This window comes from Grammomys surdaster, unplaced genomic scaffold (genome assembly GCF_004785775.1).
Source record: "Grammomys surdaster isolate TR1022 unplaced genomic scaffold, NIH_TR_1.0 199, whole genome shotgun sequence".
NCBI lineage: Eukaryota > Metazoa > Chordata > Mammalia > Rodentia > Muridae > Grammomys > Grammomys surdaster.
This window is the reverse complement of record NW_021604644.1, coordinates 3,832,182-3,886,610: the sequence shown is the minus strand read 5'-3', so window position 1 is coordinate 3,886,610 and position 54,429 is coordinate 3,832,182. Positions and strand designations below refer to the sequence as shown.

Here is a 54,429-nt window from a genome sequence, read left to right as displayed (position 1 = left end):
CTTTCTTTCTTTCTTTCTTTCTTTCTTTCTTTCTTTCTTTCTTTCTTTCTTTTGAAAACAAACAGGCAAATAAAACCTAAACAAAACAGAATAAACAAACAAGGACAAAAAAATCAGGAGAAACACACATGCAGACATACACACACTCATAAAAACACAAAATTATCAGAAACCATAATATAGAAGCAAAAGACAAGTGAGATTACAAAACAAAACCCAGCACTACCTTATGAGACAAAAAGATCTTAAGTACCGTTGACCTCATTTAGTGCTGGCTATATACTGCTCAGTGTGGGACCTACTCTTAGGTGTGGTTTATATATCCAGTGAAATTCCATTGGATTAAATTAATTTTTCTTTTCCTCTCTCTCTCTCTCTCTCTCTCTCTCTCTCTCTCTCTCTCTCTCTCTCTCTCTCTCTCTCTCTCTCTCTTTTTGGTTTTTGAGACAGGGTTTCTCTGTATAGCCCTGGCTGTCCTGGAACTCACTCTGTAGACCAGGCTGGCCTCGAACTCAGAAATCCACCTGCCTCTGAAACTAATTTTTCCTTTGTGAGTGATTGACAATTGGAAATAGCTTCTGGGTTAGGTATAGGGCTCATGTTTCCTTTCCTCTTCAACACTGGCACCTCATCTGGCTTAGACCTGTGCAGGTCCTGTGCATTTGCCCTGTTCTCTGTGTGTTCATATACGTATCAGTCATGTTGTGTCTAGAAAAGGCAGTTTCCTCTGGGTCTTCTATCCCTGCTTGGTCTTAAAACCTTTCTGCCTCATCTTCCACATAGCTCCCTAAGCCCCAAGGGAAGGGGTTTGGTGAATATGTCCCATTTAGGACTGAGTGTTCCAAAGTTTCTCACTTGGCACATGGTCCAGTTGTGGGTCTCTGTTTTAGTTCTCATCGCCTGCAGAAGGAAGTGTCTGTACTGATGGCTGAATGAGACACTGATTTATGGGTATAGCACAATTCATTTAATTGTTATATTCCTTTGGCAGAACAATAGTATGTGTTTCCCCCCTTGGTTCATGCCCTATCTAGTCTCATGTTCTTGGCTACCTGAGCAGTGCCAGGCATGAGTTCATCTCATGGAGTGGGGCTTAAATCCAATTAGATGGTGGTTGGCTGTTCTCACAACTTTTGTGCCACTGTTGTACCTGCGTATCATGCAAACAGGTCACCACTGTAGACCAAAGAGTTTGTAGTTGGGTTGGTTTTTCCTTTCTCTTTTGGTAGTATGCAAAGTACCTGCTAGTACTGTGAACACTGGTCAGTTGGAGTAAAGGTTTAGCTAGGTACCAGGTCAATGAGAAATGTGGGTGTTGCCTTCAGCAATGGGGACTTATCGACAGTTTCACATGGACTCTTTAGAAGAAAAAGAGACAATAAAAGAACAAATTGACTTTAGAAAGAATCAGATATGAAGACAAGGAACTAGAATGAACATGTGGGTGAGGTTAGGCAAGTAGGTAGATGGATAGATCTATACAGATGGACACACCCTGACTGGATAGGCTCTGTCTAAGCTGCTCTTTGGGGTGACTGGATGGGTCTCCTTTCCTTTGTCTCTCCAGGCCAGCTCAGGAAAACTGACAAGGAACTCATCATCACAGTGACCAGCCTGGGTGGAAGGCACCTACACAGCATGGTTGTCCACAGTGCCTGTACAGATCTACTTGAGGAACCCAGGACTCTCTGGCCAGGTTGGTGCCCACCTCCCCTGTGTCAGTTATAGGGCCTCTCGGTACCTAGGGAAGGCAAAACTTAGGTCATTATATGGCGCAGGGCATACACCTCTATGGTGCAGGGCATACACTTCAAGTTCTTCCTACCATTTGGATTCCCTTCTGGATCCCCTCATTCTTCCTACCCGTTTCTGTAGACATGAGACTTGGAGGTGAGGAGTGACCGAACCTCCCAGCTTTATGCCAGGTGCATGGGTTGGTTGACTTGTTCTCTCTCTCTCTCTCTCTCTCTCTCTCTCTCTCTCTCTCTCTCTCTCTCTCTCTCCAGGGTTTCTTTGTGTAGCCCTGGCTGTCCTGGAACTCACTCTGTGGACCAGGCTGGCCTTGAACTCAGAAATCCACCTGCCTCTGCCTCCCAAGTGCTGAGATTAAAGGCGTGTGCCACCACCCTCTTCTCTCTAAAGTGAGTCTTGCTTTAATCAGTGCAGAGGTACACTTGGCATGGAGTGTCCAACTATAAGACAGCAAGCAAGGTCTTGTCAAAGCTGTCCTTCTCTGGTAGCTCTACTGCTTGCATTTTCTGGTGTGAAGTGATACATCCACTGATTATTCTTATAGAGCCCAAGTCAGATTTCTTAGCTTTTATTTCTTAGTGTTGGCCAGGCTTGGGTCCAATCTGCCTATCTTTCTAGAATGGTCACTGTCCTCTCTTGTCACTAAGATTGGTTGTGAAACTGGTCCCGTTTCCCAGTAAACAACTCACTGTTCCTTGATTCATCTCAGAGGTCATCCTAATTAGTTGCAGAAAATGGGCTGAAGATGAGGATGGCACATGAAGGCTTGCCAGGAAGCTTCCCCAGTTTTGCTTTTTACAACAAAACCCCTTGGTTTTGGAGCTGGGGAGCTGAAAAAACAAACCTCTGAACTTAATCTAAAGTTGAACTTTATCAGACTCTCTACCCCTACAGTCTTCTTTTCTGACCTGACATGAGTGGAGTTGTGTTGCTAGCACGCAGGTAACTTCAAGATCAGCCCCTGTGTCCTGCACAGGGCCCCCTCCAGTCCTTGCTCATCCTGGCTTTTGTCAGGCATGGCCTTCTCATTGCCATTAAGTATGTTGCCATACTTTGTTTGCTAATTGGTCTACTATCTGTAGTTTTTAGTGCTTTTCAGTATTTTACCAGCAGAGAACTAGGTTGCGAAGCTTCACACCTCCTGGATCATGCCTCACACGAACTTGGTGTGCTTGGTGAGGCAACCAGGGCACCAACTGTGTCTCAGTTTGCTGACATTCTTTGTCACTTTGTGGCCCTTGTTGAAGCCCACAGCCATGGGCTTGCCCAGGGCCATGGCTGCTACTCTTGATGGCGGCTGGTACAGGAAGGAAGTTTGTTCTTGACTGTGATATATTCTCTCTCTCTCTCTCTCTCTCTCTCTCTCTCTCTCTCTCTCTCTCTTTCTCTCTCTCTCCCCCCTTACTTATTTGGGTTTTTGAGACAGATTTCTCTGTGTAGCCCTGGCTTCCTTGAACTCATTCTATAGACCAGGCTGGCCCGGAACTCAGAAATCCACCTTCCTCTGCCTCCCAATAGCTGGAATTAAAGGTGTGCACCACCATACCTAGCCCAACTCTGAGATACTTTTAAGTCAGAATTTGTTTTTAAGAGACAGAGTCTTGCTCTTTTGCCCAGACTCTTACTAAACAGAATTAAGTAATCCTCATGTTTCAGCTTTGAGTAGAAGAGATAGCTACTGTGTCCAGGTAGAAAGAAGGAATTGTTTTCTTTTTTAAAAATTATGAGTATGTGTGTGCACCTGCATAAGTATATATGCACCACATGCATGCAGGAGTCCTCACAGGCTAGAAGAGGGAATTGGATCCCCTGGAACTGGGGTTACTGCAGGTGTGGGCCACCATGTGGATGCTGGACACTGAACCCGGGTCCTCTGTAAAGAACAGTAAATGCTCTTAACTATTGGGCTACCATTCCAGCCTGAAAATAAAGAGGATTTTGAAGCTAGAGTAAGCAAGAAGACTTTTAAAAAATTGTGTGTGTGTGTGTGTGTGCGGACACGCACTTTCCCTGCATGCATATGTATCTGTGTGTATAGTTGGTACCCTTGGAGGTTAGAAGAGAATGTCAGACTCCCTGAAATTGGACTTATAGATGGTTGTGAATTGAATCTAGACCCTCTGCAAGAGCAAGTGCTCTTAACCGAGACATCTCTCTAGTCCTTCAAAAAGACTTTTTGGTAAACATGGTTTTGAACTAGATTTCCAAGTTTATATCCCACTAGGCCTGACCAAGCTATTCGTCTTTCTGGCCTGACTTTGCTCCCTTTGTTCTATAATAACCTTAAGGGCCTTTTCCCATTGATTTCATCAGACCTTGGATTTTATTACCTGTGTTGTAATGGACCAAGATAATGATTGTGTGTTTCATTGCAGGTCTGTATCAATTGGAGAAAGTCTGATCTCCCTGCTTGAGAAAAAGCAGTGGTGGAGTTTGCACTTGCTGTTTCCCAAGCTGATGACACAACAGATGATCATTTCAAAAAGCTTGAAATGATGTTTTCAATAGAGAAGATGCATGGGGCATAGCTACCATTACGGTTTTCTATGCTGTGGTCAACCACCTTGTCCATTTTACGGACATCATTCCCAACAGGGGATTCTATTCAATGAGCAGAAACAATGATACTAGACAGATTGAGAATGAACTTATTGCTTCAAAAGTATAAAAGACTGACAGGAGAGGCCAGTATTTATCATTCCAGGTATGTTGCATTAGAAGAAATCAATTGCATAACAATTTAAAAACATGGCCAGGTGGTGGTGGCGGCGGCGCACACCTTTAATCTCAGCACTTAGGAGGCAGAGACAGGTGGATTTCTGAGTTCGAGGCCAGCCTGGTCTACAGAGTGAGTTCCAGGACATCCAGGGCTATACAGAGAAACCGTGTCTCGAAAAACCAAAAAGCAAACAAAAAAAAATTAAAAACACAAAGCATCTAGTTATTGGATAGAGAAAAAAATTGTTCCCCACCTGCTTGATGAAATAGGCCTTGAGTGTATAGGGACATGTGATAATAATTGAGACTAGGGGACACAGTTCAGAAAACCTTTGCGATTCAAAAAGACCACAAGGCAAAAGCATGCCAATGATGCTTTAAATGTGAATAGATATTTAACTGAATTTTGGCTACTAAGGTTGAAAATTCTTAAGCTTTCCAAATGGTATTATTATGTAGAAAATTGTCAATATAGATTGATTTGAAGTTAATTTCTTATTAACATGGTTGTGTTTAAACTCACAAAGGTAGTTTGTCAACAGAAAGAGGCACAGCTGAATTTGAGTTCTATTTTAGTGCCTTCTAAGTTTTTTTTTATAGATGTTATAGAATCATAGTCTTAATGTAATATGTTCTTATTTTAGATTTCAGTGAAAATATTTGGAATGAATGAATATTCACATATTAAATTCAAGCATTTTTAAAACCATGTATTACCAAATGACTTATTCTGCGCTATAACCACTATTGCCTTGAATGTATTTATGTTTTAACTTTTTGAGAGTCGTTATGACATGAACAGAGAACATGTAAACTTATAAACTCTTGTTTGCTCTCATTTTGTTTCCTTAGATTCTCTAAATTATCAGTGACCATAGTTGAGGTTTTTTTTTTTTTTCTATAGTACTAGGGGTTAAAGTCAGAGCTTCACACGTTAGACAAATGTCCCATCCCTGAACCATATCCTCAACCCAGTGAACAGCTACCTCTTCAATGACGTTGGGACCTTGGTATGATTTTTCATGTTGAATGCTCTGCACCGTGAAATATGATTACGTGGAGCCAATACAAACCAAATGACGACTTCTTGATTTTCTGTTTTTGTTTGTTTGTTTGTTTGTTTGTTTTTGGTTTGGTTTGTTTTTTCGAGACAGGGTTTCCCTATATAGCCCTGGCTGTCCTGGAACTCACTCTGTAGACCAGGCTGGCCTCGAACTCTCAAACTCAGAAATCCGCCTGCCTCTGCCTCCCAAGTGCTGCGATTAAAGGCGTGGGCCACGGCCGCCTGGCTTGATTTTCTGTTTAAAGTTCAACCACTAGGTATCTAATTCCCTGTCTGCAGACATCTTCCAGGTCTATCTTCACAGGCTGGGTCATCCTCCAGGTTTATATTCCAGTCACCAAATGTGAACTCCCTACAATGCTACAGACCTAGAGAATTGGCTCTTTTATCTGCCTTTCCTTTTACCTCAAGCTGTCCTTTTCGAGGACTAAACTTCCCTGCCCTGAAAATCCCCATGCCCTGTTAACACTCTCCCTGAAAACAGGTACTCAGCAGCAGGAACACAGAGAAAGGAATATCCTCAGGGACCCAGCCGTGCTTGGCAGATGCATTATGAGTACGACGAACAGTGGGCTCTTGCTTTGTGGATTTGAATTGATTCAGCTCTCCAGCTCCCCTCAATTACTCCTAGGTGCATGCATGTATGTTCTTTTTGCAGGGTAGAGAAGACACTGACCTTGATAAAGATTTACCTTACTGCGCAGCAACCAAGACTTGGGCAGATATTTATAACACTAATCGGTTTCTTTAGTCCTTTAGGCCCTGTACAGTTCAATGCTTTTTAAATTCAACTGTTTTTGAATCTTTAGGCGTCTAGGCTGAGTAGGCAGTGTGCCAAGAGATTTACTGTGTGACCTACATATAATACAGTAATCATCCTCCCCCCCATCCCAACCTCACTAGCCCAATCTCAGTGTAAGGACAACAGCAGGTAATCCGACCCAGTCCTGGACTGGTCCTGCACTCAGCCAGCCAGTGCTCACTGACAGCTGAGGGTCGACTCTCCGCTGCTTGTAGTCAGGACCTGTGCGTCCTACATTGCACACAGAGGGCTAGCGACTCCTGACTTCACAGTCCTCTGAGGTTGTGGCGCACACGGCGGTGGTGTCCTTGCTTTTACGTCCCCGACGGAGGGCAGCCTAGAAGCGGCGCGGGTTTCCCAGCCGGCGGGTTTAGGGCGCGACACCCGGAAGTGGCGGCTGGAGCGGGAGCGCTGAGTTGTCGGGCGGCGGGACAGTGGCCCGGAATAGGGGGCGGGGGCGTTGGTCATGTTTCCCTTCGGGCCCCACAGCCCGGGCGGGGACGGGGCGGCTGGAGCTGGGGAGCCGCCGCCTCTCGGAGGGCCGGCGGCAGCTTCCAGACCGCCCTCTCCAACTCCACGGCCGGCGTCTCCACATCGAGGAGCTAACGAGGCCTCTTCCCCGCCGGCCGCCGGGAGCCCTCGCCTCCCGGGCGGCCCCGCAGTGTCCCCGGCCGAGCGCGCCGGAGAGCTCGCGGCCCCCGGAGCTCTGGAGTTGTCCGCTGTCGCGTCGCAGGCAGAGCTGTCACCCTCCTCTTCGCCGCGCAGACGCTCGAGGCCAGACTGTAGGGCGGGCAGTCGGAGTCGGCAGGGCCTCAGCGCCGGCCTGGGTGGCCCTGGTGCCAGACTGTTCGGGTGGCTGAGAGAGCGAAGCCTCGGTCGCGGGCTGTTCGTGGACCCGGCTCGGGACAATTTCCGCACGATGACTAACCTGTATGGTTCCATCCATCCCGCAGACTCAGTGTACCTCAGCACCCGCACCCACGGTGCTGTCTTCAACCTCGAGTACTCACCGGACGGGTAAGCTCCTACACCCCAGCTGACTCCCTCCGGTCAGGTTGGCTGCAGCTGCTGGCCTTCGTGTCCCTGGTACTTTCAGAAGCACCTTGTCTCGCCTATGAGCCCTGTCCAGGACTTTTGAGGTAGGCAGGCCCCCTTCGGGGTCCTGGAGGCTCGGTGAAAGAGAAATTCTTTAAGTCGTCGCTGCAGGTCTGTCAGAGCCAGTACACAACTAGGGCGTTCTGGTACACCGTAGGTGCTCAGCAGATATGCTTTAATCAAATGCCCGTCGTTTTACTGTTATCCTCAGTTGGCTTTGTTCTGATCTGAGTTTATGTTAAAGGTAGAAAGCTTGCAGAATCTTTGGACCTTGTGCCAGATCCTGCCATGAGGAGACAAATGAAAGCTTTAGAAAGATACTAAGACTGCAGAAATACGTTTCTCAGTGTTTGGGCCATTTGTGGGATAGACTGCATGCTTAGACTGATAAGATGTTTGCTCTTGGTTTACTTCAAGCTATAGAGAATTTTCAAACTATCCCAGGTCTATTTAGTACTCTTATCCTGTGAGTGCACAAGTTTAACAGCAATCAGAGGAAAATACTGCTTGTGGCTCCACCATAAGATGACATAATTAATAGCATTCTTATCACATCTGGCCTCTGGTTACTAGTTTTGCTTAGTTAATGCATCCATTCATTCAATTCCTCATTTACCAGGTGCTCTTGGAACTCTTGTTAGGTTGCAAATGTATGGCTAACCGTGGTAAAACTAGCTAATGCCACACTCCTTTTACTGAGCCTGCTCTCTGCTAGTTCAACTGGATATGAAATTCTAAGTAATGCACAGTGTACAGCAACAAATTGAGATAAAGGCTTGAAGCCTGTTGATCTAGGGTATTTAAGGTTACCTTGAGAAAGTGACACTTGAATCAAGATCAGAAAAAAAATTGCAAGAGATAAAGCTATCAGGATTTCTGGGTAAAGAATAGAAGTATTTCATATGACTATACGCTTATGCTGAAGGGTCATATTAGCATATCATGTTAGAGGAAATGGAAATGATGAAATGAAACATCTCAAAGAAGAAAGACCTAAAATATGCTGAGAAAGAAGCAAGAGAACTGTTGCTGAGCAAATAGGACCTGTTCGGAATTATTGACAAAATGCCTCTTTCTAATTATACCTGGTTCGAGGCTCTCTGGGGCTTCTCTTCACAGCAGTCAGCTGGAGTTTTAGCGATGGTTACAGACTTGACTTTCTGAGAAAACTGATGAGCAGAGAAACTTGAGTGAGCTGAAGCTTATTCACAGAACCTTTCTTCTTTATGCTTTATTCTTAAAGCTTTCTCCTCTCCCCCACATTCTGTCTGTGCCTCTCCTCTGTAGTTCAAACTCACTTTTATCAGACTCCTAATTTGTACTTTCAGAGCTGAAGAAGTAGTTGTGTGCATTCTCTAGGAGTACATTTCTTAAATAGAAATCCATGATTCTAGAATTATGAAAAATTTAATTCAGACTGCCCAGAGCTATTAGAAATGAGGGATACATTGCACATAGTTTTTATTTGAATACAACTGCATTCTCCCAGAGAAATTTATTTATTCATTGTTTTGTTTTGTCTCTCATGGTAGCCCTGGTTGCCCTGATACTTAATATGTAGACCAAGCTGGCCTCAAAGTCTCAGAGATCCACCTTCCTCTGCCTTCCAAGTGCTAGCATTTCAGGTATCACACATTCATCCAGGCTCATGTCATACCATGGCTTACATGTGGAGACACATGTGTGGAGATAAGATAGCCTGCAGGAGTCATTCTTTCCCTCCATCATGTAGGTCCCAGGGATGGAACTCAGGTAGTCAGCCTTGGTGACTTGCCTCTACCCACTAAGCCACTCTGCCAGGCCCCAGAAGCATTTTTTTTTAAAAAGTAATTATTTTGGTATTCGGCCAGTGAAATGGCTCACCAAGTCAAGGTACTTGCTGTACAAGCCTGGTGATCTGAGTTCTGACCCCTGGAACCCATGTAAAGGTAAAGGAAAGAACTAACTTAGTACTAAGTTGTCTTCTGGCCTGCATGTGTACCCATACATATCACACACACACACACACACACACACACGCCAATAATAATTTAAGGGACTTTAATAAGTATATGTATTAAATTTTCAAGAAAGCAAAAGAGAAAGAATAGATAATTTCCTTCTAAACTAGTAGAGAAAAAGTATGAAATACAGAGAAATATTACAAAAAGAAGAATGTGACTCTCAGTGGGTAAAGGACTTGCTGTGCATCGAGGACTTGATTCTTAACACCCACGGAAAGCCTGGGTGTGGTGTCTCATATCCCTACCCCAGCACCTAGTGAAAAGAGAGAGTCTGATCCCTGGGGCTCACTGAGTAGATATTCCAGCCCAAACAGTGAATTCCGTGTTCATTTAGAGACCCTATTTCAAAAAAGTAAAGTAGAAAGGGTGGAGAGATGGACGGCTCAGTGGTTAAGTGCACTTGCTGTTCTTGCAGGGACCTGGGCGGCAGTACCTACAAGGCAGCTCACACGAGATCCATCATGTACATATGTGGTACATATACATACAGGCAAAACACACACACTGAATAAGTAAATCTTAAAAAAATAAGGTAGAGAGCAATAGAGGAAGACACTTGATGAAAGCCTCCAGTCTGTACAATACACACACACACAAACAAACACACAAAGAGGTTTATCCACATATGCACAGACATGCAAAAGTAAGAAAGGGACAGAAGAAAAACTGTTGATGCTAGTTGATATTGTTCAGTGGTAAAGCATTTGCCTAACATGTGGGTTTAATCTCATTACCCCCACACACAAAGAAAGAAAAAACATAGTTAAGCTGCCAAGAGTCTGAGGGTAGGAGCAACACTTGAGTCCATTAACTTGAAACAGGCTTCGACAATATATCAGGACATATATATATATATATATATATATATATATATATATATATATAAAAAATATTATAAAGCAACTGGTAAACTATATTAAAAGGAGAATAAAGTAGGCTTGAAGCAGGGGAAAGCGGCTAAGTTACATCATAATGATGAGAACTCACCTCTACCTGGAAACTTGAATGAGTATTTACATAAAGAGTAAACAAGTATTAGATTTAAAATATAACAATGTTTGACACTTCTGGGAGAAAACAGCAAATTTATCACCATAAGGGAAAATTTAATATACATAGTATACCTCTGTTAATTAGATAGACCTAAACAGAAGAATACATAAGGTAAGACCAAAATCACCATTTTTTTTTCCAATATCACTTAAGATCTTTAAAGGCAAGTACATGGCAAGCACTCTGTCCTGCCATGACATTCATGACATTCATGACATTCATTTAGCTATATGAGAGGTTAGAAGATTGGTTCATTCCTAGTGATTGAAGTTCCCCAGATCTGTTAGCATTGCAATGTTTCAACACATTCCTTGACAGTCCTAGAGTTACCCATTATATTAGCAATTATAGAATTAAGAACTAGCATAGTGAGAGGCTGTTAACAAAAATCTATTTGGAGAATTATAACCCTGTATCTATTCTAATTGACTCCCCCCCATATATAGTGTCCTCATATGTGCCCCCTATACACCTGAGGGTAGAGCTTGTCTTAGGGTTTCTATACCAACACCGCCACCAAAAAGCAAGTTTGGGAGGAAAAGCTTTATTTGGCTTGCACTTCTGATCATAGTCCATCTTTGGAGGAAGTCAGGACAGGAACCCAAGCAGGGGAAGAACCTGGAGGGAGGAGCTGGTGAAGAGGCCATGGAGGGTACTGTTTTTTTTTTTTAAGATTTATTTATTTTATTTATGAGTACACTGTCGCTGTCTTCAGACACACCAGAAGAGGGCATCAAATCTCATTACAGATGATTGTGAGCCACCATGTGGTTGCTGGGATTTGAACTCAGGACCTCTGGAAGAGCAGTCAGTGCTCTTAACCACTGAGCCATCTCTCCAGCCCCCGGAGGGTACTGTTTATGGCTTGCTTCCCTTTCCTTGCTCAGCCTGCTTTCCTATAGAACCCAGGACTATCAGCCCAGGGATGGCACCACCCACAGTGGGCTGGGCCCTCGCTCATTGATCAGTAATTGAGAAAATGCCTTACAGCTGGATCTCATGGAGGCACTTCCTTAACTGAGGCGTCTTTCTCTCTGATAACTCTAGCTTTTTACATGGATGGTGGGCATTCAAGCTCAGGCACTCATACTTGGACAGCCGAGCCATCTTCCCAGTACCTATTTTGTTTTTAAAGCTAGCATCTCACTCTGAATTTTTAAATTAGTAAAACAGAGTCAGTAAGATAGTTCAGTGGGTTAGTTGTCATTAAGCCTCACAATCTGAGATTGATCTCCAGAGTCCACATGCTGGGAAATGAGAACTGACTCCTTCTAATGGCTCTCTGACCTCTACATGTGCACTGTGGTACACATGTGCCACAAACATGATTGCATGCATAAGTAGATAAAATACATGTAAAATTATGGAGTGAAAAATTAATGAGCAAACTAACACAAGGAATAAGAGATAACATTATTTACAAATAATATAGAAATAAATCTGGAAGAAGTAAAATGGTAGGAAATATAGCTAAAGGATTTGGTTTGGTTACATTTATTATTTGTGTGGGGGGGGGGTTCAGGGAGCAATTTGCAGAAGTTAGTTCTCTCTCTCTCTCCTTACACCAGGTATCGAACTCAGGTCTCTAGGCTCAGCCCCAAGCATTGTTGTCTGCTGAGCTATCTTACTGACCTGAAAATAAAGACTTTTTAACTTTATTTTATTTTGATTTTTTTTTCTAGACAGAGTTTCTCTGTGTAGTCCTGGCTGTCCTGGAACTCACTGAAGACCAGGCTGGCCTTCAACTCAAATCCACATGCCTCTGCCTCCTAAATGCTGGGATTAAAGGTGTACTCTACTATCAGCTGATTTTGGAAATAAAGTTTTTAAAATGTAGAAATTAATAAAATTTGAAAATAGAAATACTCGGGCCGGACGGTGGTGACACACGCCTTTAATCCCAGCACTTGGGAGGCAGAGGCAGGTGGATTTCTGAGTTCGAGGCCAGCCTGGTCTACAGAGTGAGTTCCAGGACAGCCAGGGCTACACAGAGAAACCCTGTCTCGAAAAAACAAAACAAAACAAAACAAAACAAAAAACCTCAACGTGGAGAAAAGTATGTCTTTGAAATAATTTATAATAATGAAAACATATGGCATTGATCAAGAGGCTACACAAACATCATTCCGGATGAAAAGGGGAACATTTATCAATAATCCTTAACCAGATAATGGTAGATACAAGAGGTAATAGTTTAACTTCCCAGAAATAGAAGATGAAGTGCATTGACAACCTTCCAATAGAAAATAATCAGAAAATTTATAGACAATATGTAATAGTTAATGTGAAGTATAAAAAGCTTACTTTTGAAGGGATTGTAAAATTACCAGAATAATGAAGAAATTACAGGCCAAAAATCTCGAGGGGTGGGCTCTGCATTTGAAGTTACCTTCCTCTGAGATGCACCTGTAAATGCATCTGTAAATTCTAAGAGCAGGAGCAGAGAGACTAAGAGGGTTTATAGTGGACCCACGGCTTAGAGTGAATGGAATGAAATATATTACAGTTGAAAATCTGACAAGGAGATGGGCTTGGGTGAAACTGTATAAGAATATACCCTAGGACTAAGGCTTGATCAGAGGTAGTTTCCATAGCAGTACGGCCGGCCAATGTCAAATCATCTCATTCCCTAGTAGATTAAGAAGTTCACAGCCAGGTATTGGCTTGCTCCTATAATCCCAGCATTTGGGAAACTGAGACAGGAGGATCACTGAGACTTCAAGACCAGCCTTGCCTAGTAAATTCTAGACCAACAGAGGCTACAGAATGAAACTTTTGTCTCAAAAATTAAAAAAAAAAAAAAAAAGGTGTGTTGGGGATGGGGGATGTCCAGGGCTGTAAGTTAGAAAGTGAGTTACAAAAACCCAACTCAGAATTTTTTCATTAAATTCTCTTGCTATAATCCAGTGGTTTAAATTATCTTTGGGGTGTGTGTGTGTTTTCATGTTGGGGGAACTGTGCATGTATGTAGGGGGTCAGAGGTCATTGAGTGTCTCTTTTCAATTTCTTGAACCCTATTTTTCTCTTAATTTGGAACTCACAATTTCAGCTAGATTAGCTGGTGAGAAAGCCCCTGAGATATCCCTGTCTGACGGAGCTCAGACCCTCATGCTTACATGCATTAACAGAACTGGCTACCCAGCCCCAAATTAGATATATAATTGCTAAGTGATGTAGGAGGATCCTGCCTCCTTTGTGGTCCCTGTGTGCCTGTATGAATTGATGTGCACCACATGGATTCAGCTGCCTGACGAAGGCCAGATGAAAGCTATGGAATTCCCTGGAACTACCATGTTGGTACTGGGAACTGAACTTGGATCCTCTTCGAGAGCAGTAAACTGCTAAGACCTGCAGCAGGGTAATATGTTTTTGGTTTTGGTTTTTTTTTTTTTTTTGGTTTTTCGAGACAGGGTTTCTCTTATAGCCTGGGCTGTCCTGGAACTCACTCTGTAGACCAGTCTGGCCTCGAACTCAGAAATCCTCCTGCCTCTGCCTCCCAAGCGCTGGGATTAAAGGCGTGCGCCACCACCACCCGGCTGGGGTAGTATGTTTTTAGAGCAAGCACACTAGTGTAAGTTGAACCACAATGTAACTGTTGTAACTCTTATGTTTGATTATATTTGTTAATCTTTACTGAGTCTAATTTGTAGGTAAACTTTATTGTAAGTATTTTTAGGAGGGAGACAGTATGTATAGGATTCCTTACCATTTGGAGTTTGAGACATCCACTTGGGGTTTGAGATATTTCCCTCATGAATAGGAGGACAATTATGATGTTCCATGGTTTATACATTCCTCATTCTCTCGTGTATATTCTCTCCTTTTTACAGTGAAGCATATCTTTATATGTTTCTCAGTATTCATTAATAATTATTTTATTCTACTAAATCCCAGAAAATATTGCTGAGTCAAACAGTTAACATGTTTACAATTCTGGTAGACACTAGAGGTGCTGCTTGAACATGAACGGCATCAGCTCAAACACTTGTGTATGTGGTGAGAACTGCACTGTCCAGGACTGCCAACATGCAGAGTGCCAACCTTCTGATATCTGCTACTGACATAAAAACCTGGGTAAAAAAGTTTATAGTATGTATAATTATGAATAAATGAACCAGAGAGCGTTGGAAAAGTAACCAGAGAAATGTGTTCTTTCCTTTCAGGTCAGTGCTGACAGTTGCTTGTGAACAGACTGAAGTTCTGCTTTTTGACCCTATATCTTCAAAGCACATAAAAACCCTTTCTGAAGCACATGAAGATTGTGTGAATAATATCAGGTGAGTGTGTTGGTGAATTATTGAGCCTTTAGTGTGACTCAGAATCTGGTTCTCCAGTTAGTGAAAATATGTCATGCATTCTCCAGTTGTAAAACTTACCATATAATTATAAATTTTCCTGTTAATGATTTTTGGATTGAAATCTTTCTGCGATATGTTGTTCACTTCCATGTGATTTTTTTTCTTTCCTGTATGTGTCAAGGTCATCATTATGAACCTTAGCCGTGTTCTGTACATACATTGGCTTCACATTTCTCACACCGTACCTCACCCACAGCCACATTGTTGATGCACACAGAACATTCTTGTACATCCTTGGATACTTGCTCCTTCCTATTGAATGATTTGGTGGATTAATATGCAGGCATTAAAATGATGACTGAAGAGACTATATAAAACAAGTGTTTAGGATTATGTAAGTTAAAGTCATACAAATTATACAAGTTGAAATGATTAAGAAGAACTCTTTATCTTGTTTTTAACTCTTAGCAACAATTTAGAGTGGATAATTTACCATTTTCTGTTTTATAATATATGAAATTATGAATACGAAAATATGAAGTTGTGTTAGTTTTATAGTTATTACTTTCAGTGTTACCTAAAAAAAGAAATGTGAAAATTACTTGTATTTTAGGTAGTATGCTGCACCTCTACTGACCCACACACACGTAGAAACTGAGAATTAATAGTACAAAGTTGCAGACAGGTTCCAAAGTAAGAATCCAGAGAGGGCAGACTGAGATCTGGATAGGGCCAGAACCATGGGGTCCTGGTCTTTCACTCTAGTACTGATACCTGGTAGTTATGGTCCTATTAGTTAAAAAGATCAGAGCACCAAGAATTTTGTGTAAAGAAAGAGCCCAAATCACAGAAAGCCAGTGCTTTAGTTGAAATGTCTGTCTCATTTTTGAAAGGCTAAAAAAAGAAAAGGTTGTTTGCTCCCTGGGCTGTAGGTTTTAGCTAATTAAGACATAGCTTCATGGGCTGGAGATATGGCTCAGAGGTTAAGAGCACTGGCTGCTCTTTCAGAGGTCCTGAGTTGAGTTCCCAGCAGCCACATGGTGGCTCACAACCATCTATAATGGGATCTGATGCCCTCTTCTGGTGTGTCTGAGACAGCTACAGTGTGCTCATATGCATAAAATCAATCAATCAATCAATAAATCTTTATAAGACACAGCATCATGACAGGAATTGAGTGAAGACACTTGTGTGTAGATGTGTATATGTGTCATTTCCAACATTATCATGAAACTGGAGCCCTGAAATATCATTATAAACCCCAGTAATAGACTAGGGGCTCAGATGACCAAGTAGAGGCAATTTAAAAAACTCTTAAATAGGAAGAGAAAAAAGTTTACTTCTCCCACTCAAGCCTATCACCAACATTTCAACATTCATGAAGACATCTAATATTAATATAACAAATTCAAATCACCAGAACAGGGATTTCTCTGGATGAAATTAACTTTATGGAGTAAGTAGTCCAACAAAGACTTTATTTTTAAAAATAAATTATTTATTTTTTTTTTGACTAGGTAATACATGCACGTGGTACAAAATTCAAAGGTACAAAAGGGTAAACAGTGAAAAGTAAGTCTATTTCCACCTCTGTCGCCTAGCCACCCAGTTTCTCTCCCCAGAGGCAACCACTATTATTAATTTGGTATCTTTTTTGAGATAGTTTATGCATGTACAAGCATATAAATACACACATACACACACATGCCCCACATATACTTTTATATAAATGGTAGCATTCTACACATACTATTATATGCCTGGCCTTTTTAACTGAGCATATTCAGAGATCATTTCATATTAGTATCCATGGGATGATCTCACTCTTTTTAATGGCTGCATAGTATTCCATTGATTGGGAGAAACTTTAAAACATTTTTAGGATGCTTAAAGAGGTAAAGAATGCTCCCTTAAAAAGAACAAAGAATATAAATTAAAAGAGGTGAAAAAACAGATTTATATAGTAAAGAGCTAACTTGAACATATGGAAATTTAAAATGTTGCTATATAAAATGTATTTTAAAGGGAGTAGTTAGGGCTTACTTAGCATGTGCAAGTCCCTGGGTTGGATCCTACAACATTTCTAGGGAAGACAAAAAGAGGCTGACACTTAAAAGGGTATAGTTCCAATTTGTGGATGTAGCTTAACTGGGAGAATTTTTGCTTAGCATACATGAAGCCCTGTATTTAATGGTACCCAGAATTGGATGTGCCAACTCAGGCCTGTAATCTGAGCACTTGGCGGGGAAACAGGAAGACTGGGAGGAATTCAAGATTATCTTTAGCTATATGCTGAGTTGAAGGTCAGCCTGGGCTACATGAAACCCTGTCTTAAAAACAAAAAAAATTAATAGTAGTAGTGGTAATAGTAGTAATAATAATAATAATTTTAAAAAATAGGCAAAAAGATTAAATTTAATTGATCAGATGAACTTTACTTTTTTAACACTAATTAGTGAAATGGAAGTTGGAAAATATTATCAAAATATACACCCATTATATACAAAAAGGATTAAAAAATATGAGTATATAGGTAAAATATAGGATTAACTAAAATATATAAAGAATTGCAAAATTCTGGACATTGTGGTGTACACCTATAGCCAAGCACTTAGGGAACTGGAAGATCCGGCGCACGCCTTTAATCCCAGCACTTGGGAGGCAGAGGCAGGCGGATTTCTGAGTTTGAGGCCAGCCTGGTCTACGGAGTGAGTTCCAGAACAGCCAGGGGTATACAGAGAAACTCTGTCTCAAAAAAACAAAAACAAACAAACAAACAAACAAAAAAAAACCCCAGCCTATCCCTCAAGTAGAATGTTATTCAAAAATTAATTAGTTAGTTGTAAATGATAAGTTGCAGAGATTTCTGGGAAATTAACCTGATTAATTGTTCATGCTATCTAGTAATGAGGGAGAGCTACTTATATTCAGAGTATGAAACAGGTTCAAGGTGGATCTATATCTGGACAGGTTGTGATAAAACTGGAGATTAAAATCTTAAGTGGGGGCTGTAGAGATGGCTGAGTGTTTAAGAGCACTCGCCGCTCTTTCAGAAGGCATGGGTTCAATTCCCAGCACCAACAAGGGGGTTCAACCCTGTAACTCTACTTTAGTGGATCCTACACCTTCTTCTGACCTCTGGGCACCAGACACATGTGGTGCACAGACATACATACAGGCAAACTACCCAAACACATACAATTTAAAAATATTAAAAGTGTTAGAAAGCTAGTAATGTTAGAGGCCAGTTCCATGTAGAGGTATGTAAAGAATACTGGCAGAGGGCTTCTTCTCAGTTAATATGAGAAGAGAATGGAGTCTGTTGGTAAGGCCAGGCCATGTGCCTCATTGCGTCAGGTAAATATAATCCAGACTGAAGAATTTTAATTAGGTAAAATGTTCACTGTAATTGTTAATAGTGCAGAAAATGTAATTCTGAGAATTTTTCTTTAGTTTTGCATCTGATACATTTAAAACAAACTAAACTGAAAGCATTCAGCTAAGTACAGTGATGTGTGCCTATAGACAGTGTAATAAGGGCCACATCATGTTTAGAAAGTAGAAATATTAAGCAATTTCAGACATTTTTTTAGATTGATATATAGTTAAATGTAAGCATGTTTTTAAAAATTTACAGGAATTTATGTATAGTCTTGTACATATAGTTCATAGCTTTCAGATCACTAGAAAGGAAGGACATGTGGCCAGTTCAGTATTAAGTAGGAAAACTTAAATTGTTTTTGTTGTTGTTAATGTTGTTGTATTTTAATTTAAAGCAAAAGAAGGGTAAGAAATAGAAGTCCCAAATAAAGATTGTTCACAGAAAACATACATATATTGATATTAATTAAAAGACATTCTGGAGCTGAGCATGGAGATGCCTTTAATCCAACCACATGGGAGGTAGAGGCAGGAGGATCTCAGAGTTCCAGGACAGCCTGACTACACAGTGAGACTCTTTCTCAAAACCACAAAACAACAACTAAAAAGACAATCTGCAATTTGAATGAGAAAAGGAATTATGACTTATATTTGTGTGTGTGTGTGTATATATATATATATATATAAAACAGTGGCATCACAAGAAAATAAATGAGAAAGCTAAGATTATTACCAGTTTTAGACAGAAAAAAGAGCAAAGGCATGAAGGGTAAAACGCAATAGTATTTGTCATAAAAGGAAAACTCAAGATAAAACTCAAGATCATCAACTTTGTATGTACCTTAAACCTAGCCCTGACATCACAAAAGCAAAAGCAAAGGGCCAAGTCCACAGCGACGATGGCGTTTGATGTACAGAACTCATCAGTGTGAGCCAAGCTGCTGAAGAGTTAGGACTGCACAGTTCAAACGTCCCAGGTAACATTACTCAAACAGGTGCTGAACAAGGTAGTTACATACCTGTCTGGACATTTTAATACAGGGCTTAATGAACAGGAAAGAAAGGAACTTAGGGCTGCAAAGGAAGTAGAAGCAGGAACAATGAGGTAACAGGTTTCACCTTTTACCATATAAGATCTGTTGGTGACCCTAGTGACCCTGAGCTTTTGTTTTGATAGAAATGAGTACAGGGGACAGGAGACCTGATTCTAAAGTCTATTCCATATAAAGGTTCTTTTAGAAGATTTTGAAATCTGAAACCCAAAAGGTCTCACTTTCACCATAAAGGTGACCTAGAAATAAACTACTCTAAATCTAAACAACCATCCAAGAAAGGGTTACCCACAAACCAACCAGTCCCCATACATGCTACCGCAGACCAACACCTCCAGCCAACAACTGTAAGTTAAATCCAGATTGAAAGGACTTTGCAAATTAACTATAAGACAAAAACTTGTAAGTCAGCTAGGTGTGGTGGCACATAGCTTTTAATCTCAGCACTCCAGAGGCAGAGTTGGTCAAATCTCTGCATTGGAAGTCGGTACTCACTGTGTAGACCAGACTGAGTTCCAGGCTGGCTGAGGTTTCAAAACAAAACAAAAAAGCAAATACTAGTTGAAATGGCACATGCTGATAGGATTCGCTGAAAGAGGTGGAACCAGAAAGATCAGAAGTTTGAGGCTAGCCTGGGATACACATTTCAAAACAAAACAAAACCAGGCATGGTAGTGTACACCTTTAGTCCCAGCACTTGGGAGGCAGAGGCAGGAGCATCTCTTGAGTTCAAGGCCGCCTGGTCTACAAAGTGAGTTCCAGGACAGCCAAGGATACACAGAGAAGCCCTTATCTCAGAAAAGCAAACAACAAAAATACCCACAAATATGTAAGTCCTCCCTTAAATAAACTCAGCACCATACTCACCCCAAATTAGTCTTTTAATTTAAGAACTTTTGACTAAGATACATACCATCCGAGGTTTTCATTTAAAAAATTTAAACATTTCTATTGAGTAGTCTGGCATTAGCAGCTGAAGTTGTTTTGTAGAAGACTAAAGTATAGGAGTCATAACCCTTCCTAATATGAAATACAGCACTGGAGCAAGTGACAGTGGGATGCAATAGATCACTTAAAAGCAGACCTGTAAAACATGAATGTTTTATGTAAGAGCAAAAGCAGGGCAAATCAGGGAAAGAAAATGGAAAAGATGAAATTGGTTATATACATGAAAATAAGGGCCGGGCGGTGGTGGCACACGCCTTTAATCCCAGCACTTGGGAGGCAGAGGCAGGCGGATTTCTGAGTTCGAGAGTTCGAGGCTAGCCTGGTCTACAGAGTGAGTTCCAGACAGTCAGGGCTACACAGAGAAACCCTGTCTCAAAAAAAACAACAAAAACAAAAACAAACAAACAAAAAAAAGAAAAATAAGACAAAATCAGATCCTTTTCATACTGTGGCTGAAAATAACTCCCACTTAAAGACCTAACTATGAAAGCAAACCTTTAAAATTTCAGAAGAAGGTAGGGAATATTTCTACCTCAGTGTGAGAAATTATTTTTAAGACACTAAAAACATAAACCACTAAAGATTGGCGAGCTCAACTGAGTAAAACATAACATCATTGCAGTTTTGTTATAGAAACTCCAACAATATGGAAAGATACAGGCTGACAGAAGAGACTTCCATTCAGGACCAGAAGGATCTTGAATATATTAAACTTTCTAACAGAATGTGCAGAGAATCACAATGAGCATTAAATACGGAAAGGTTTTCAAGCTCATCAGTTGTCAGTGAAGAGATACGAGTATTGGCCATACTGAGAAGTAGGAACCCTGAGGTATACTGATGCTTCAAACAGTTAGCAATGCCTGGTAAAAATGAAAGATCGTTATAATTAAAAAAAAAAAATAACCACATGAATTAGATACACAAAGAAGGAAAGATTCAGTATAGCATTAGAGTAATAAAAAGGACCATGTTAAGAGGAAAGTAGATAAATTTTAGTCTCAATGGAATACTATACATCAGTTAAATGAACCAAAAATAGCCCAGGAGTGTAAGGATGAGACAGAAAGGCAAACTGTAGAGTGAGCTGTATTGTATGATACCATTTATATAAAATTTTGAAACTTCATAAACATAAGCTTGATGAAGGCATACATTTGCTCTATTTTCTCCTAGCACCTGGAACTGTGCCATGTACATGGTGGGTGCTTGTTAAATATTTCCAGAGTAAATTGGATACAAATCATATGGAAAAATGGTGATATACATATTATTACTTTATGGTATTAAACATGTGCATGGGGAATGACAAATTTTGGATAGTGGTTCCCTCTGGAGAGGGAGGGAGGGAGGGGAAGGGGTATGGGGAGGGACTCACGATATACTTCAAATATGTTTATATTTTCAAACAATTCTGAAAGATAACGAAATGTTAAAATTTGATAAAGCTGGGTGGTGGGTATCACAGGTGTTTGTTATATTTGTTCTAATTGTCTCTATTTCTAATATTTTACAATTGAATTTTTTTATATCTCAAAAAGAATAGACTTGTGTCAAGTTGTTTGCCCCACACAAAATGGCCTTTGACTAACCTGTTTGAATTCTTTATTGATGTCAGTTCTCATGTCTGCTGTCAGTGTGCTGCCTCAGCACCCATGCCTACAGATTTGAACCTACTTCTTCCTTCTGATTTGTTGTCTAGGAAAGTGGAGTTTGAAGTTTGTTTAGAAGCACAAGTAACCTAAGAGGTCTCTGGGTGCATGAACTTAAGTATGCACTGCTTGATAATACTAACTTGCATTTCTTGAGTTCTTGCTGTGTGTCAAAAACCTGCAAAACACTTTTTATATGATACATTGTTTAAGATTTTTTAAATTTTTGGTGAGTAGAGGACAAGGCGCTTTGCTGCCAAGCCTGACAACCTGAGTTTAAACCCTTGGACCCACATGGTGGAAGGGGAGAATCAATTTCACAAAGTTAACTCTGACCTTTACATGTGCATCAAAGAGTGGGTACACACACACACACACACACACACACACACACACACACACAGATTAATAAAAATTTTTTACATTTGTTTTTTGAAGTAGTCTTGCCACACATAGGCCAGTCTGGCCTTAAACTCACTGTATCATACTGGTTGGTCTTGAACTTGTCCTTCAGCTCAGCTTGTTTAATGTTTATCATGTCTTTGTGTAAGATAGATATCATATGTGTTTTAAGGAATAAGGAAACTGTCATGTTTACAAAGAGATTTTCCAAGGCTTTATATACAGGAAGTAGTATGGAGTCATACATGGTTCCATGAGGCTACCTCAAGCACAGCTGTCCAGAGGTGTGGGCATACATTTTCTAGTTTCATTCTGGGTAGTCATTTTGCACATTCTTGGTAATGTCTTTTAGTTTGTGTTTTAGTTTTGTGAATTGTTAATCTTATAAAATAATAATGATAGCTGAGAATATTTTCTGTTCCTGTTTTAAGAAAGAAAGATGTTTAATTTAAACACATCTATTTTATAGGCTTACTTCTTAAGATTTACTTATTTTTATTTTATATGCATTGGTGTTTTTGCCTACATGTATGTCTGTGATGGTGTCAGATTCCCTAGAATTGGAGCTACAGACAGTTGTGAGCTGTCATGTGGGTGCTGGGAATTGAACCTGGGTCCTCTGGAAGACCAGCCAATCCTCTTAACCACTGAGCCATCTCTCCAGCCCCTAAGCTTACTTCTTATTCATGAGAACTTTGTATTTAGATGTAAGGTTCCATGTTTACAGTCCAGGTCCCTATAGTTATGAGGTTGTAAGGAGAAAGCTCCAAGGTAACTATAAGAATATTCACTTGGTGATGTGACACTACCAATGTAGTACCTACCTATTCATCCCAAGTCTGTTTCTCCCTCTTGATGTCTTTTGCTAGTGTTGAGTTATTTTGTTTATTTCTAGGCCAGTTATGGAGAAATTTTATATATATATTATATATATAATGCATTTGTATATAAATATATGTGTGTATTTTACATATATATAGTATATCCCCATAACTGGCATGCACACATATTATTCATGTGTAATTTCACAAAACCCTGAAAGTGATTTTGGAGAAGTAGTTAAGATGCATATAAATCATTGGCAATAGAGGATCTGAGAGAAAAAAAAATCTCAGAAAAACAAAGCAATGGAAATAATGGTACAAGGGACACTTAGAATTTGGTGAATATCTTACTTGCTCTTGAGACAGTTGACGAAATCTGAGGATTTATGGAAAAGTGATTTTTTACTTATAGTACAAAACTCAAATATAAAGTGAGGATATCACATTCTATTATAATTTCATTGCAAAGATTATACAAAAAAAAAAAAACCAAAAAATGATTCAATCCATTCTAAGAGTTTGCATATAGTTAAATAAATGGAGAAGAATTTCTTTTTGTGATTTTTTTAGTTTGAATTTTTAAAAATAATACAACACTATTTTGACTTGGACAGTGAAATGTAGGTTCTAAAAGAATTCACTTTCAGTTGCTTTTATCCTTTATCAGTTTTCCTCCAGTTGAGAGCTTGGCTCCACTGGACAGAGGTCCACCCAGAGCTTTTATATCAACTTAGAGTTGTGTGGAAGCAGTTGAGAGGTTCTGATTCAGACACAGATTTCAGTTTTATGCAAGAGGAGCTCCTACTTGTCAGAGAATATAGAGTTAGAAACATTTCACAAGTATTCTTTTTCTAAGACAGTGTCTCTTTGTGGTCCTGGCTGGCTTGGAACTTACTGTATGGCCACAGACGACCTTGAACTTCTGACTCTCCTACTTCCTCATCACACATGCATGCCAGCATTGCAAACCCAGGGCTTCATGTGTACTAGGCAAGCGCTCTACCGACAAAGCTACATCCCTAGTTTGTACCTTTCTACGCCATTCTAAGTTTTATTGGAGAGGAATGGACCACATATCCAAGGACTTCTGTACATGTACATATTTTGGGATGAAAATTGCTATAGATGGTATCTTCTTCCACACTCCATTCTTACTACTGTATGGTTTATTCTCTTTACCAGTTTAAAAAAAAATGTCAGTTAATACTTTGGGGGAAATGAATGAACTAAAGTGAAAGTATTGAATTTTTCATTAAAGTAAACTAAATTCAAAATCATTAGCTTCTACTCCAAGATTCTTTGTATATTTTAGGTATTAAAATATCCTTTATGCAATAATTATTTTTTAGTTGTTTTATTAACAAATATTGAAAAGCTGATTTCCTTCATCTTACTTTTAAAATAAAACCCCAAAATTTGGGGACCTGGTCATCTTAAATGATCTTCCTAAAACACTATGTAATCATCTTTCTTCCTTAAGGTCCTTGAGGTGGCTGGGAATGCTGGTATACACCTTTAATCCTATCACCGGGGAGGAAGAGGCAGTTTGGCAGGAGGATCTCTGTAGATTCTAGGCCAGCAAGCTCGGCATAGTGAATTTGAAGTCAACCAGGGCTGCATAGTGAGATCCTCTTTAGAGGAGCAAGAGATGGGAGAAGAGAGGAGAAAACTCATTGGGAATCCTTGGAATAAGTCTATTATGTTCCCCATTTGTCTCCTTGCCCACAGAGAACAGTCTTATATAGCTGTATGTTCCTTCAGCTCGGGGAGGTCCTATTCATTTGCAGTCAGTGCTCACTGTACTTTCCTAACCATCCTCTTTGTAGTTCACATAATTATTTTATGTAACAATGTTTTTGTCTTCTGGGTAATGAACTCCTATAATTCATTTATTTAATAAATATCTGATGAAACTAGAGGTGTAGCTTAATTGGTAAACTGCTTCCTTTGCGTGCGTCAAGTCCCGGGTTTGATCTTCACCACACAAACTGGGCATGGTGGCCGTCTCCTACGGTGAGATAAGGTCAGTGTTTTCCTCAGCTACATCTCAAGTTTGAGGCAAACCTGGGCTATATGATACCTTGTCTCTAAGTAAATTAAATAAATACATGAATGAATGAATGAATGAATGAATGAATGAATGAATGAGCAAGTGCATGTACTTGGCATTGCAGCTATAATCATGTGGTGGTAGGTACTTTCTCCTGTCTTCAAAGAGTTTATAGCTTTATAAAGTTGTTCCTTAGCAGAGGCTAGCCTGGTCTACAGAGAGTGTGTTCCAGGACAGCCAAGGATACACAGAGAAACCTTGTCTCAAAAACTAAAACCAAAAACAAACAAAAAGAAATACATAGAACTGGTGTTGGGAAAATAGGTCAGAGATAAAGAGCATACGTAGGACTCTCAATTCATATCTCAGCATCCACAGAAAACTGGCTCAGCAGCACTCATGTAGAACCCCACTCTAGCAGACCTGGGAAGTGTCAGGGTCAGTCAAGAGACCCTACCTGAAAAAATAAGGTGAAGAACAATATAGGAAGACAACCTTTGACCCCATAAGAGAGAACATATGCATAAACAAATACACCACGCATACACCCAAAATTATAGATTATAGTATAGTATAGTATAGTATAGTATAGATTTTCTAAAGCTTATGGGAGCTTTAGAGAAGTTGTAAACTGCCCTAGACTAGAGAGTGAGGGAAGGCTTCCTGGAGGAAATGACAGCTAAGTATTAAAAAGTAAATAAAATTAAGGAAGAAGGTGGACCTAGAATTAAAGCCATGATAACTCTATACTTACCATCCTGTCCTCCTGAATGTACTAGGCAAGTTCACATGGAGAGCTTCCGAGCAGGGGCCAAGCCTGGCTAGTTCTTGGGTGGGGGATAGCCCGGGAATACCAAGTGCTATGTGCTTATAAAGTAGAAAGAAAAAAAGCAATGATAAATCTTAGGAAGGTCATGATGTTGTTTATAGATATTGGCGTTTATTTTGGAAAGAATTATATATAATTTTATGTTGGAAGAAGCTCCAGAGTTTCTTTGTTCTACTGGAGACTAGGTAGGAAGTTATATGTAACTGTATTTGCTAAAGGGACTATTAAATTAGACAGAAACACAAGTGTGAGTGGTCAGTTATAAGTGTTTGTATAAAATATATTGTTACTAAGGATTGGAAATTAGTAAAAATGATAAAATATCTGTATTATAATCTAAGTCTATCCTACAGTTGTGACTAATAAAATGTTGTGGGAGATTATTTGGAGAATGCTTTTGAATTGATAGATTTAAATGATGGTGATTTGAATTGCAAGTTTTATATGTAAATCTGTTGTAAGTAGGAAGAGACATGACATGTAGCAGATCTTTTTATTAGTATCCTTTATCTACTACAACATCCCCTAAGCAGTCAAGCCCTTAAAATCTGTTGCCTATTCAACTTTCTCTTTTCACTTACTGGGCAGATTCTGGAGTTCTTTCCTTTCTATCAACTGTGCTCTAAACACCTATTCATAATCTCTAGTTTCAAATAAAATTAACAGTGACATAGGCCAGTTACAGTATATCTCTAATTATTCATCAGCAGCCTGGCAGTATGGCTGTATGGACAAGGGGTACAGTCTGTTGTGTCAGAATGGCTGGGGCTCTACAGGGAGGTTGCAGTCTTTTATTTCCTGATGGTAATATAGAGAATGTTCTAAAGTCATATTTTCTTTCAGTAGAAATTAAATAAACCAGTTTTTCTTTTCTGCTTTTGTAGATTTCTTGATAACCGGCTCTTTGCTACCTGCTCTGATGATACCACAATAGCACTATGGGATCTGAGAAAACTGAACACCAAAGTATGCACTTTACATGGTCACACTAGCTGGGTGAAGAACATCGAGTATGATACTAATACAAGACTCTTAGTAACGTCAGGATTTGATGGAAATGTCATTATTTGGGACACTAACAGGTTTGTAAGTAGGAGACCATGTTAGGAATATAATACTGTAAAACTTTTCTCTTTAAAAGATGGGGAACAGGGGGCTGGAGAGATGGCTCAGCGGTTAAGAGCACTGACTGCTCTTCCAGAGGTCCTGAGTTCAAATCCCAGCAACCACATGGTGGCTCACAACCATCCGTAATGAGATTCGATGCCCTCTTCTGGTGTGTCTGAAGACAGCTACAGTGTACTCATAAATAAAATAAATAAGTAAATCTTTAAAAAAAAAAAAAAAAAAAAAAAAGATGGGGAACAAGTTCAGTGTTCTGCTCTAGAGTCGGGAGTGGGGTGCCAAAAAATTAGCTTTTGGGGAGAAAAGCAATCAAAAAGTGTTCCCCAGGCTGAGGATGTGGCTCGGCTGATTGAGCGCTTACGTAGCAAGCATAGAACCAGGTGTTTGCTTCTTATTACAGCATAAAACTAGACATGGTGATGCAAGCATGTGGTCCCAGCACTCCAGAGACAGACACAGAAAGATCAAAGGCTCAAGGTCATTCTTGGTTCCATAGCAACTGGGAGGAGAGCCTGGGTTTAATGAGATGTTCTTGTCTCAGGAAAAAAGAAAGAAAAAAAGTGGTGGGATGGCGGTCCATGCCTTTAATTTCAGCACTCAGGGAGACAGAGACAGGTGGATCTCTGTGAGTTTGAAGGCATCATGATCTGCAGAGTAAGTTCCAGGACAGCCAGGGCTATATAGAGAAACCTTGTCTTTTCTTCTTCTTTTTTCTTTTTTTAAAGAAGAAGAAAAACAAAACAAAAAAACCCAAACAAACAAACCATGATTCCTTCTTTCCTTACACTTAGTCACGTATTGGACCTAAAGATTTTGGAACTAAGAGTATGTATAGCTCAGTGGCAGGATGCTTTGCTAAGCTGCATGGGCCCACTACTATAAAAGTAAAGAAGATGGAATTTATATGGGCAAGCATTTATCTAATAAAACTGGTTTAAAAATGAATTTCCTAAGTATAAGGAAAATATTTTTATTTCTTATGTGAAACAAAAATATTTCTCACTCTTTGATCCTTTGGTTCTAAATGTACTTATTTTGTTATTTTTAAATTTTATTTTCATGCATTAAAAGATCAGGTCTCCTTTGGAATGCTTCTAATGTAGAAGCAGTGTTTAGAAATAATGCATGGGATCTTTTGGGTTGTTTGTGAGTTTGGATCGTCTGTGGAAGGAGGAGGATAGCTGCTGGCACCAGTTTGGCCCAGACCATAGTTTCTCAGCATCCTATAGTACACAGCACAGTTTATACAGTGACCTCAGTTGTGAAACACTGCAAAAAAATGTTTCCTTATGGAGAAATTATTTGTAGAGTTGAAGCTTGGGAAATACTTAAAGTGTACCTTTTGCTAACTTTGGTGTGGTGAATTGTTAATAAAATTGACATATTAGAGCCTTCAGATGTTATGTTAAAAAGGAAATATTCTTAGTAGTTTGAAAAAAAAAATCCTAGGTACACCCAATCATTTGAGTGAAGAACAGGATATAGAAACAACACACCTTTTAAATGTAGACATAGCACTTGGGAGGCAGAGGCAGGCGGATTTCTGAGTTCAAGGCTAGCCTGGTCTACAGAGTGAGTTCCAGGACAGCCAGGGTTATACAGAGAAACCCTGTCTCAAAATAAATAAATAAATAAAAATAAATAAATAAAATGTAGACATAAATGCAAGGGGGTGGCATGGGGTGTTAAGTCAGGAAGAAAAATTGAAAAGAAATATAATCATTTCCAAGTTAGAAAAATGAAAGCTTAATCAAACAATCAGCCCAATAGAAGCATAAAAATGGAAAGAGTCATTTAAAAAGCAAGCAGGCATATTCCTTTGATCCCAGTACTTGAGAACCTGAGGCTGGAGTATTTGAAGGCCAGCCTGAGTTACATAGTAACCTTTTGTCTCAGAAAGACAAAAAGAAGCTGGATCTGTAATCCCAGCTACTTGAAATGTTTAGGCAAAAAAAAAAAAAAAACAGGTTGTAAATTCAAGGCTAATCTCGGCAATTTAGTAAGACCTTGTCTCAAAATACTGTAATAAAAGGGCTAATGATGTGACTCAGCAGCAGAATGCCTGCCTGCCTGCCCGAATGAAGAAAGCATGTATGAAGTCTTAGGTTCAATCTCTAACACGGAAGTAGCCAGTTAGAAAATAGTGGTAGATTAAGCAGTAAAACCAAACTGCATGTTCTCTAGATGAGCTACTTAAAACATACAAAGCTAGTAAATACAATAAGGGAAAAAACAACTATTCATCAGAAGAAAGCAGGTGTAGCCACATAAATAGCAGACAAAAAGAAATATAAAGCAAGAAGCATTATAATCAATAAAAAGGTACTATATTAATATTCTAGTTTTACTAGAATATAAATGAATTCTTATATGTACCTAAAAATAAAACTTATCATTGAAGTAAAACTTGACAGAATTACAAGAAAAAAATTTGGAAGAATTTCAAGGGGGAAAAAAAAGCAAGGAATTAGTAGAAAAATCAGGTCCATTCTTTCATTTTTCTAACAAAAAAATGGCAGACCTTTAAAAAGGCCAGGGAGATGGAAGTAGATAAGACATTTGCTCTGCATGCCCGGAGGCCTAAGGTCCATCCCCAGAACCCACATAAATGGAGAAGAGAACAGACTCCACAAAGTCCTCTGACCTCTACACAGATGCCATGATACACTCCCCTTCACACACACACACACACACACACACACACACACACACACACACACACACACCATGCTTTAAAAAAAGAAACTTCAGCTGGGCAGTGGTGGCACACGCCTTTAATCCCAGCACTTGGGAGGCAGAGACAGGCGGATTTCTGAGTTCGAGGCCAGCCTGGTCTACAGAGTGAGTTCCAGGACAGCCAGGGCTACACAGAGAAACCCTGTCTCGAAAAACCAAGAAAAAGAAAAAAATCGAAAAGAAAAAAAAAACAAAAAACATTAAAACTGAGTAAGGCTTTGGAAGATTTAAAAGTATGACTTTTTTTTATATATATTATTTTGCTCCCCAAACAGTATCCCCAAAATATATCCCTTCAAACAGACCTAGAACCAATTAAAACAACAATTTGTATTAAACAACACAGGAGGTAAGAAATGCTATCACACAAACCATTTTCTCTGAACTCCAGTTAGTTAACACAGTTTTTGGAAGTTTCCACATTGTAATTCTAGCATTTGAGAGGTTGGACCTGGCCTGGCTACATATAGTGAGGTTTCATCTGGGAGGAAGAAAGGAATACCTACAGATACATACAGACAGTCTCAGGCCTAGTGTAATTACAAAATTGAACATTTAGGAACTTATTCAAAGAAATTGGAGGAAGCAGGGGAGAAACTTAGTAAAAGTAGATGTATAGAAATAATAAAAGTTAGAAATACAAAGTCAGTATTGAAAATGAAAACACAGGGGCTGGAGAGATGGCTCAGTGGTTAAGTATATTGGCTGTTCTTCCAGAGAACCAGGGTTCAATTACCAGTACCCACATGTCAGCTTGCAACTGTCTAACTCCAGCTCAAGGAAATCCGACACTCACATAGACACACCTGAAGGCAAAACACCAATGCACGTTAAAGAGGAGGAGGAGGAAGAAGAGAAAGCGGAAAAGGAGGAAAAGGAAGAAGAGGAAGAAGAAGAGGAGGAGGAAGCAGAGGAAGATGGTGATGATACAGGCACAATAATACACAACCTTTATCTCAGCAATTGGGAGGCAGAAGCAGATGGATCTCTGTGAGTTCAAGGCCAGCCTGGTCTATATATTGAGTTTAAGGATAGCCAGAGCTACATAGTGAGAGCCTCTCTAGAAAACAAAAGTATAAGATTTTTATAAGTCTGTTCTTTGAAAAGGCTAATCAAACAGAGAGGGCAAGAATCATCAAAAGAAGGAAGAAAAGGAGAAGACAGTACTAGAGCACTAGCAGTGAACAAGGAGACATGATGAAAGTATGAGCTAGATGTAGTGGCATATAGCTGCTATCCCCACACTGAGCCTGCGGCAGGAAGACCATAGGTTCAGGGCCTGGTGGACCACAGAATGGGACTGTGTCTCAACACAGCAACACTGTGGCCAGTGAAATGGCTCAGTAAATAAAGGCTCTTCCCACCAAACCTGACAACCTGAGGGAATCTCCACCACCACACCACCCCCAGGCTCACATTATAGAAAGCAAGAACCTACCTCTGAAAGTCGTCCTCTGACCTCCACATGTGCACATGTACCCACACATACATGCATATAAAATAATCATTTAAAAGGTAAAAAAAAGTCAGCAACAACACATTTATACCAATATACTTTAAAACTTTGATGAAATAGACATCTCATTCAATATACATTAGAAGCTATGTACGTGGCACAGTCTCCTATAGTCCGAGCATTTGGAAGATTGGAGCAGGAGGATTACAGAGTAGTCCAGGCCAGCATGGGCTACATGGTGCGACCCAGTCTAAATCAAATCAAACCAAACATAAAAGCCCCAACAATAACAACAACAATAGCAGCTAAGTAAAACTGACAATGAAAATTGGCTTCTTACCAAGTCCAATATTTGGCCAACATGCCCTCGTTTCATCAAGAGCTGCTGTTAGAAAATTGAACTTCCTTGGGCCTCAGATACATAGCTGTACTGGATTCTAGCTTTGATCCCCAGCATACACACATAGTAAACTTCTGCCATACTAATTAATAAATATTTGTGCTCTAAGTCATACTCTGCATCTTCTGTTACCCACTCTTCCTCCTCTAGATCATCCCATGATCTAATAGCCAAAGCCCCCTTATATAGTCGTGTCATCCAGAGACCCTGCTCCACTCACGTCTGTTCTGACTATCCAGTGTTTATACAGTAATGAGCATTATTTTTGCTATGACCATTACAAAACAAAAATTGGGGCCTGGAGTAATGGCTCAGTGGTTAAAAGCTTTTACTCTCTCAAAAAATTTCCAGCATCTACAATGGACAGCTTAAAATGGCATCCAACTGCCCCTTCAGTGGGATCCAGAGCCAATTTTTTTGGCCTTCATTGGCACCTGTACTCACATGAGCATACCTACACAGGACATAGTATGCATACGTGTAATTTTAAAAATAAATTTTAAAACAACTAAATGATAGAAATTGATTAAAACGTATCTACTAAAAATTTTGAATAAATTAAAACTTTACTAATAAAAAAACAGCACAGACAGTTTTACAGGTGACTTTTATCAAATATTCTAAATAACATTTGAATGAAATAGGTCAGGTTCTAGAAAAAGGATGTGTACCTCATGTATAAAGCTATTATAGTATGACTTGGGTAGCCAAACATAACAAAGATAATGTTAAAAGGAAAAAAGAAAATCCAGTATGTAATATGAATGCTGATACAAATATTCCAAATAAAAAAGTTTAATCCTAAAAAATGTTACTCAAAAATATCAAAATCAAGTTGGACTTAATCCAAAAAATGAATAGTTATTCTATTAATTATACTAACATAAGCTAGATATATTCATGATTCTGTTTTATAAAATTTAATATTTAGTCATAATTGAAAAACAAAATGATATAGCACCAACAACTTAACAGAAATTGAAATAGTGACACCTACACTACATATCAGCTGAAGCAGAAGAATCATAAGTTTGACGATAGCCTGTGCTACCCACAGCAAGACCTTGTCTCAAAAGCAAACAGAAAATGGTTAAATAAAAGGTACTTAGGAACTACAGAATCTAAGGGAGTAGTGTGAACATCTTTTGGCAACTAGATAGTTTACTCAGGTAAGCAGATACCAAGAGCACAATCTGCTACAAACTAGACAGTTTACTTAGGTAAGCAGATACCAAGAGCACAGACTACTCGAGTCAACTCAGCAATAAACCTTTTAAAATGTTGACATACAGACTTGTAGGAGATAAAGACACTAAATTGATAATTTAACATCTTTCCATAATTAAAAGACCAGGCTCAAATAACTTTACTAATGAATTTTACCAGCCAGAAAATAGAACACTTCCCAAACCAAACCTTTGAGGAGCTGGGAGAGGGGAAAATATAATCAAGACAGATTATATGGAGCTCTCAAAAAAATAAATAACAAACCCTTTCAGACTAGCCATCACAGTCTAGTATTACCCTAACACCAAAAGCAGCTAAACAACTACTCTGGTAATCCCTAAGCCATTATCAGAGTGGGAAGGGGATGTGATTCGGGGAGAGTAATCAGGATGTATTATATACACGGATGAAATTGTAAGAAAAGTTCATTTAAAAACTCTTCCATGAATCAATAGAAAATCAAATTTAACAACATAAAAAGGGTTATGTGCCACAATCAACTATAACTTATTCTAGGAATGCAAATTGGCTTAATATCTAAAAATCAATATAATGTATCATATTTAATTAACTTCAAAACCTGTCTAATCATGCTAATGAAGACAGAATAGCACTTGATAAAATCTAAAACCTTAAGTAGGAATAAAAGGAACTTTGTGTGAAAGTACCTGTGAAAAGCCTGTGACTTAAGTCGCATACGTTGTGTTGAAAGCCTGAAGGCCTCATAAGATTGAGAATAGAGTTGGCACCACTTTTCTCCACATTGTGGAGGAACAGCATGGCTGTGGAGGTGCAGACAGGAAAAGTAAAGTGCATCCAACTTGCAAAGAAATGCTTCCATTGAAAAGATCTGCGCTCTGTGGGGGAGATCTGAGGAGTCCACAAAATCCCTATAGCCAATTTCAGCAAGTCTACAAGATAGAAGATTAATACACATAGCCCAGCTGCGTTTTTTAAAAAGATTTATTTATTTTATGCGTGTGAGTACACTGTCACTGTCTTCAGACAAACCAGAAGAGGGCATCAGATCCCATTATAAATGGTTGTGAGCCACCATGTGGTTGCTGGGACTTGAACTCAGGACCTCTGGAAGAGCAGTCAGTGCTCTTAACCACTGAGCCATCTCTCTAGCCTGCCCAGTTACATTTTTATATATGAGCAGATGTATAAGAGTAATTAATATACAGAATCTAATCACATTTCTACTGATGAACAAATATACGAAATTAACATACAAAATCCAATTGTATTTTTACCCTTGAGCAGATACATAAGATGAATACACAAAACCCAGTTATATTTCTATATAGGAGCAGAAACAATTCAAAGATGAATAAAAAATATTTCTATCTCATAATGGTATCAGAAAAAATAAGATACTTGGCCGGGCAGTGGTGACGCACGCCTTTAATCCCAGCACTTGGGAGGCAGAGGCAGGCGGATTTCTGAGTTCGAGGCCAGCCTGGTCTACAGAGTGAGTCCCAGGACAGCCAGGGCTACACAGAGAAACCCTGTCTCGAAACCTCCCCCCCCCCCAAAAAAAAAAGATACTTGGAAATAAATTTAACAAAAATAAAAGATTTGGGCCAAGAGGATAGGTCAGCAGGAGAGCACTTGCCTATTGTTCATGATGCCTTGGGTTTGGTTCCCTAACACAGTAAAACTTCATATTTATATGTGTGTACACATGTGTGTGACATGTGTATGATTTGTGCAGTAAAAGCTAAAAGCATTGCTGAAAGAAATGAATAGAGAGATACTACATGCTTATGGATTAAAAGACTTGCTATTATTAATAACAGTTATAAAGTGGGAAACTAGAACTCATTATTGGAAGTATCATTATTAGAATTCTTATTACTGGAATGAATAGTTTGCCAGCTTGTTTTTGTTTCATGATTGATAGTTTTTGTTTGTTGTTTTGTTGAGACAGGATCTCTCTACATAGTCCTGGTTGACCTGGAGCTCTCTATGTAGAAAAGCCCCTAGCTCAAAGGGATCTGTCTGCTTTTGCCTCCAGAGCTGGTATTAACCACACCTGGCTCAGTTTGCTAGCTTATAAGATATTAACCATAGTTAGCCTATGACACAGCAATTCCACCCCGTGGGTATGTCTGCTCAAGAAAATGAACATCTATGTGTACACACAAAGACTTGTACATGAATGTTTACAGTAATATTTTTCATAATTGCCTCCAAAAATAGAGCCAATCTGATTTCTATCAAGTGGTAAGTAGGTTAACAAAAGGTAATGGTAATGTATCATCTGGGCATGGTGGTGCATGCCTTTAATCCCAGCCCTTGAAAGGCAAAAGCCATCCTGGTTTACATAATGAGTCCAGGACAGCTGGGGGGATATGTAGAGAGGCCCTGTCTCAAGAAACAAAACAAAAAGTAGTGTATGTAATTTTTTAAAATATATCATTTAATAATGAAAATGGATATATCATTTAATAATAAATGTGTGTTATAACAGGGATAAACTTCAAAATATTTTAAGTAAAAAAGAAGCTGAATTCAAAAGACAAAAAGCACTTTTGTGTGACTATAACTATGTATATAAACTAGGCAAATAATAGAGACGAAAAGTAATTTAATGGTTGCCTAGGTCTAGGAGTTGGCAAAGGAATGATTGCTGATGATAGGAAGAATTTGATATTAAGATACTGAAAATGTTGTAAAGCTATATTGTATTGATCACACAATTCTAAATTTACTAAAAGTCATTTAACATAGACTTAAAATGAGTTTTATGATATGTTAATTATTCCTTAATAAAACTGTATGAGAACCAAATGATTAAAAGGAAGTAAAAATTCACCAAAAGTATACAGAGTATTCAGCACTTTTTTTTTAAAAAAAATATTTATTGTATTTATATGAGTATACTGAGGCTGTCTTGAGACACACCAGAAAGAGGATATTGGATCCCATTACAGACAGTTGTAAGCCATCATGTGGTTGCTGGGAATTGAACATAGGACCTCTGGAAGAATAGTCAAGGCTTTTAACTTCTGAGCCATCTCTTCAGCCCAAGTACTTTTGTTTTCGAGACAAGTTTTCTAGCTCAGGCTGACCTGAAACTCTCATGTAACTGAAAGACTACCTCCACCTTCTGAGTTCAGGGATTACAGGTTTGTGTATCAATAGCCACTTTACATGCTGTTGGGGATCAAACCCAAGGCTTTGTGCATGCTAGTCAAGCACTCCACCAACTGAGCAGTATCTCAGTACTTCAGCAAAGTTTAATGGTGAACCTCCAGAAGTTTCTCTATAAAATTGGGTAAGAATGTGCCCACCATTACTACTGCTATTAGTTGGTATCATGGGTGAAATGGTGCAATAAAAGAAAAATCATCATATATGTATATGAATTGGAAATTTAATATTCACAGATTTCTCTCAAGGATTGATAAACTTTCTGTGTAAGACTCAAGTAGTAAATATTTTAGCATTTGGTGGTATGTGGTTCCTGATCACTCACACAGGAACAACACATGAGTTGACGTAGCTCTGTTCATGAGCACTGTATAAAAACAGCCAGTGAATCAGATTTGGTTCATAGTCATAGTTTTCCAACCCTTATGTATATAGAAAATCCCAGAAAATCTTAGAGAAAAAAATAAGAATTAGTAAGGGTAAACCAAAATTGTTATAAATTATAGAAGAGTATGGAATTTCCTAAAAAGAAAAGATAGAAAAATAGAACTCTTATAGTAACTCAGCAGGTTTTCTACTAGGTACGCATCCAAAGCAGCTTAAGTCAGGTGCTAAAGGTCTGTATTCACCCATTGTATAGCATCCAGCAGATGACTGGATTTTTTTATGTGGTACATACGCACATAATACTATTTAGCCCCTTAAAGATGATTTTTTTTTATGGCAACATGGATGGTTGGGGACACATCTTAAGTGAAATAAGCCTAACATGGAATGGCAGATTCTGCTTTATATAGAATCTAGAAAAGGAGACTTGGAAAAGCAATGACTGGAAGGGTGGTGAGTTATCTAAGGGCTGGAAACTGGTACAGAGTGAAGGATACAAAATTTCAATTAGGGAAAAGAAATTGAAGAGGTATACATTATATAACATGGTAGCCATAGTTAATAACAATGTATATTTGAAAATCCCTGGGAGAAGGCCTTGGTGATACATGCCTCTAATCCCAGCACTTGGGAGGCAGTGGCTGGCATATCTCTGTAAGTTCAAGGCTAACCTGGTCTACATAGTGAGTTCCAGAACAGCCTGGGCTATGTAGAGAGACTGTCTTAAAACCAAAAAAGAAAAAAGTAAAATTCCTGAAGGTAAATAAAACAATGTATATATTGTGGTTTTTCGAGACAGTGTTTCTCTGTGTAGCTCTGGCTGTCCTGGAACTCACTCTGTACTGTAGACCAGGCTGGCCTCGAATAACAATGTATATTTTAATTAGCTAAAATATGTAGACATTCAAAACATGTTTCGGGCTAAGAATATAGCTTAGTAGTATAGTAGAGCACAGGTTTAGCATGTGCAAGCCCCAAATTTGATTCCTAGCACCACAAAAAAAGAAAAATATTACAAACCAGAAGTATATACAATTTTCATATACAATTTAATAGTGTTTTAACTAAAAATAAAGGTTACTAGGTGTAAGATAATGTACAAATCAATCGTGTTCCTATTTTGTTGTGAGTGTATCCTTACTAATAGTTAAAAGCTTTTTTTATTTTGAGACAAATCTCACTTGGTTGCCAGTTTATCCTTGTATTTTCTCTCTTCCTGCCAAAGTTCAGATTATAAGCATAGACAAGTACTTTTGAAATAATCTGTGTATGTGTGTTTCATATATATATATACTTATAGTATTCAAAAATATGAATTCATAATTTTTAGTTGTTCTATTTGTTTGATTGATGTTTGGGGTTTTGTTTTGAGACAGAGTCTCATACAGCCCACAGTGACCTCCAACTTACCATACCAGGTAACTGAGGATGACCTCAATTCCTGATCTTCTAGCCTTACCCTTCCGAGAGCTACCACATGTGCTACAGAGGCATGTGCTACCACACTCAGATTGTTATATATATATGTAACATATACACACATATATATAAAACAATCTTGAGTGTGGTAGCACATGCCTCTGTAGCACATGTATATATATGGATATATGTACATGTATATATATGTATATGTAGCATATGTATATATATGTATATATGTGTATATGTGTATATATATGTATGTATATATCTTGACATGGGACTTCACTGAGTAGTTGAGACTGGTCTGGAACTTAACCATATAGACCATAGCTAGTCTTTAATTCAAGGTCCTCTTGCCTTAGTCTCCTAAGTTCTAGAACTACAGGTATGTCTCCACATATAGCTAAAGTTTATAATTTTACAGAAAATGTATAACCTTTATGGTAATTATGAGACCTAAATTTAAGTATTTATAAGATTTAAATAAAATCTATAGAAAAGAAGACTCAAAAACTACAATAATTTCAGCAATAGAATCTCAGTAAATTCTATTCCAACTTGGTCTACATAAAAAATTCTAGGTCAGTCGAGGTTACATAATGAGGCCCTGTCTCAAAAACTAAAGTGGGGTAAGAACCAGAGATCAGGCATACACTTATAAAGATAGGAAATGAGAAGAAACTTGACAATAGAATTTTAGAAGCTAGGAGTCAGGCAGATGAATGGCAACTGACTTAGCAGCTGTCGTTCAGATAGCTTCACTCAAGATGTTCAATAAAGCTAATTCCTGGTGCTAGAGAGATGACTCAGAGTTCAAGGGCACTTACTGCTCTTCCAGAAGACCTAAGTTCAGTTCCCAGCATCCATGTCAGATGGTTCACAGCCTCTTGTAATTACAGCTTCAGGCACCTGCTCACATGTGATATATACACATATGCATGTAAACACAAGTAATTAAAAAGAAAACTAAATCCTAGTTGCAGAGGGAAAAGTTTAAAACTTCAGTTTACCTAGAATCCTCAAAAAACTATAGGAATTGGCAACTCTGGGAATCCTCGTAGAAAGGGGCAGCTAAAGTAGAGACTTGAATGAGAAATACTGAAGAACTTTAGCCAGGCAGTGGTGGCGCACGCCTTTAATCCCAGCACTTGGGAGGCAGAGGCAGGCGGATTTCTGAGTTCGAGGCCAGCCTGGTCTACAGAGTGAGTTCCAGGACAGCCAGGACTGTACAGAGAAACCCTGTCTCGGAAAAAAGCAAACAAACAAACAAACAAAACCCTTTTAGTTCCACTCTTCACCTCTTCCAACGGGCAGTAGATTGTTTTACCAGAAGTTTCTATCTCTGTAGACAGGTAATATAGAAACTATTGCAATATTGAAGGATGCCAGAAACAGTTGGAGGCTTCATTGTGCTGCCAAAGCCAAGGTGACTGAGTAGTAATGTACACTAAATGTTGAATTCAGACAGTTTTAGCTTCTTTCGATTGTTGCCTCTAAGATATTAGCACTAAGAGCTTCTTCAGAAATGGCTTCACCCTACCTTAGACTCAAGAGTTCCCAGTCACCTTGAATTCCTTGCTCTTAACTAAATGAGCAAGCATGGAATGATAATCAGACAATTGAGAAAAAACTTGTAATAGAGGAAACATATTACATAGGAAGTTTGGGGGGACAGGGAGACAACACAGGGAGAATAAAACATAGTAACTAGTTACCCATATTCTCTTAGATATAAACTTGAATGCTTGAAGCAAAAATAAGATATGGTAGAAAGGCCCTTTAATTAATTGGCTAATACTGTCCAACCCCTGGTTGATGAGTCACGGCTCTTCATTTAAAAATTCTAAATATGTTTTATGGGCTGGCTCAGTGGATAAAGGTACTTGCCACCAACCTTGCAACCTGAGTTTTTAATCCCTTATCTATAGAGTGAGTTCCAGAACAACCAGGGCTTAAAGGCATCTTAAAGTATGTGTGTGTGACTCTCAGTTCTGCTTTAAGAGTAAAACAGCTTGACTCGTCTGGGAGTCATTCTATTTGTAGTAACACTGGGTTTGTTGGTCTGGTTTCTTCTGTAGGTGCACAGAAGATGGGTGTCCACATAAGAAATTCTTTCATACACGTTTTCTCATGCGAATGAGATTAACACCAGATTGTTCCAAAATGTTGATCTCAACATCCTCTGGATATCTCTTGATTTTGCATGATCTGGACTTAACTAAGTCTTTAGAAGTAGGCAGCTATCCCATTTTGAGAGCAAGAAGAACTACTTCAAGTTCAGGTAAGATTTTCTGATTAAAAGTTTTCTGAAGCATCTGAACCACAAAGGGGGAGATGTTTCTGTTCTAAATATGGACGTTAGAAAGGACGTTAAAGCCATTCTTCAGAAGCTGACTCATAGCTTTCTGTGGAGGTGTGATGACTTTCAAGTACTTCTGACAGTGTTAACTTGTGCCTCTGGAACAACACTTAGCTCTAAAAGCTCTTTCAGATTTCCATTAGCCAGAGAATCATTGTCCTTGCCTTACTTAGTGATGGCCCAAGATGATACCTGTCTTAGGATACTAAGTAATGGTCACTTCAAGAGTTCTAAGTGTGGAGTCTGTCCAAGACTTCTGATATCCACTCTCAAGCTGATGTCATCTTGGAGCATCCTCTTGCTGGAGCCTTGTTCTTCTTTCATTGCTGATTTCATTAAATGTAAGTAAAGTTGGAGCTATATTAATATTAGCTGATAGGTATCGTTGCATTTGCATCTGGAAATGAAGAAACTGGCCTAGAAACATAGTCATTAATATTGTTTATAAACAAGAACCCAAAGTGAAACAAAAGACCTTTGGCTAAAAAATAACTTCAGGTGGTTAGATTTTTTCTCCTTTGTGCACAGGCTACTCCTGAAAATTTCTTTTGGTGCTGAAGTGATGGCTCAGTGGATTAAGGCACTTACCACCAAATGTGACAACCCGAGTTCCATCCCAGGAACCCACACAGTTAGGAGATCCAACTTCCACATCTTCTAACCTCCCTACTCATGGGACAAATAAATAATTATAAGTTTGGTTTTGGTTTTTTGGTTGGTTGGTTTTTTGTCCCACCCCCACCCCAATCCCCCGGAGACAGGGTTTCTCTGTGTAGCCCTGGCTGTCCTGGAACTCACTCAGTAAACCAGGCTGGCCTCAAACTCAGAGATCTGCCTCCTGCCTCTGCCTCCCAGTGCTGACCAGAGGTGTATGAATGACAGCCTCAAGTTGTCCATTTTTGACTGAAAAGCCATAAAGCTGTTCAGTCTCCTAAGGATGACTCGAGTTGTAACTGATGTCACAGGGGGTCAGGTTGCCAGGGCCTCTGTGTAAGTTAAGCTGCCAAGGACTCCCGTGGAAGTACACAGCTGTTAGAAATGCAGGGTGAAATGTCTGTACTCTGTGGAGTGACTCAGCACACTCAGGTGTCTATACTCATCTTCCTCAGACTTTAATTTTTCCCTTCTATTTTAGAAGTGAGAGAGAGGCAGAGGCATCTCTGTGTTTATTTGGCTTTTTCTTTTTTCACATAAGACTTTACTATGAAAGGTTTTAACAGGAATGTAGGACCTGAAACAGAGCCAAGAGCTGTCCTGTCTTCATCTCCATTATAGTCCAGTTTACATGAGGTTTTGTCTATATGCTTTAGAAGTTTTAAAAGTTTAAGTAGAAAATTAAAAAATTGAAAGATGCAGGGCAGTGGTGGCGCACGCCTTTAATCCCAGCACTTGGAGGCAGAGGCAGGCGGATTTCTGAGTTCGAGGCCAGCCTGGTCTACAGAGTGAGTTCCAGGACAGCCAGGGCTACACAGAAACCCTGTCTCAAAAAAACAAAACAAAATTGAAAGATGATACAAGTGTTATATTTATTTTTTAATTTTATTTTCAAGATTTGACCACTTCATCAAGTTCTTCTGGTTCTCGAGTTTCTGGTTCACCTTGTCATCACAATGATTTGAATTCAACAGAGAAACACATGTCACGAGCCTCTCAACGAGAAGGTAGGTTAAAAGTTGGGTTTAGGGCTGGAGAGATGGCTCAGTGGTTAAGAGCACTGACTGCACTTCCAGAGGATCTGAGTTCAAATCCCAGCAACCACATGGTGGCTCACAACCATCTGTAATGAGATCTGATGCCCTCTTCTGGTGTGTCTGAAGACAGCTACAGTGTATTCATATATAATAAATAAATAAATCTTAAAAAAAAAAAAAAAAAAAAAGTTGGGTTTACAGTCTTACAGCAATGAGTTCTACCAAATAGCTTTCTTTGGTTTAGTTTTAATCCCTAGAAACAACTGCCTTAGTCCTTGGATAACAAAAATCCAAAATCTTTCTTTCTTTTTTTTTTTTTTTTTAATCTCAGGAGTTTCACCACGAAATAGTCTTGAAGTCTTAACCCCTGAAGTTCCTGGTGAGAGAGATCGGGGAAACTGCATCACGTCCTTACAGCTGCATCCCAAAGGCTGGGCCACCCTTCTTCGGTGCTCAAGCAACACTGATGATCAGGAGGTACAGGCTGAGGGCTTCACATTCAGCAGGGCTCATTGGACAAATTGCCGCTGCCCCAAGTGCAAACCTTGGGCTGATAACCAGGCTCAGTCCCTGCCCTCAGGGCGTTACTGCCCAAAACCCTGATTTTCAACTCCTGTACTTCTTTCTGTTGCTTTATCCTTTGCAGTCTGTTTTTCCTTTCTTGCCTTGGTATTCTGAGCTGGGAAATAGTATGCCTGGCTTCTTCATTCTTGTCCCCATCACCTAAGAAAACAAACAAAACCATATATTAAACATTACACTGAGCTGTTGAGCTAAGCTGACCTAATGTGAGGTTTGGGGTTTAGTAAGACAGTTATCATCACTGTTTCCTTAAAAGCCAGGGGAAACTGAAAAAGGAAGGGGCTAAACTGATGCCCCGGGGTGAGAGTTCAAAGACCTGAGGTCTCACCACTGTGCTAGGCAGGACTCTGCAAGGAGCTCACTGGCTCTGCTGACGAAACTGAAGGAAGGGAGAGGGCCTTTGAGGTGCCAAGGACAGATGTACTAGGGTCCTGGATTGTTGCTGCCCTCAAAAAAAGATGTATGTCAGAATGCCAGCTTCAAGAACAAGAGACCTTAAAGCATCATAGCACAGAACAGCCGTAGTTTATGGAGATGAAATGTGAAGGGCACACATTTTGTTAGTTAAGAGAGGGATGATAGTCATCTAATTGGTGTATTGCAACATTCCTGTGGCTTTGTCACTTGGCTGAGCTTAGAAATAAGGAATACCTCTGCAGTACTATTTGGGAAGCTATAACCTTGCCTTGTCTCCTTCCTCTTCCAGTGGACCTGTGTCTATGAATTCCAAGAAGGAGCTCCAGTGCGACCTGTCTCACCTCGCTGTTCCCTGCGCTTGACTCATTACATTGAAGAAGCAAATGTGGGCAGGGGCTACATCAAAGAACTTTGCTTCAGCCCTGATGGACGAATGATTTCTTCCCCACATGGCTACGGGATTCGCTTGTTGGGATTTGACAAACAGTGCAGTGAGCTTGTTGACTGTTTACCCAAAGAAGCCAGTCCCCTGCGGGTGATTCGTTCTCTGTACTCTCATAACGACGTGGTTCTGACAACAAAGTTCTCTCCCACTCACTGTCAGATCGCCTCAGGGTGCCTTAGTGGGCGGGTCTCCTTGTATCAGCCAAAGTTTTAGGCACAGCTTACATCAAATGAGGAACTCTACTGGTGTTTGGCTTATAAATTACTTCAATTTAGGTGAAGTATTTTCTTTTTTAGAAGATCTTATAAGTTTGGATCAAGATCTTGGTTCTCATGGGTCAGTGAACATATATATGTGTGACCTAAGTACTTGGCCTTCCAGCATCATCCAGGCATCTCCATTTCAGCCACACAGCCCTGTTCTGTCGGAATTCCTTTGGTTCTGTCTATGCCACTGAGCTTGGGTTTTCCTGGTCATTTTGCATGTGGCTCTTGTCGTCCCCATCCCCGTCTCCACCGTTCCTTCCTGCCTCCTTCCTCTTTTTTGATTTTGGTATGAATTTTATGGACATTTGGAAGGAGCCTTGGTTGGGATGAGAAAACTCATGGCACTAGTGTTAAATAAAACCCAGAAGTTGGATGTTGGCACACTGGTTATTGAAAAGGCGCATCTTCACTTATCAGTATACTTGGCCTTTAAAGTTGCTGTCAAATACTGAGCACAGTACTGGCATTATTCTTATAACTGTTAGAAACTCTTACAACAAGATATCTTTTTTAAAGTTTCCTGTTAAAATTATACATGTTATCTCATGTGACATTTTGTTGTGAAATTCTAGAAAAATATTACAGCCTCTCTTTGTAATCTATTTTATTGTATGAATTTAAAATTTCCAGCATGTGTCTTCACTTGATATTTTGTTCCGGTCAGCAGCATTGAAGAGGAAAGGAAAAGTACTAAGCTTGGTCATTTCTGTTGTACAGAAGGTTTATTCATTAGGTACCTGGCCAAAGAGTGAGGAGATTAACGTGACTTAGATTGGCTGTGATTCTTTCCATCACACAGATGATGTGTTCATAGTAATGGGGTGGGAGGGAAATCAAATAAAGGTTTTTTTGTGTTTGTTCTTTCAACCAGGGATCAGTTCTCAGTGTTATGGAGAAGGGAGCTGTAGTCCTCTTTAAGCTGCTGTTGTAAGCCTAGAGTCAGTGACCTGACTGACACTGCTGTCTTGTGTTTGGCTATGGAAAGTCTGGGAGACACCGCGTAAGCACAGGCTGCTCCGGTCTGGAATGGGCAGTGTCCTGCCAGGCTCTGCTACATTAGTTGGTTGATTGATTGACTGACTGATTGATTGATTGACACTGTATTGAGATATGTTAAAAGCTGGAATAATTTAGGCCATGCAGTAGTAGCCTTGTTCTCTTTGGTCACATGCCCTTTAGACCAGTGCTTCTCTAATATTAGGATGTTATACAAGCCATGAAGGACTTGTAAAAAGTACAGGAATCTGGGCCAGACAGTAGAAGACCGATTTAGGCAGGGAAAGGACAGGACTCTATGTAAATGGAACCTCAAATCTGCATCCAGGTAGCCTCTAGGTCACGGTTTAAAACACAACTTGAAATTGCAGTAGATATTTCTTTATCCATTTGGTGCTTACTATAATTCCCACAAGATGTTTCATCTATTTAAATAGTAATAATAATAAACAATAATAGCAATTTTAGAAAATAACTTGAAGAGATATCCAATTCATTGTTGGACAAATGAAAGAAGTTACATGATTTGCCTATGGTCATACAAAGTTAGTGGTAAAGCCAGGGCTTCAATTCAAGTCTCTTAATTCCTTGCTCAGGGCAGTTTCTTCTGTATATGCTTTTAGCAATATCAGTGATGTGGACATTATGTCTTTAGGTTATATTACTGTAAATATGATGATAAGATTGGAAAAGAGACATGGGAGTAGATGCTGAGAGTTTCATCCATAGGAAAGAAGTATTTCAATACTTACAGAAATGTTTAAGCAACCCAAATATATGAATAAATACAACAGTTCTCTCTGGTGCCCATCAAGCCGCCGTTCATACTCCTGTAAGAGCTTGTGTCTCACTGAGAACAATGCTAACTCTGGAACAGTTTTTAAGAGTCAACACTTATCACAGATATTGGAAAAGCTGGAAATTTTGTAGTCATTGAAAAAAAGCAACCAAGCACAATGAAAGTCATAGGCTTGCTTGCCATAGCTTTGAAAAAAGCTTTTCTTTTCCCTAAAGAGAATAGTTTAGGAGGAAAAGATAGCAATTAAGACCTTCACAATTGAAAACTATTATGTGTAAGGATTAAATGATACTCAAGAGAAGATTCCATAAATGATAGCAGTTTGGAAAGAGTTCATGTCAGATGTTATACCCACATGTCACCTAACTCAAGCCAGGGATCCTTGAATCGCTGTCTTTGAATACCTACTATGTGTTGAAGAATGTGTCTGCTTTAATATACCACTGGCCCCTACAAAGACCCTTACAAGGTAGGTGGAATGAGTGTCAAATCCTATGGGAAGTAGCAATGTGTCAAAAGAGTGAAGTGACTTGCCTGAGGCCACAGATGGCAGTGGTGGCAGCACTGGATTCAGACCGAGGTTTGCTTGTTGGTTTTATTGCTGAGTCTGTACTTACTCTTACCATTTGATCCTTAGTTCATGAAGGATGAGTTACACTGGTCTGCTAATCTATGTGCTTGGTATCTTCTGCAAATTTTTCTTACAAGGCTGTCCTCATACCTTTGAGTACTGCATAAAAGAACATTTCAAACACTGATGTTTCCGTGAGACTGGAGATCATAAATGCAGGCCATTTCTAACAGAAAAATTACGTAGATGAGCACCCATGGTGTAGAAAAAGTGGGAGATAGTCAGCCTTTTAATAAAGCAAAGCCACACAGATGAGAACTGGCAAGAGCCAGCAAACTTTTCAGGGATGCTTTGCCCTCTCTGAGGTGTAGTCAGGATCAAACAAATCAGACAGTATTAACCAAGGGATTGAATGGCCTCAGAAAACCTGTACTATTGGGGAAAGTTACATATCTTAAGATCCCTTTCTGTTTTTGTTTTTTGTTTTGGCTTTTTGAGACAAAGTTTCTTTGTACAAACCAGGATGGCTTCAAATTCACAGATATCCTCCTGCCTCTGCCTTCCAAGTGCTGGGATTAAAGACATGTGCCACCACAGCCTGGCCTTAGGGTCTCATTTTAACAGTCTAAAACTCTGGTATTTTTTTTTACTGTTTTATTTAGTCATTTTTATTATAATTGGCAGAAATATATTTTAATTGATAATGAAGTTATTTCTGATGGTAAATCTTGGTAAATCAGTCATTCTCCTAACTAAAAGCTTCCTTTGGAAGAGTCTATTAACAGGAATGCTATGTTGAATGACTTCTAGATGTATCAAATATACAGTAGTTGCTTATTTTCAATCATGAAATGAAGAGCTAAAGTAAGAAACTTCTACTTTAAAAAAAAAAATGTGATCACAACTCGGGGGCTGGGGAGCATGTTCCTTTAATCCCAGAAGTGGAGAAGCAGAGACAGGAGGACCCTCTGTGAGTTTGAGGTCAGCCTGGTCTATACAGTTAGGCTCTGGGCTAGCCAGAGTTATACACTGAGACCCTATTAAAAAAAAAAAAAAAGCAGTGGTGGCGCACGCCTTTAATCCCAACACTTGGGAGGCAGAGGCAGGTGGATTTCTGAGTTCGAGGCCAGCCTGGTCTACAGAGTGAGTTCCAGGACAGCCAGGGCTACACAGAGAAACCCTGTCTCGAAAAACAAACAAACAAAGTCTTTTTTTTTCTCAGAACCTAAAGCATTTGTATATTTTGTTTTTTTTCCCCATTGTATTCCTAAGAAGGCAGGCAGCAAAAAATTTTAAGAAAACAACACAAGGAAAATATAAATTTCATGTTCTCTACTCCTGCATTGAGGACCAAATCAGGTCATACAGTTTTTAAGGCTGTGCCCTTTAGAAGGTGAGAATAAAAATATATCAAGAATCTTTTAGAAGGTGTGTGTTTCTCACACTGGAGTCTGCAGCAGTGTCCATAAGTGTCTGTTACACTTGGCTTTTATTTTTTATTTATTTTTTTTCGAGGCAAGATTTCTCTGTGTAGCCTTGGCTGTCTTAGAACTACCTTTGTAACCCAGGCTGGTCCACAATTCAGAGTTTCCCTTGCCTCTGCCTACCAAATGCTGGGATTAAAGGCATGTACCATGTACCACTACACCTGGTTTTCATTTGGCTTTTATGAAAGCAGGAGGCATGGCCTGATAACTTCCTGATGACAATCTTTATTTTGTGGCCAGTGGTCTCCAGTGGTGCTGTATAGGTCCACTCAGTAACACCTTCATATATATGCCTTCCGTTTGGATAACTAATGCATATCTTTTAAGTGCCAAAATTTTAAATTTTCGATTATTTTTTGATGCAAGTCTCCTTAGGGATGGTAGTCTACCTCCTTGCATTTTTAAACAGCATGCCCAGTCTAATTCACTTCATCATGAAGTTATATTCATGATGTTTTATTTCAAATACCCAATGAGGTATACACATAAAACATTTCATAGAACACAAAGGGCTATAACAAATGTGAGGATTATCTCTTAGTAAGTGATTCCCCCGACTATGTAATTATTTGCCTCATTATTAGCTTTAAAAAGTGTTTCATATCTGCAAAGTAATGTATTCTATCAGTATGCCTGTTTCTAACAGGTTCCCACTTTCTTCTGTGCTGTCTTCAAATTATGGGCTGTGACATGAACTAACCGGTCATGGGGTCATGGTCGGTGCCTACAAAATAACTGGACAGTTAAAGATGGGGCTACTTTAACCAAGTAAGGGAAGTCTAAACTAGCTGCTGCTGGATTAAGAACTAGCTGAACTAAGGTAGAGTAAGGTGACAACAAAGGTTCTGCCTCTGCAGGGGGTCCTTCCTGCTTTTAAGAACAAAGAAGAGTGCAGAAGAGGAAGGAAGAAAAAGGAAAATCCAGGTAGGCTAAAGACTCTGAAAGGTGACACTGAATAACCATTAAAATGTACTCTTGATTGCCATGTTAAAAATCAGTTAGTGACACTGCAGAATAAGACTGCACTAACATGTACATCCTCTAGAGAACTCCAGACTGTATGTCCTGGAAGCTGCTTCCCTCCATAAGGTAGTGGAAATCAGCACCAAGAGGAAAGTTTCCAGTTTGCCTGTATGTTGCTGTCTTGAGTTGTAAATGACCTGAAAGAGGTTTAACCAAAAGTCCCAGGGCCTGGAGAGATGGCTCAGTGGTTAAAAGCACTGGCTACTCTTTCAGAGGTCCTGAGTTCAATTCCCAGCAACCACATGGTGGCTCACAACCATCTGTAATGGGATCTGATGCCCTCTTCTGTGTGTCTGAAGACAGCTACAGTGTACTCACATACATAAATAATTCTTAAAAAAAAAAAAAAAGTCCCAAGGAGCACATTTCATGCAGACATCTTTTGAATGTATGTATATATAAGTGTTACTATATAGTGACGCCTACCCCCAGGAATAATAAAGTAACATTCAGGATTTAGATCTGGCCGCAGTCTTTTAGATAGGCCCAACCTGTACTTCCCCCCACACAAAGAATAGATTTGAATCTTCTTTTAAATTTGACTGCATCTTTCATTTTCAATCTATACTTCTTTTGGGGGGCACCAAATTTTAGGTTTGTATTTTTGGCAAGCTTGGATATTCTAGTTAATATGCTGTCAACCAGAACACTCAGTAGGTTCTAAGGTGCTATTGGTCCTTTTGCTAGACTGTGCGCTCCATGAGGGCAGCAGGGCTATCTTTATTCTTGTATCCACGGTGCCTGGGATAGGCTCTGACAGAGTAGTTGTTCAATAAATACCTGTTGAATGAATTAAATGAACCTTCACTACGTGTGGTCTCAAGTTCTCACAAATCCAGAACGTGATGGAAAATTATTAAGCCTCAGAGGTAGCCTCGGGTTGGTTTTATTTTTGTTTGTTTATTTGCTTTTTTGTTTTTTTGAGAATTATCAGGCTAACATCATCTGGGTATTCCTTAGTGGGTTTGAAAACTAAATTAGGACTCTATTTTTCATTGAACATGGATTTGAATCCCTACTATATGCCTAGTCTAGGTACTTGGGACAGAGATAAAATAAGGTCTCTATAGAAGCATATGAAGTAAGCATCCGTTCAGGATTGGTGTTCCAGGCTGTGGGGCCATAGAGGCTCCACACTTGTATCGTGCCCTCTTGTGAACACAGCTCTACATTTTCATATGGCTTTGGGCTCACAAATTAAGTAGCTCTTAGCATCTAGGTAACCAGGAGTTACACACCTTTTACCCACCTTTAAGTAAAGATGTGCATTCAAAGGTAGCCACAAAGTGCATGATTTTATACCTTAGTTCATAATCTATAATTAAAACTACCAGAAGGTTTTTGGTATGTGAATTGTTCATTTTAGAATAGAATAGAGAAGCTTTCTAAAAATGAAAATGGCTTTTCTCATTCACAATGAATTGTCTTCAGTCTTTGAGTGGGTAGACAGAATTACAGATGACAACTATACACACCTACATAAGTTCTTCAGGTTTTAGTAAGCCTTTAGAAATGGATTTGGTATAGGTCTACCTCATGATGTAATTTAAAGAAATAAATGCTACTTACAAACATTTGACACACTTTTGTGTGTGATTGACATGTTTGAAATATTGATGGACTATCAACATTTCATTATAGTGGCTTGAAATAATTTGATTTCACCATATGGGCGTGTGTTTTTGGACCAGGGTTGGAGCATAAGGCAATAGCAGCAATTTGTTACTGATAGCTCTTTTCTGACCATACAACTGCCAGAAAAAAATTATGAATTCATGCCAAATTTTTGCTAATGTGTTTCTTCACATTTGTTTGTTTGTTTGTTTGTTTGTTTGTTTGAGACAGGGTCTCACAATGCAGCTCTTATTGGCCTGGAACTCACCATGTGAACCAGGTTGACCTCAAACTTACAGAGATCCACCTGCCTCTGCTCCTAAGTACTGAGATTAAAGGAATTTGCCACCAGTACAGTACTGGCTCCACATTTTGATTAAATAATCATTTAAAAACATACACAGAAGAAAAAATTAAAATTTAAAAGTCAAGGTTCTAAACTTCTTTCTGTCCTAGAGGTAAGAGAGAATGATTTGCCCATTGGCCCAGGCCTGCACTTCCAAGCACTGTGAGATGCAAATGCCACTTGAGCCGTGGCATTAGGAGTCTGGGGCCAGCTTGTGTGACATAGCATGATCCCATCTCACAACTGAAAAAGTAAGAATGAATTTCATTCAATTCAGAATATTTTGCCAAACTAGATGAACTGACTTAACAAGCTGTAGCTCTAATGTTCACCTTTCCTCTTCTGCTCACATGTTTGAAGATACTTAAAAGTAGGACTTTTTAGCGGGACATGGTGGTACGTGCCTATAATGCCAGCAGCCTTGAGAGGCTGAGGCAAGAGGATCACAAATTGAAGGCCAGTCAGAGTGTTAGTGAAGGAAAAAAGAAGACAAGAGCTCTGCATTCTAATGCATATTAATCTAATACATATTAATGATCTATGTTAGCCTCCTATTGCCATAGCAGACTCTTGTGATCTTAGTGGATTAAACCAGTATAGAGATGAGGTTCCAGTTCCAGGTCCAAAATGGGTTTCTTTGCAAAACCAAGACATCAGTGGGCTGAATTCCTTCTGGGGACTCCAGGGAGAACACCTTGAATTCTTTAGCACACTGTCTCTCTCCCTGCAGTTGGAGACCAATGACATAATATGTTCTCACTCTGATACAGTTTTTTGATAATCATGACCAGCATTGTGCATGGGATCATTATTCTTGCTGTGTGCTGAGTGTTAGCATAGTTATCATTTGCCAGGCTCAGTACTCAATCCTTATGAGGTAGGTACTGTTACCTTTCACAATTACCTAAAGCTTCATTTACCTAAGTCACATCCTTAGTGAGTTAGATTTAGATCTTCTGCCTTCATGACCCTCCCTACTGGCTGAACTTTGATAGTGTTCACTGGATTCAACCTGCACATAGTTTTTCATACAGTAACAGAACTTAATTGCAGCTTTGCTATAGAATTAAGTAAAATTTGTCTAGTATTGGGGCAAAAATGTGAAAAGATCAGAATATTTGTTTAAGATCAGCAGTGTTTTCAGAATTGGTGAAAGTGCTTTTCCCTTGGAGATTTTTTTTAAAGATTTATTTATTTATTTTATGTATTCACTATTGCTCTCTTCAGACACACCAGAAGGGGGCATCAGATCCCATTAAAGATGGTTGTGAGCCACCATGTGGTTGCTGGGACTTGAACTCAGGACCTCTGGAAGACCAGTCAGTGCTCTTAACCGCTGAGCCATCTCTTCAGCCCTGGAGATTTTTTTTAATCTTTGTCTTTTTTTTTTCAGAGCTGAGGACTGAACCCAGGGCCTTGCTAGGCAAGCACTCTACCACTGAGCTAAATCCCCAACCCCAATATTTTTATACTTAGATTGAACAGCTGTTTCTGCTTTTAAAACTAGTAACTTCTGGCTTACATCTGACCAGGTGGTGGTGTTCTTTATTTGTGAAACACTCTGTGTACTTGGTTTCTGCATCCCAGAGATTACATCTCAGAGCCAAAAAGAACGGCCACAGTGTTGTTATTCAAGGGCAGAGGGAAGTCTGTGGTTGTCTAGCATGAAGAGTATGAACACCCAACTCTGCAGCAGTATTTCCTGCTGAGCATGGGAACACAGAGAGACTACACCTTTGTATTTACAGCTTAGGTCATTTTTAGTTGTAGCATCAGTTTTGGAGCTGGAGAGATGGCTCAGTTGATAAAGCGCTTGCCGTGCAAGCATGAGGATCTGAGTTTCATCTCCAGCATCCACATAAAATCCATGTGTGCTGGTCCTGTGCTTGTGAATCCCAGGCCTGGAAAGACAGGGACAGACAGATCCCTGGGGCTCACTGGCTAGCCAGGCTAACCTAAACATAGAGTCCCCAATTCCCAGTGAGACCCTCAAAAACTAAGATGGATGACTTAAGGAACAATACCCCAAATTGACTTCTATCTCCCAACCATGTGCATGTGTGGGCATGTGCATGTGTATACACACACCAGATTTTTAATTTTTGTTGGAGATGATCTCACTATGTAGCACAGGTTAGCTTCAAACTTGTGATCCTTCTGCCTCAGCCACCTGAGGACTGGAATTACAAGGGAGCACCACCACACCTAGTTCTAACCAAGTTCTCATCCTTGACTTTCAAGTCTTGTAGAATGCTCCAAAGAATCAGCAGCACTCGGCCCTGCAGCAGCTTGGGCGTGCAGCAGTTTGGGCGTGCAGTTCTCCTTAACCCAAGGCACATTTGGGAGGTGATAGAACCGTTAAGCCATGGAGACTACTGGGGGGATGTTCATTTGGAGAGTGGCTTCAAAGGCAAGTTGAGAACCCAGGCCACTTCTGTTCTTGGCTTCCTGGCTGTCACACAGTAAGCATTTTGCTTTGCCATGTGACACCACAACACCCCAGGTATTCTGCTTCATAGGCCCCAAACAATGAAGTCACCTGACTAGAACTGGAACCTGACAAACTGAACCAAACCAACATCCCCCCCTTTGAAAATCTAAGTATTTTATTACAGTTCCTTACTGTGTCGGGGTAGGGAGTGTGCTGTGCCATGTGTGGGCATGGGGTCAGTTCTCCCTCTCCCTGACAGTCAGCTTCTGGACACTGAGCCCTAGTCATCAGGCTGGGTATCAAGCATCTTTTCCTGCTGACCGTCTCAATGACTCCCTTTCCACAGTTTACATTTATTTTATTCACTAATGGGAAACTTACACAGGCTGCAAACAGCTGTTCCTTCCTCTCGCTCTGATTAGAAGTCTGTTAAAAGTTGTGTTGATTAGCTCTGACTTTATTCTCATCAATGTAATTCTCTCTTTGAAGAGGCTTCATACTCTCTGGCTCATTCCACCACTGGAAAAATCTGATCCTTCTGAATACTGAGGTAGACCAGCTCCCTTCTCCTCCATGTCTCTCCCATAGCAGAGGACTCTAATGTACATGAGGACGAGCTGGACCAGTTAAGCCACAGGTGTTAGCCCACAGTTTGATTATCTGCCTTTGCCTGTCTAAAAGCCCCATTCCCCTGTTCTACCCAGTTTGCTGCTGCTGCTGTAGGTCTGAGGACCACAGTTTGAGAAACACAGAGATAATTAGGATTAAAATTTGTGTGTGTATAATGGATGGATCCCTGCATAAAGTCAGAAAACTTAAAAAAGTTGTGAGGGATTTTATTATCATTATTATTATTTGTGTAGAGATCAGAAGTCAACTTTCAGGGGGTCAGTTCACTCCACCTTTACATGGGGTATATATATATATATATATATATATATATATATATATATATGTGTGTGTGTGTGTGTGTGTGTGTGTGTGTGTGTGTGTGGTGTGTGTGTATGCATGTGTGTATGTATATATGCCTACATATGCACATATATAAATTTACACACATATATATGTATATACATATATAAATTTACACACACATACACACACATATATGTGTGTGTATATATACACACATATATTAAAATTATATAAACATAAATTAAAATTATATATACACATATATTAAAATTTTCCAAGACTGGGGATCCAACTCTGCCTCCAGGCTGCTAAGTAGGCTCTCTACTTAAGCCCTAAACAAATGTTTTGAATTATGCATTCCTAGCTGTTTGCTTTCCTTCATTGTTACTGGCAACAGCAGGGATAGCTACTTATGGGTCCTACCAGGGTGCTAACAGCAGCCCTCATCTTGATTTAGAAAAGCCACAGAGCACCAACTGTTCTAGAAAGGTGATCTCAGCGTAACTGCTCAGTAATGCAGATGTTAAACTGGAGAAATCTTGGCTCAGGTTTAACATCTTTAACATTTCCTTGGAAGCCATTTACATTATGAGTATGAAACTGTTGTGATAGCCAGGCAGTGGTGGCACACGCCTTTAATCCCAGCACTTGGG

General features: G+C 39.6%; 1 protein-coding gene across 1 annotated transcript; it reads left to right on the top strand.

Annotated features, from left to right (window-relative positions):
• Nucleotides 1–6,801: 6,801 nt before the first annotated feature.
• Nucleotides 6,802–44,461, top strand: Dcaf10 (DDB1 and CUL4 associated factor 10). Its single transcript, XM_028770291.1, has 7 exons — nucleotides 6,802–7,352; nucleotides 14,650–14,763; nucleotides 26,807–27,004; nucleotides 39,913–40,115; nucleotides 41,744–41,854; nucleotides 42,216–42,361; nucleotides 43,173–44,461. The coding sequence occupies exons 1-7, from the start codon at nucleotides 6,802–6,804 to the stop codon at nucleotides 43,539–43,541; spliced, it is 1,692 nt and encodes a 563-aa protein (XP_028626124.1). The 3' UTR covers nucleotides 43,542–44,461.
• The last annotated feature ends 9,968 nt before the right edge of the window (nucleotides 44,462–54,429 follow it).

What these genes read in the sequence shown, in the direction of transcription:
- Dcaf10 (XM_028770291.1), top strand. Translation starts at nt 6,802, where the DNA reads ATGTTTCCCTTCGGGCCCCACAGCCCGGGCGGGGACGGGGCGGCTGGA. An exon ending in CTCGAGTACTCACCGGACGG is followed by an intron (nt 7,353 to 14,649) that starts GTAAGCTCCTAC and finishes CTTTCCTTTCAG; the next exon opens with GTCAGTGCTGACAGTTGCTT. An exon ending in ATTATTTGGGACACTAACAG is followed by an intron (nt 27,005 to 39,912) that starts GTTTGTAAGTAG and finishes TTTCTTCTGTAG; the next exon opens with GTGCACAGAAGATGGGTGTC.